The 72089-nt window shown below is 34.8% G+C and overlaps 1 pseudogene; it reads left to right on the top strand.

Annotated features, from left to right (window-relative positions):
* The first annotated feature begins 21401 nt into the window (after window positions 1–21401).
* Window positions 21402–60957, top strand: LOC110744119 (annotated as a pseudogene).
* Window positions 60958–72089: the final 11132 nt, after the last annotated feature.

The raw sequence follows: 72089 nt of genomic DNA, 5'->3' as shown, positions 1-72089 counted from the left end.
TCCAGGGCAGCTCCTATACAATGACTGACCATGGTGGGGGTACTAGCTGAGTCACGCCTGCCCAGTGCAGCTAAACTTTCATAAGAAATCTTTGTTTTGGGGCTCCCTACCAGGCTTGTTAAGGTTTCCTCAGAGTTCTGTGTAGCTCTAGGCTCCTCCTACCAAATTCTTCTTTCTTCCCTCACTTTCTTCATAGGTGTCAAGCCCATGTTGGGTCTGGAGTTGGTTCCTGCCAGTGGGTTCGTGGACTCGCTGACTTCAAGAATGGAGCCGTGGACCTTTGCGGTGAGTGTGACAGCTCTTAAAGAAGGCATGGACCCAAGAGAGTGGTAGCAAGGTTTATTGTGAAGGGTGAAAAGACAAAGCTTCCACAGTATGGAAGGTAACCCTAGTAGGTTGCCCCTGCTGGCTGGGGTGGCCAGCTTTTATTCCCTTATTGTCTCCTCCCATGTTCCACTTCTGTCCTATCAGAGTGCCCCTTTTTCAAACCTCCCTGCGATTGGCTACTTTTAGAATCCTACTGATTGTTGCATTTTACAGAGCACTGATTGGTGCGTTTTAGAGAGTGCTGATTGGTGTGTTTTACAATCCTCTTGTAAGACAAGAAAGTTCCCCAAGTCCCCACTTGACTCAGTAAGTGCAGCTGGCCTCACCAGTCAATATCAACAGTCTGAAGTCTCTCTCAACTTCCTCCTGCTTTCTCTCTCTTGTATCTTTTACAGACATTCTCCAACTCCATTGCACCAAAAAAGTCTCTTCCATTTCTTTTTTTTTTTTTTCTTTTTTTAAAATTATTATTATACTTTATGTTCTAGGGTACATGTGCATAACGTGCAGGTCAACTTAGTGTCTACTTCCTAGATAACTGGAACTGACAACAAACAGAGGCTCTTATTTGAAGGGGGCCATTAAAATATAAAGTGACAAGAATTTAATTGGGATATATTTGAAATGTGCTGACTATTTATTTATTCAGCAAACATTTGGGAACCCATTATGCATCAATGTGGTTGTCTTCACAAATCTGATGTTACATTTTTAAGAGGAAAGCAAAACATTTTTCTTTCTTCTTCTCATTATAGTCTTAGGAATTCAGAGAGAATATTTCTCTGTTCTTCCATTGTCTGGGTCATGATTGCAGTGTTTCAGAATGTACCTTATCTCTTGTGAAATGAAATAACTTTCATTTTAAATAACTAGGCTTCTTCGACTAGCCACATTTGCCAGACGATAGTAGGCCATAAAAAGTAAAGAGAATCAAGTACCTAACTGCCCAATTAAAGGTCAAAACAGTGACAAATCAAAGTAGAAGACTGTATTTCTGGAATGTTTGAATTCTCCTAATAATTGGAATGGAAATAAAAACAAAAAAAAAATCACACTATTATCAAGGGTTTAGAATAGATTCATTAATAAAATAAAGTTTACCTTCCTTTTATGCAATAGATATGTCTTGGAAAGATGTATGCAAATTGAATTTGTCTAATCAAATCATGTACCAATGCTTTTTATTACGGAAAATTATGAATCTCTTACCAAAGAATTGTCCAGAGTTTTTTGCTGGTTTTGCTTAAATCAAGGTGAATTCTCAAGATGGCACATTTCAATATACTAAATATAATAAATAATTGAAGTGGAAATATTTAATAATTACATTCAAAAGCTATATCTTGGAAGCTGGATTCCTACAAATTGAAATGGGAAATGCCTCTAGTTCAATTTGATTTCTCTAAATTTGTAAAATAATGTTATTTTAAAATCAATATTTTACTCTTTAAGTTATCTTTGCCCCTTTTAAATTTATCTTTGCTTTCATGTACTCAGAAAGAAGAAATAAGGACAAATTTTCTTCCTACAATATATTAATAGTCTCCTCTTTCCTGAAAATATTTTTATTGCAAATATGTAATGATACATATATAAGAATAAGGATATTTTAAATACTATTTTAAATGTTATTAATATAATTTTTTAGCTTGTACAAATTCTCAAACAGAGTTCATCTATAATTGATTCCTAAAGACTGAAAGATGGTAAAGGGAAGATGATAAAATTAGCTAGTTTCTATAGAAGAAACATGATCTGCTGAGTAATAACTATGAATTCCAAATGTCAAAATCGATTCTTCTATAAAATAATTTCAAAAGCTTCCATCACCAGGATAAATTTCCATGTTAAACTACCAAATTCCATCCAATAATTTGTTTTCCATGGAATTTTTGTAACAGAAACAGAACATATTACCATGACAATTTGATGTATTCAATCAACGAAAATATTTATGTGCTGATTTCATGAAAACAAGTTTTATATCCAGATAAAGATGAAGATTAGGAGAAAATAGCTCCTGCTCAGAATTTCGGAGCACCAAGGGCCAGACAGTGATGTCCAGATAGTGGTTTTTGAAATTTCAGTGTTTTAGAGGGTTTCTCAAATGGCTCTTTTTGATTCTGCAAGCAGATTGCCTCAAAGGGACAGCTGTTTCCCTGGAGTTCACTTAAGTATCTGCAAGCATGATCTTGATGGGTCATATATTAGATATCCACTGATTATTCAGTTCGCTTCCCCAGGACGCTATAGTTAAGAGGTTACACTGGCTTTCCATTCAAAGGCAGAGCTAAAGCAGAACACAGAGCAGAACTACCTTTGAATTTACAGTCACTGTTAGCTTTTTTCCACATAAAATATCATGTGCTGTAGATTTTGAAAATACAATAGCTGAATCCACATGCCTACAGTTTTTAAACAACATAAAAATGTAAAATTGTAGAATATCACATTGCTCTCAGTGAGCTGAGGTCGCGCCACTGCACTCCAGCCTGGGTGACAGAGCGAAACGTTGCCTCAAAAAAAAAAAAAAAAAAAAGAGACTATCCTAACTTCTAAGATTTTTTCATATTGGGAAGATAAAAATATGTCACCAGATTACCTTATATAAATTATCTCCCCCTTTTCTTTCAAGCACTGACACATGTACTCTTGAAACATGGACTTTAGGAAGGGCACAGAAGCCAATTATTGTGAAGCTGTGTAATAAACTCAATAATGGTAAAGATTTCAAATGTAGATATCTCTAGGGGAGAACTGAAGCGAAAGCAAGTAACTTCTGCTGCGTAAATTTACAAGTAATATTAACCCGGCAGCAGCAGGTAATATTCCTGTGTCCTTTTCTGTATGGGATTTTGTAACCAGAAAATATAGAAGCTAGAGAGTGAGAAATCCAAAAAGCCCCAAATCATGTGAAGGGTGATACTAATTTCAGAAATGTTTGAAGAGTTTAGGTCTAAAGAACTTTGAGTATTCTTGCTCTTGATTATACTGGACATGAAGATTTAATATAATGTAATGTAAATTCAAGTTATGAATATACTCATTTTTTAAATTCAGAGGTCCTGAAGAGAATCTGCACCTAATGAATTAAGTTCAATTGATTTGTGTTAAAGAAAACTTGTAGAGTTGAGAGCCTCAGGCCAAAATAAAATGCAATGTTAACTTTGTGTGTGTGTGATTTTCTTTAAGTGGGGGAAATTTTTTCTCTCTAGGATATGACTCTGGGTTCCACTATTCTTTCTATAACATGAGCTGTCCACAAGAATTTGTTGAAGAATTTTATAATTTCCTTGAGACTTAGTTTTCTTTTCTTATTTCATTTTTAAATATTTATCTTCATTTGAACCGATTCACTCTATTTTATAGTTTACACTTGGCAGCAGTTACCTATTACTTGCCTTAAAATTATGGCCGAGTAACTCTAAGTATCCCCAAATTCCTCTAAGTAACTAACCAACTTAATTGTGTTTTTGATGGGTCAGCAATTTAGACAGGGTTCAACTGTGTGATTCTTCTGTTCTATGTGGTGTAAAATGAAGTTATCTGATGATATTCAGCTAGTAGATGGACTAGTCTTTGGGTCCAAGATGGCTTCGTTCACATGTCTAGAGGCTTTGCAAGGATGGCTAAAAGGCCGGGCTTAACAGGGTCTGGCCACCAAAACACCTGCACATGGCCTCAGCTTCATACTCTCTGGGTAGCCGAACTTACAGGACTCTAGACAATCAAAGAACTGTCCTAGGAGAGATAGATAGAGGCTAAAGTGTTCCTATATCATGGTCTTGGAAGTCCAAGATTGTCACTCCTCCTACATTCTGTTGGGGAGTGAAACTTCACCTCTCATTAGGAGCAATAGCAAAGAATTTGCAGCCGCCTTTACCATAGTCTGACCTCTGGTCACCAATTATTTATGTTTCTCCCATTTGCAAAATACACTTGATGTCCTCTCAAAGCTCCCCAAAATGTCATCCTATTACAACACAGGATTTTGACATGTAAATCAGTTCTAGGTTAAATATATATATACCTATATTCTGCTCCAATCATATATTTCTGCATAAATCCAAAAACATAATGGTTTAGAATATATTTATTATTTTTCATGATTCTCTGCATTTACTGGGCTTGGTTGTGTGTTCTAATTCCATATCTTTCATGCTGTTACATTTGAGCAGCACCTGGGACTAAGGTTATCTAATGACTTCTTTACTCTTCATCTGGTGTCTGGGCTGGAAGACTGAAAACCTGGGATATGGTCACCCATATCTCTTCATGCAACCTCTCCAAATGGCTAACTTGTGTTTCCTCACAGCAGGATAGTTAGACTTCTTACATAATGGCTGATATCTCCCACAGCCAGGGACTAAAGATGCCAGCTGTTTAAGACTCAGAGGCGAAAACGGGCACAATGTCACTTCTATCATATTTTATTGGTCAAAAACTGCCAAAATTCAATGGGAGGAGATAAACATCCCACATCCACAGAAGTCTCAAATAATTTGTGGCCACCTCTAATCTGCCACAGTCCCATCTCTGGCTGCATTCCTCCAAAAACCAAAATATATTCACACCCTCCAAAGACTTCCCAAAGTCTTATCCAATTATATTATCAGCTCAGAGTCAAGGCTTAGCATCTTATCACCTAAATCAGCTCCAGGTGTGGGGATCTCTGGGTACAGTTCCTCCAATACATCTCTTCAAGTAGAGTTCTAGTCTACCTGAGGCCTTGTGAACTAACGAGACAAGTTTTATGACGTCCCCCCGACATATCCAACAAACATTGATGAGATAGGCATAGGCTGGTCACAACAGACCTTCACTTTCATGGAGGGTAGAGGAGAAGAGAAACCACAAAAAGTCACTGTAGTTCATGGAAATTCTGAAATACAGCTGGGCACTTGTTAACAATCATTGGTTAGAGACCTTCCATTCTCCTTGGAAGTAATTCCTTGGGTTTATTGTTAAGACCTTATATTCACTGCTCCATTTATATAAAAAATGGCCAGTGTTGGACACTATGTAACCTTTTTTTACTACTTCCTACTTGTAGATATTTGGAGTCCTAAAGCTTCTTTTGTTGTTGTCCTGTTCCTAAACCATTTAGTCTTAAGCTAGTGGTATAATTCTCTTAAAAACCTTGTGAATTTTCTACAAGCCTTTTTGGAATTCACTCAATCAAACAAAAACAAAAAACCACACCCACCAATTGTGTCAAGACAAGCTCTTTAGTCACCTGGGAGACTACTGTGCAATAACGTCATTAAGTTTATTCTATCATCCATACTCTTGGTTTATTTACCCAAGGACTACATTTTCCTGCCTTGGAATTAGTCTTTTGCTTGAGACCATGCCATACTTTGAGAATATTTTACTAGAAGAGATGGGGAATGAGAGACAGTTTTAATGTCAATTTTAACATGTCCTAACTTTATGCTTCCTCTAAATTCTGCTGGAAGACTGGAATGTTTTATGTTTAGGTTATCTCTCTTTTTGTATTTTATCTTTTGTATTTTATCTACAGTCCTGGAATTCTCCCCAGTGAGATTGTGAGTTCATTACTTGTCCTTTCTATTCTCCATACTTCTACAGATAACAGAGCTGGTGAACTTTTTTTCACTATATAAAAAGACTCTTCTTTGCTCTAAACTCTAAATGTTTCTTTAGTGTCCTTCAACTCCTAATAGTTTTTTCAAGACCCTTCTAGCATTCAAAAAAATTCTCTCACATGTTTTCCAGATTCTATGTGCCACCTATGTTCAAAGCCAATGTCACGTGTTTTAGGTTTGGGTGACGGCAGGTTCCCACTTCTTGCCACCAAATTCTGCTCTGATTATCTATTACTGTAAGAAAAATAATACCAAAATTAGCAAATAAAAACAATAATCATCGTATTCTGTATCATGATCTTGTGAGTCAGAAATTTGATCAGTACTGAGGCAATTCTTTGATTACATTGGTGAGTTTCCCTGGTGGTGCTCATCTGGCAGAGGCTGGTTTAGATGGTCAAATATGGCTACTCCCATAGCTGAAGTCTTCACAGGAATGTCTAGAAGCCTGGCTTCTTCTGAGACTATCCACCAAAGTACTTACATGTGTCCTATCTAGCTTAGCAGTCTTAACATATAGGACTTCTTACATGTGTCTCAGGGCTCCAAAGAATGTGTTAGATCAGATCTGGGTGAAAATTGAAGGCTTCTAATAACCTAGCCTTTGAAATTTCAGAATGTCACCTCCACTGCTTTTAATTGGTCCAGTAAGTCACTCCAACCTAGATTCAAGGGGAAGAAAAGTGTAGTCTCCCTCTCACTGGGAGAAGTAGCAAATAATTTGCAGCCATTTTTAATGTACCACACATTTCTACTACACAGAATCATTTTCATAAAAACGCGTAATGTGATATGGGCTTTTGGGCATCTTCGATATGAAGGTTGTTTTGAAACTAGCAGTTAATTCTACAATGAATAATTTTGTTGTGTTTAAGATTCATATCATTAGTTTTCATGAGGAAATTCCTTGAGTCTTAAAATAACAAGTCTGCAAATACGTGTTTTAAAATAGTTTTCTAAATATTTTGTGTGTGTAGTTATGATTCTGTTCTGAAGTGCAGATACATCTTTGGGAAGATAAAGTGTTTTTAAGAAGTAGGTAAAATGGATTTGTTTACAATTAAATTTGGGAAAATTTTTCACATTATGAAAGTATTTTACATAAGGACCTCATCAGGGGCTGCAAGGTAAATCTATGAATTACTTTGGGTGATAAGATTGTCATCTGTAGTAGAAGGCAAAAATGGCCCAAATTTTTACCCTTCCAAAATCCATGCCCTTGCCATGCAACTTTACAGTTACTTCAAACTTTTTTTTTTTTTTTTTTTTTTTTTTTAATTTCCTCTACTCTGGCTCTGGTCTTAGCAAACACAAATAGAAACGATAGTTTGTCAGTTTTGAATCTGGGTCTCATGAGTCTTTGCATACTTGCACTTCTGTTATTCCCACAAGAATATGCTCAGACTAGCTTGCTGGAGAAAAAGTGAAATGTGGAGCATAGCTGAGTTGCCCAAGTCACTCTGACTACAGTCAGCCTGGCTTAGCCAACAGTCAGCATACCCTGAGACATGTGGGTGAGTCTGACCCCTAAAGAACTCCAAGCAAAGCCAAGCCTAAAGCACCAGCACACAGACTCATCAACTAAATGAGTACTATTATTTGAAACACTTACTTTTGAGATGATTACTCATTAAGCATTATTGTAGGAAGATGTAACTGATTCAGAAGTCAGTATGAGGAGTAGGGTGATGCCATGAAGTATCACTAAAATGTGTAGCACTGGTTTGGGGACCAAATGGCAGGCAGAGTATGAAAGAGACTTTAAGAAGAAGTTGGACAAATGGCAAGGGAGCCACATAGAGAGCTAAGATATGATAACCACGTTATGCAGTTGCAAAACATTTGTTAAAACTCTTAACTGCTTTAACTAAAATAAAGTAACTAATGAAGGTTTATCTTGGCACAGAAATTTCCAGGAAGAATTGGAAATAGCAGTGGTTTCTTATTAACTGTATGCAAAAATGTACCACAGTAAAATGATGAGCTCAGAACAGAGCTAAGAGTGTGCAAATACAATTTAGAGGAAAGATAGTGGGACGTGAACTTGCCAAATTGGAAGGTAAACTATTTCTCATTTCTAGCCTCTCATGCTAGACATGGCCTCAGGTCAAATAAAGAGTGTGGATGTGGACCACTTTATGATGATCTCTTAGAGGATTAAGTAATTAACAGTAGATTCCCTCACCTGGACAAAATGTAACCTCTAGGAACTGAATGGAATGGTTCCCTAGCAGTATGTATAACCCAAGCACCAGAATCAAGTTGGACAGACATCACATAAGTAACTAACTAAATAAATAAATAGTGTGTCTTTGGAGCTTAATGTGGACTAGATCAAATGTTTAAAATATACTCAGCAGGTCAGGCATGGTGGCTTATGCCTGTAATCCTGGCACTTTGGGAGGCTGAGGCAGGCGGATGGCTTGAGTTCAGGAGTTGGAGATTAGCCTGGGCAACATGGCAAAACTCTGTCTTTACCAAAAATACGCCAGCCAGGCATGATGGCACGTACATGTAGTCCCAGCTACTCACGGGGCTAAGGTGGGAGGATCACTAGAGCCTGGGGAGGTTGAGGTTGCAGTGAGTCGTTATTGAGCCACTGCACTCCAGCCTGGGTGAGACAGGGAGACCCTTTCTCAATAAAAGTAAATAAATAAAATAAATACATTCAACACTCTGTTTGTGTGTGTGTGTGTGTGTGTGTGTGTGTGTGTGTGAAGATTTTTGCTCTGTAGCCCAAGCAGGAGTGCAGTGACATGAACACGGTTCACTGCAGCTTCAACCTCCTGGGCTCAAGTAATCCTCTGGCCTCAGCCTCCTGAGTAGCTAGGACCACGGGCTCATGCCCCATGCCTGACCACACTTAACATTTTTGAGAGTTGCATTGGCAAAAGAATCAACAGGCTGGTCTACAATAGACTGAGACTTTTCAAAATATAGAGAGGCTTCTAGGACCCCATACTTACAGGATGAGGAGCAAACTTTGAATGACCTTTATTGAGCATATTTGCTAATGCTGCCTTAAAAAGTGGCAAAAGAGTTCATGGAAAAGAAAAGATAGTCCAGAGGGTAGAGCTAAGAACTATAGAGAATTACAGAAGGGAAACTCTTCATAGGTATGAGAATTGGACTTAAGAGCATTCTGCATCTCCAGAATAAAGGACTTGATTATAATTTCCCAGTGTAATTTTAGAACATTTAGATGAGTGACTGCTGTAGAGCTTCTCATTCTTTCCTTTTTCCAATGATAGTACATTATTGCTTTTAACCTACCACTATTCCACTACTGTAAGTTGGATGTGGGTGAAATAGAAAATTTGTCTTCTTTTAGTTTGTAGGTTGCCAGGTCAGGAATAGCTATATTCAAATTGATATAAATCACAATATCCTGGAGTTGGAGCTTATGTGTGATTGGATGAGGAGGTGAGTATATTTTATATAAGGGAGATAAATGAATAATTCTGTCCATCAGAACAGACTAGGGTCTTGCAAAGTGGCTCAGATTCTTCATTTCTCTGGATTCACATTCTTTGACACATAAATTGTTGATGACCTTTCTCTCTGACACTTAGCTGGATTGTGAGCCTAGAATTCAAGAAGCCTTTGAGTTTATATTTTCTCTCTCTTAATCCTTTGCTATCACCTTGACAACATACCCAGTAACATGGGATATACATGGGGGATAGTCAGTGTGCCAAGCCAAGTTCAGCTTATATCAGCAAAAATCCAGCTCATCCCCATACACCTGAATGAGTCTAGCCAAGACCTAAAAATTGGCTACACAAACCCAGTGAAAATGATCTCCTGCACTAGTCTACTAGGTAGACACTTATTTTTTAAGATATTGTTATTTAGGCTTATTTATTACTTAGCACTTTTGTGGCAATATATATTTGATAGATTGCCTTAAAAATTTTATATGACATATTTCAGTTAAACATAAAAGTGTAGGTAATCATAGAAGTAAAAACTGTATATCCAACCAAGTTAAGAAATAAATATTCCAAGTACTTTGGAAGTTTCTGGTCTGTACCATTCAATTTCTCTTCTTTTCTATACTCCAGAGATAATCACACTTGTACATTTTTATTATTCTCAAGCATTTTAATATTCTACTATGTAGCTATTTTTCTATAAACAAAGCATCTTTTTATTTAAAAAATGTATATAAAGATAACATTCATTATAACCTGCAATGGCTTTTTATACTCAACATTAGATATTTTAACTTTTATAATTTTTAAAACCATTACTCTGGTTCCCTCATTTTCACTATTGCATTGCATTGCTTTGTATAGGTATGCCACAATTTATTACAGCATTTCCTTTATGTGAATATTATGTTGTCATTTTAGGTCATTGGACATCTTTTTGTATACTGGTTGGATGTAGAAATTTTGTTTTAAATTTTACATCCCACAGGTCTGAGGAACTGAAACAATGAAAAGTCCTTACTTCAGCATGTATTTTATTCATGGTTCAAGATTTGTATCATATATTCATCTAGAAAACACTAAATGTAATACTGTTCATGTTGGCATATTTCATACTTCATGCAAAACTGGTAAAGCTCACATAAACATGGATTGGATTCAACCACCAGGAACATTCAGAAAAATTTTTGAATAATATATATTTAAATATTTTATATACACTTAGTCAATGCACTATCACTCCTGGAAAATACAATAATTCGCATTAATTTTTCATAGCTTAAAAGAGGCAAAATATTCTTCTTAGCAAGTCACCTTTTAGTCTTTGCTGGTGTATTAGTCCATTTTCATACTGCTATGAAGAAATACCCAAGACTGGGTAATTTGTAAAGAAAAAGGTTTAATGGACTCACAGTTCCTCATGGCTGGAGAAGCCTCACAATGATGGTGGAAGTCAAAAGAGGAGCAAAGTCATGTCTTACATGGAAGCAGGCAAGAGAGCGTGTGCAGGAGAACTGCCCTTTGTAAAACCATCAAATCTTGTGAGGCTTATTGACTATCATGAGAACAGCCCAGGAAAACCCACCCCCATGATTCAATTGCCTCCCACCAGGTCCCTCTCACAACATGTGGGGATTATGGGAGCTACAATTCAAGATAAGATGGGGTGGCGACACAGCCAAACCATATTAGCTGGGATCATTGTTCTAGGTCTGAATTAGAATACAGAATATTTTATGGGAGATTAGGTAACATTCTGTACTAAGAAGTTAGTATTATGATATAAAGTGTGTAACGAAGATCTCTTAAATGGATAGTTGTGAAAAAATATAATACAATCACACACTAAATTTATTATTCAGAATATCTCTTAGTGATTGAATATGAGGCTTGATTTTCTTAAATAGATACAAATATGTTACTTTCATGTGTACTAAGTGAGATGTCATCATTTCAGTAAACTCAGAAACATTAAAGGCATTGTATCCAAACAAAATTGTTGACCTCTGCTCTCCATGATGGCTGTGCCGCAAAATGTCAGCCTTATCCTTAATACCAAAATACTTATTTTGAAAATATTTGCACTTCACATCATTCACTATTAAGGGGAGTTTAATTTTCAAGTGTGTGCAAATCTAAACATCTAAACAGACCCATATTAAATAATCATGTATATTATATTTTGTGTCTCAAAATAATACTATTAGAGAGGATTGAGACTTGTAATTATTTTTTACAGACCAAAGACTGACCTAATTTAACTGTCCTTATTTTTAATTGTAACACATTTCCTATTTCCATTGTTATAATATCATTTATAAGACTTTAGAGTTTATAAGAACTAAAGAAATAGTTCACATTAAGTAACTATCAATAATTTCCTTAGAAAATATTTTTATAAGAATGATTTATTCACTTTTTTATGAAAATGGTGTATAAACATTGAGATTTTACTCTGTTCGAATGTTGTTTAATGGTTACAACTTGCTGTACTCTATCTTGATTCAATTTTAGAGCTGTTTGTGTTTTTATATTTAGATTTTGCCTTTACTTCATCTACAGATTTCAATATAAAAAAAATGTGTCTGAATAATTATTGCAAATAATTGAGCATTAACTTAGTCTGGAAGTCCTCAGTTTTCAGATTTTACATATATTTAAGTAATATTTTCTGTTTAAAAGCTAAACTTATAGCAACTATGTATGTTTGTTTTGCTTTCATAATTAATGATATTAATTAGCAAAGCAGATTTTCAAGGTTTAATATAGTGAACTAGTCTCTTCATATCTTCATTTAAACTTGTTTTTTCTTAAGTTACAGATGATCCTGCTGTATTTGAGGTTCTTACAACTATTGCTTTGCAACAAACAACTCCAAAATTTAGTGGCTTACCACAACCTTAATTTATTATTTCTCACAATTGTGTTGGTTGCCTGAGTCATTTTTCTGCTGGTTTCAGCTCGGCTTACTCATGCCGCTGCATTCAACTGCAGAGTCAGTAAGTGCTAAGCTCAGCTGGAATGACTGAGAGAGTTGAATCTGTCTCCAGTTTTTCACACTAAAAGAGGCTCTACTGTTTTAAGATTATGACGTCCTCAGGATATCAAAATGTCCGGGTCAGCTATGGAATGTGTGGGAGTTCAGTAAAAATAAAAATGTGGGTCCTCTTGTTGATGGCAATAGCAGAGCATTAAACCAAATGCAAGTCCTTCTAAGTACAGATCCCTGTCAGACTTCATGGTCACATGCCCCAAAGCCAGCCCTGGAAAAGGGCAACAGTTAAAGTTGTAAAATATCTTGGAGTCTTGGCTCTTAGATCACACTACTTCACATCTGACACATTTTATAGCAAGACCAGCACAGATTTAAATGGATAGACCAGGATGGCAAGAATCTGTGATCATATTTTGCATTCTACCACAAAAGATGTTTTAATTCTGCCCCTTCTTATATCAGCTACTCACCGTCAGCATTTTCTCCATTCCAAAAGAAATAATAATCAATGTTTAAACTTTAATTAAACTATTTAATAAAATCAAATGCATTCTACTATTTTAAAACCTGCTTACTTAATTTCCAAATCTTGATTAACAGTGAGGGAAGATTGAAAACTAGAAAATAAATAAAATTATAAACACATATATAGATTGACAATAAAAATATATTTGGAAGGAAAAGGAAGTCTTAAGTGACCATAAGGTTGTATTGTGAGACTATATAGAGAAGGCTACCAGATAATTTACTATGAACAAATGCATCTGGGTGAGTGTGTATGAAGCTATTCCATTTCAATACAATAGAACAATGTAATCTCCAGATCAAGTATAAGCCCCTGAAAAGCACAGACATACAGTATAGCTCAAATGAGAATTATACTCCAAGGGTGCAAAATAGACCAGGTTGTCAACGTGCATTTCTGACTTGGTGTTAAAAGGAACAAGTTTGCTTTAAAGGGAACAGAGAAGAAAGGCTTTGTAAATCAAAAGTCTTTAAGAAACAGACAAATCTGCGACGCTGATGTTTTTCTGAGATCAACCTATATATATTTTTTTCTGAGATCACATATATATATATATATATATATATATAGAGAGAGAGAGAGAGAGAGAGAGAGAGAGACAGGATCTTGCTCTGTCACCCACACTAGAGTGTATTGGCATAATCATGGATCACTGTAGCCTGGAAGTCCTGGGCTCAAGCAATCCTCCCATCTCAGCCTCCTGATTAGCTAGGAATACAGGCACACACCACAACACTTGGCAGGATTTTTAAATATTTTTTTGTAGAGACGTGGTCTTGCTATGTTGCCCAGGGTGGTCTCAAACTCCTGGCTTCAAGCAATCCTCCATCCTCAGCCTCCCAAAGTGCTGGGATTACAGATGTGAGCCCCTGCCTGGTCTCCCTCATGTTTTTAGAGCAGCTGTGTTGAGGTCACATTGCTACAATTAGCAATGAAAGGCTGTTTTATAATTTTGAAGGATTCCATCCATTTTACCACCAACATTTAGATGTTTTCAGTTTAATTTTAATATTGTCTTTCTGATTTATTAACTTATTTTTCAATGCCTCCTTCTAAAAGAAACAGGCCCTAATTTTCTCCAACAATTCTAATCTTCCAGTAACATTCTATCACAGCTTCTCTGTGCTCTCATTCTAAATACCCATCATCTTCCTTTTCTAATGTCTAAAAACAAAAGGAAGATAATTGTTTTCAACCCTTATAATTGTTGCCTACATCTAATTTGTACAGGATCGAATCATTTGTTTAATAGAAATGACATGAACATAATATATTTTGTCATAAACTATGAGAATTATGTATTAATCTGTTCTCATGCTGCTAACAAAGACATATCTGAGACTGGGTAACAAAGGCAAGAGGGTAATTGACTCACAGTTCAGAATGGCTGGGGAGGCCTCAGGAAACTCACAATCATGGCAGATGAGGAAGCCAACATGTCCTTCTTCACATGGTGACAGCAAGAAGTGCTTAGTAAAAGAGGGGAAATCACCTTATAAAACCATCAGATCTCATGAGAACTCAGTATCACGAAAGCAACTTGGGAAAGATCCTCCCCCATGAATCAATTACCTCCCACCCGGTTCCTCCCACAACACGTAGGAATTGTGGGAGTTACAATTCAAGAAGAGATTTAGATGGGGACACAGCCAAACCATATCACATTGGTTGGACCTGTTACTAGAGGGAGTAAAAAGTTTAGTAACAGAACTGCTAAAGGTTTCCTGGTGTCTTCCATTAGGAGCCACCGGTTTTTGTTGTTATTGCAGTTTTTCCACTTGAGAAAGACACAGTGAAAAAGCAAAGACAAGCAGGGATGTCTGTTTACAACTTCAGGGTAATTGAGGGATTCACCCATTCTGCTGAGAGTGCAACAAAGAGAAGAAAACCCATTATTGGATGGGGGCAAAGAATCCAGGGAGAGATCAGATTGGCAGAAGTGTGGATCTCACAGCACTGAAGGCAGACATGAGACAGGGCCCCCCACAGCTTAGGACAGAAGGACTTCTTCCTTGCCTTGCACTGATCCTAAGTGAGGCTGAGGACATTTAACAAGCTGGGCTTTGTAGGAATTTTCAGCTTTCCAGATGCTGCTTGATACTGCCAGACTGCACTATGTTAATTAAACTCTTCCTACAATGTGGTGATTATGGAAGAGGTCTGCCAATGTCCAGCAAAGTGTGCATTCCCAGGAAGAGAGGACAGGGGCTCTGCCAAATGATGAGGGGAAATCTAAACACCAGGACCCAGGTTTTCTAGAAAAGTGTTCTCAAAACAAGATTAATGGCATCCTGTGCTTTCAAATAAAACAGTGAATTCAGTCTCTAAAAAGCACTATCTGTTGTAGATACCTTGGAGTATCTACAAATTTATTAATTTATTAATTAGAATTGTTTCAAATAACCCTGAGTCTCCTGCCAAGGACGTCAGTAAAGAAGAGTAACAGAATGTGTTCCTCTGCAGGAATACACTGCCTCTACACTGCCCTGCCTTGGATGGTGGTGTTTGGCATGGGAAGTTGCATTCTAGCAATGGAAGAATACAATTTGGAAGAATTTGTGTAAGAAGATCCCATTTTTTTGTGAAGTAATAGCAAAAATGACTTCTGTACATGTCTACCACATGTCTGCAGATAGATGATGACAGTGATAGATTAGAGAGACATGATTGATATATAGATAGGTAGATAGATAGATAGATGATAGATAGATAGATAGATAGATAGATAGATAGATAGATAGATAGATAGATAGATAGATAGATAGGTTTGTTTTGTAATTAAATAAGGCTGTAAGAAAATAAACTAGTGAATATGACTTACAGCAATGGGTTGGAGGTAGTATAGAAAAAGGGAGATGGCCAGGAACAGTGACTCATGCCTGTAATCCCAGCTCACAGTGTGGCTGAGAGAGGAAGATCACTTGAGCCAGAAATTCAAGTCCAGCCTGAGCAACATAGCGATATCCTCTCTACAAAAAAATTTTAAAAATTAACCAGGGGTGGTAGTCTGTGCCTGTAGTCCACCACTCTTGGGAGGCTGAGGTGGGAGAATTGCTTGAGCCCAGGATTTCAAGGCTGCAGTGAGCCAGGATTGTGCCACTGCACTCCAACCTGGGCAACAGAGAGATAACAAGAAAGAAGAGGAGGGGGAGAGGGAGAGGGAGGGGGAGGGGAGAGGAGGAGGGGAAGGAGAGGGGAAGAAAGAAAGAAAGAGAGAAAGAGAGAAAGAGAGAAATAAAGAAAGAGAGAAAGAAAGAAAGAGAGAAAGAAGATAAAGAAAGAAAGAAAAAGAAAGAGAAAGAAAGAAAGAGAAAGAAAGAAAGAAAGAAGGAAAGAAAGAAAAGAAAGAAAGAAAGAAAGAAAGAAAGAAAGAAAGAAAGAAAGAAAGAAAGAAAGAAAGAAAGAAAGAAAGAAAGAAAGAAAGAAAGAAAAAGAAAGAAGGAGAGGGGAAGGAAGAGAGGGAGGGAGTAAGGGAGGGAGGGGAAAAAATGGAAAAAATAAATTTCTTTTTAAAAGTTGTTAGCATATATATTATTCAATTTAAATTTTGTATTTATATAAGATTATGTTTGCATGTATATTTGATTAGAAAATTTAAAGTTCCTCATATAGTTTGAAACATTTATTGTTAAAGGAATAAAAAGTTACTTCTACACTCCTTTCATGTTAATTCCTGAGCAAGGAAATATCTGGACAGTAATTAATATTTAAGATACATGTGGTCAAACGCAGTGACTCATGCCTGTAATCCTAGAACTTTGGGAGGCTAAGGCAGGGGATCACTTGTGGTCAGGAGTTCGAGACCAGCCTGGCCAACATGGTGAAACCCCATCTCTAGTGAAAATACAAAAATTAGCTGGACGTGGTGGTTCATGCCTGTAATTCCAGCCACTCAGGGGGCTGAGGCAGAAGAATCTCTTGAACCCAGGAGGCGGAGGTTGCAGTGAGCCAAGATTGCACTACTGCACTCCAGCCTGGGCAATAGAACAAGACTCCATCTCAGGAAAAAAAAGAAAAAAGATACATGTATTTGGGCCAACTAAATGTCAGGCATTATTCAAAGTGTGGGCCTAACAGTCTCCTTCCTCATTACTCCCCTAAATGCATCATAAGAGCAATGAAGTAGTGGGATGCATCGCGGGCTATGAACAAAAGGCTTCTCGTGGTGAAACCAACTTTACCAAATAGTAAACAACAGCAGTAGGGATGGAGAACACTTTCCTGGTAGGGCAAGAAAGACAAAGGAGATATTTATATATCCATGGTGTAAATGAGAAAGATGAAAATGTGTCTAATAATGTTCTGTACACAAACATAGTAGACAAATTTATCTCATGACACTTTTTTAAACATAACATTTTTTCATGTGTCTGTTGGCTGTATGAATGTCTTCTTTTAAGAAATGTCTATTCATATCCTTTGCCCACTTTTTGTGGGGTTGTTTGTTTTTTTCTTGTAAATTTGTTTGAGTTCTTTGTAGGTTCTGGATATTAGCCCTTTGTCAGATGAGTAGATTGCAAAAATTTTCTCCCATTCTGTAGGTTGCCTGTTCACTCTGATGGTAGTTTCTTTTGCTGTGCAGAAGCTCGTTCGTTTAATTAGATCCCATTTGTCAATTTTGGCTTTTGTTGCCGTTGCTTTTGGTGTTTTAGACGTGAAGTCCTTGCCCATGCCTATGTCCTGAATGGTATTACCTAGGTTTTCTTCTAGGGTTTTTATGGTATCTGCTCATCATCACTGGCCATCAGAGAAATGCAAATCAAAACCACAATGAGATACCATCTCACACCAGTTAGAATGGCAATCATTAAAAAGTCAGGAAACAACAGGTGCTGGAGAGGATGTGGAGAAATAGGAACACTTTTACACTGTTGGTGGGATTGTAAACTAGTTCAACCATTATGGAAGTATGGCGATTCCTCAAGGATCTAGAACTAGAAGTACCATATGACCCAGCCATCCCATTACTGGGTATATACCCAAAGATTATAAATCATGCTGCTATAAAGACACATGCACATGTATGTTTATTGTGGCACTATTCACAATAACAAAGACTTGGAATCAACCCAAATGTCCATCAGTGACAGAATGGATTAAGAAAATGTGGCACATATACACCATGGAATACTATGCAGCCATAAAAAAGGATGAATTTGTGTCCTTTGTAGGGACATGGATGCAGCTGGAAACCATCATTCTCAGCAAACTATCGCAAGAACAGAAAACCAAACACCGCATGTTCTCACTCATAGGTGGGAACTGAACAATGAGATCACTTGGAAGGGGAACATCACACACCGGGGCCTATCATGGGGAGGAGGGAGGGGGGAGGGATTGCACTGGGAGTTATACCTGATGTAAATGACGAGTTGATGGGTGCTGACGAGTTGATGGGTGCAGCACACCAACATGGCACAAGTATACATATGTAACAAACCTGCATGTTATGCACATGTACCCTAGAACTTAAAGTAAAATAATAATAATAAAAAAAGAAAAAATAAATAAAATAAAAAATTAATTGTTAAAAAAACATTTTTAAGATATTACTTGGTTTCAATAATTTTTCATTTTCTTAATACATTTACTTCTGAGTAAGGTAAATCAGGATCAATTCTTTGCACAAATAATTACAGAGAAAGTCATTCTTCTCAAATGTGTATCCAGCTTATTTCATTCTCTTCCTATTCTCTACTTTGCAGTGGAAGATGCCACGTGACCTTTGGCCACCCTGTAAGAAATTAGTTTGATGTCAGGAGCCCAATACTATTGTCCTTTCACGGGCAAAGCTCCCAATGAGATCAATCAGAGCTTTCCTCCTAATCTAGGGGACTGCAATTTTGTCCCAGTGCAGGAGAAAATGTGGGCAAACATAGTAACTGTTCAGTCATCATCCATCACTCAACATAGTTAGGAGCATTTGAGGCTGTTTAACTCCCACTGGGATGGTGGCCTTAAATTCCCAGAAAAAATGCTGGGTCCTTTTTACTTCAATATTTCCACAGATACGTTCTGAATTTTCATGAATTCTGCCAATCCTAGTTTGAGGATTAAATCAGATACTTGGCTGGGTGTGGGAGGGTGGGGATGGGGACAGCTGGGGTTGATGGAAGGCACAGAATGGAGGGAGACAATGAGCATTTGACCAAATGAAAAATTACAAGGGGACATGGCATATAATTTCCCTGTGAATATTTTTCCATATGATGTATGATGACTATAATGAATACAATGCAGAAACAACAACCTAACCTAGTAAATTATATTTTTATTCCCTAAAGCATGTTTAATATTCTCCAAGCATAACTTGGATAATATGTTATTTAAAAACAGATGTATTTACTAGAAAACAAACTGTTTCAAATGTAATATCTGAATTATTGCTTGAATTATTTTACTTTAGTCATATAAAGGCAAAAAAAAAACAGCATTCATATTACAAAGTATTCCAGGACTCAGGTTTTGCTTTCTAATTATTATTCTGTTAAACTAATTATTAATAGCTGTTTGTTTTGTTGTTGATGATACTTTATTCACTATGCATAAAAGAAATAATTACTTATTGACAAGATTTTCTGCTTATATTTTCCTCTGAGATTTTATCTTTGGCTTAAAAACCATGACTGCATTTTTACATTCCTTAGGTTCTATTGAAGGTTGGAGTAGCTCATGGAATCTTTTTTTGTGTGTGTGGTAAAATCATTTAACATGAGCTCTACCCTCTTAACAGGTTTTGAGTGTATAATAGAGTATCCTTAATTATAACCACAATGTTGTACTGCAGATTTCCATAGCTTTTTAAACATGAATTAAACTTAAATAATGTGTTCAACAAAAATAATAAGCAAAGAATGAATATGATGTGATATAAACTTATAGGAAGTTCAAGTACAGACAAAACGAATTTGTGATGATAGAAATAGGAACAGTAGTTTCTGGAGGGGAGGGCTGGGAGGCTGGCAAAGAGGTGAGGACTGACCAGGAAAGGAGATGAAGTTTGGTGACGGATATGTTTAATTATCTTGATCTAGGGATGTTCCCATGGATGTATATGTTAAAAATCATCATGCATTACTTAAGATCTGTGCATCTTACTTTACATTTATTGTATCTCAATAAAATACCATGAACAAAACACAGAGATGGGAGGGAGAAAATGAAAATAAAGAAAGAATGGGAATAAATTGAAGCAAGGCTCACATCCCCAAGAAGGGAAGAGAGGACAGGACAGCATAAATGCACTTCCAGATCTTTACATCGCTCAGCTTGTGAAAAATGTAGAACTGCAAACCAGGCCTAAGAGATCCAAGAGGTAAAATACCCTATTGCAATAGGATTCATTTCTTGACAATGGTGGGTCAAGTCCTTCCACATCATTTCCGTGATTCCCTCAAAATCCCAAATGTCTTTGCAGGAAATCCTAGGAGTTAATTAAATAAACAAACAGAATCTCTCTCTTTTTCAAAACCACTATCTGAATCTATAAGAGCATAATGTACAAAAAAAATCAGAATTTCAAATTCTATTTTAAATCTTTAAAATATGCTGTCCGTATTTTCTATAGAATATATTGATTGGTGTTCTATATTATTTTGTAGTCCTAAGTTCAAAAGCCCTCAATCTCCCATCCCCCAACACACACACACACACACACACACACACACACACACACACACACACACAGTGCTGCTGGAAAATATCTTACTGGAGAAAAGACACACCAATTGCAAGTACTTGGGAAGATACAGTTCTGAAATTGAATATAATTATTCATTAGTAATCAAAGAAAATGAATCTTAGGCATCTAGTTCATCTCCATGTCGTTTCAAGATTTTTCTGTCCATTAAGGTACTCACATAGAAATATAAACAAACAATATTGTATTTTATTAGTTCACATTTTAATATGACATTTATATTCCATTTTCTATTTCACTAGTTGTCATGTATATTCCTATTGTTTTCATATTCTTTCTTTTGCCAATAGTGTTTTTCTTAATAAGGTTTTTCTTGTAAAGTCAATTCTGAAATGTTTGGATGTTCCGTATAATCAATTTTCCACAGCTCTGTAATGATTGCTTCGTAACATTCTATGGTTACTTTTATTGCTTTTGTTTTCACTTGTAAAACTATTATCAGAACTGAAAATATAAATGCAAGTGTAGAGTTTTCCATATCACTGCAAAGATTGAAATTCAGACTTTTTGAAGAGCAGTTTATAAAAACATGACAATATAATCAGAGTTAAAGGATGATGACTTTTTGATGGAATATTGTTTCTATAAAGCCAACTTATAAATGCTTTACTGAATGACCTCATGTTCATGTTTCCAGTTAATAAGCAGGTTGCCAACTCCCAACATACAGTTGTCCACTGTAATTAGTCAGTAAGTCTAAGTATCTAATGGTATACTTAAATTATCTAAAAAAAAAAAAAAAAAAAAAAAAAAAGGAGAAATCAGTCAATAAATTACCCTAGTATCTGGTATTTTTATTAGTTTACTTTTTACTAAAACATGACAAATACAAAACAAGTCATGTATCCATTCAATTAAATTTGAAATTCTTAATGAATTACCTTACTGATAGGTCATCATTAGACACTCTCTCACACACAAACACACAGAAATGATAATTAAAGAGAAGAAAAATCTAGAACATATTATATCGTGGAAAAAACTTACAGGCAGAACTCTCCATAGAAACCGTTAGTATAAAAAATTAATCATCTTCGTACAAGGTTCTAAGCCTTTGGTTTTCAATTTCATCAGACTTAACATGTCATCTATCTGTCTATCTATCTATCTATCTATCTATCTATCTATCTATCTATCTATCTATAATGTTTTAACTATGATATGAAGGAGAAAAGGAAGAAATTACTTTATAAAAAATTCTATACATTTAATAAGTAAATGCTTAGACATAACTATGCTAGTAACCATAATGAATGAAATAGGAAGATGCATGTTCCTCTAGGTGTCATCCCTGTGAATGCTAAAGGTACAAATGTAAATTGATTCATCTTATTGTATTGTTATCTCAAAACCAGAGAAACACAGTACCACTGGTGATGTGATTTTGAGAAATGGTGAACATCTCTTGGTAAAGTTCTTAACAAGACAAAGTACAAGTTTTCCTCAATTTGTATGGTGAGTTGCATTACTGGAAATATCTTCGTGTACTGAAACAACACAAAAATTCTTGACTTTGCTAGGCTCATTTATTTAGAACAGGTCTTACACAGGCATGTATGTTCAACGGATCAGTAGAAATTCATGGCAAACAATATAGTCAGTCATTATACAGGAATTTCCCATACAAATACAGAGCTTCTAGTATCTGCAATTGCTTACTAAATAACAGCAGGGTTTCTCCATTTCTCATGACAACCAAATGCCCCAACACATTTCCCAAAGGACTTCTAGGGGATTGTACATCCAGTTGAAAACCATTACTCTAAATCAATTACACTACATCTATTCACTACTATGGCCAAATCATTGATCTAATCAATTACAACAACAAAGTTAAATTAATGTGAAAGAGAATTCCTAGAATTTCTGCACCTTCCTGTTTTCCTCTTGCTTTTAGCCTAAGAACCTTGACTGTAATGGGAGAAGAAGCTTCTACACTCACATTTGACTTTCTTTGACCTCACCAAGGTTAATGCTTACTATTACTAAGCACACATGCCTTGCCTAGGAAAATCATCATTTGCGTTTGCCTTTTCATTTTTTTTTCAGAGGTAAACGAGTCATGTAAGGGATTTATGAGTTTATGTGTAATCATAAAATATGAGCCTGGAGATACTCTTACTCCCTTGACTGTGATTTTAATAACAAGAGTTAAAACTTAAAAGGACTGCAGACTATTGTACCAAGCCCTGCTCTAACAAATGTTACAGATATTAATACATTTAATTCTCATAACCTTCTGAGGAAGTTGTTATTACCATTCCCACTTTATAGATGAGGAAACTGAGGCACAGCCTAATGTCACACAGCTGGAAGGCAGTAGAGTGAGACTGAAAACATGACAGTCTGGTGCCAGAGTCCATGTGCTTAACTAATTATGTTACACTCTTCCTATGTACATGGGGAAAATGGAGTGGAAGGGATAGTTATGAACTAGTTGTTTGTCTAGAAGCTTCAGAATTTTGTTTTGTTGTTTGCATTTTTAAACATCAGATGATGTAATTACTCCTTTCTTCTCTATTGGATTTCTCCTCAAATTATTGCTGTTGTTTTAAAATAAGGTCCAGAGCTCCTAACACAGAGAACCCATGGAAATTACCCTCAGCTTGCTGGTACTGGGTATGGCTCTGACTTAGAATTATGTATGGAGTCTGACAGAATATGCATTGGCACATTGTGTTTCTACTCATAAATCTTGGCCTTCCACTTTTCTGGCTTGAATTAAATTATCCAGTGAATATTTTTATTCTCCTGATGGTCTCTACAAGTGGATTTATAGGTACTTAGGAAATACAGAATTATTATGAATCAGAAATTGTAGTACTCTAGGTTATAAGTTCTGTGAGGGCAGATAATGTGTTTGTCTCAGCACTTTGTCTCCTACTGCGATGCCTGAGATCTAATAGATGTTCAATAATATTATTATTATTAAATAAATGAATTAATAAATGATAAGTAAGATTTGATAAAACCTACTTGATTTGAATTTGCTCATCCTGACACTATTGCTCTGAATACTCTCTGTTCTAAGTCAAATTCATTTCACCTTCCATCACTGTTAAGTTTCTAAGCTGATCAGCATTCTGTGGTTCTCTGCCAGACATGATCCAACTTATCATGCCTCACAGCTTCGGAATTAAACATAGAATCAAATTTCTATTGTATTCACCTTTTTATAATTGCAAAGTATTTTTTCATTATATTGAATCACTGTTTACTATCTGCTTATAATAGAAATAAAACTATTTAATAATCATGCTGCATTTTAAACATAGTTTTCCCTCACAACAAAGTTTTACCTTCGGAGAATAAGTTATTCTCTAAGCTTTGAAAGAATATATATATACACACACACACACACACACACACACACACATAATTATATATAACAAAATTTTAAGCTAAGTGCTCAAGACTGTTTTCTTCATTTATATAATTTTCGTATGACAAACAATATAAAGCACTTAAAAGTCTATAAAACATTCATTGTACCATTAAATTGGCATACATTTGTAAAAGTTTACCTTTCATTACAAAGATATGTCAATGTAAGATGATGTGGTACACAGCTGCTACAGAGATTGGACCCCATGGCATGAATTTGTTGGAGATCATAAAGATTTAAAATGACAAGCTAATTCTAATAAAATATGTGCATAAGACAGTAAAATGAAGTGAACTAAATATATATTTATTATAAAGAACAATTCCTTGAACAATATAAAACAAGCTTAGAAGAGCAGTATTTTAAACAGGAGTGTCTTTATAACCAAGAAACTTTATGAGAAGATGGTATGAAGTGATGCAATGATTGAAAATATGGAGCAGGAGTGACACCAGATCCGTGGAGTAGATCCAGAAGTGGGATACACTTTTCACAGGACGCAAGAACAGCTTTCCAGTTGTTATGATGCTTTGTCTTTCTAAAGGGAAATCCAAATTTTACATGAAAATGAATACCTCAAGGCCAGACACAGTGGCTCATGCCTGTAAACCCAGCAATTTGGGAGATTAAGGTGGGTGGATCACTTAAGTTCACAAGTTCGAGACCAGACTGGGCAACATGGCAAAAGCCTGTCTTTGCAAAAATAAAAATAAAAAATTAGCCAGACATGATGGTGCATGCCTGTAGTCCCAGCTACTTGGGAGGCTGAGGTGGGAAGATGATGTGAGCCCAGGAGGTGGAGGTTCCAGTGAGCTGAGATCATGCCACTGCACTCCAACCTGAGCAATAGAGCTAGACCTTGTCATATGTATATGTGTATGTATATGTATATGTACATGCCTCAAAGCAACTATAAAGAAAAATTCCCATCTGAGGAATAAAGTAAAACCAAACATTGATTCTATTATAGGAAGTCTTAGACTGGCATATAGAACAAGAAACCAGAGTGCCTAAAATCTCGGGAAGATACTAGTAAGTATTTGTAATGGAAAAATTTTAAATAATGTGTATGATTTTTAGATAATTGCAAGAAAATTTTTAAAGGTAACAAAAGAATGAAAACAGTAGAAACATGTCATTTTAGTATTGTGGACCATTGCTAGTTACAACTCTCACCTTTGTCAAACTTAAAATTATAACATAAGACATTTATTGAGATCCATGTCCTGGCACACAGACTTAGCAAGAAGGTTAACCATTGACATTTTATTGACACTAAAATTCCCCCAAATCTGCCTTGTCCTATTGTGAGCCATTTCCCCTTTATTATGTCCTCTGAAAGCACTTGCATCTGCTCTCCTTCCAATTTGTTTTCTCTCCTTACTTCCAAAAATGCACCCTAAGGCAAAAAACTGTGTTCATGATCCCCTCTGTTATTATAATAGAATGGGTAGGTGCTGTTATGTCCACAGATATACTTCAGTTTCTCATTACATCCCTGAAGGATTGCAGACATATTTTCCATTAGTTGACAGCATACTTTTTATAAAACTTCTTGGTTATCTAATCCTGGACCGTTTAATAAATTCTTTCATGAATAAATGAAAAATGAACTGAATTGCTATGTGCCGAATGAAAGGTAGTATGTCAACAGATACTTCACTGTCTTAAAATTCAATACAATTCTTTCTGTAACTATTTTAAGTGGAGGGGGCATTAAAACTTTGATCACAGATCTGAAAACTGTATTTAATCAGGAAAGTTATAATTACTCACTTTTTCAAATTATCTCAAAATTACACCTAACTGATCTGCAAAAAAAACCAATATTGATTCAGAAGGAACTTCCTGGATACAACATACTGTCCTAATAAATTAAAAAGAGGTGTGTTCTTAGTTTTTTCTTTTTTTTTTTTGGTTTTCAACTTTATAACCAAGAAATTTTATGAGAAGATAGCATGAAGTGATACAATGATTGAAAATATGGAGCAGAAGCGACACCAGATCCATGACCCTAGAAGAGCTACTGAACTTCTCTGGTGACTCTTTATTTTAAAATGATGAAACTGATAGTACCCATTCGATAGGCTCAAAGAAAGAACTCAATGAATTTATATGTGTAACGTGCTTTTTACATTCCATTTCTGGCATATACTAATTGCTGTATAAACCTTTACTGTCCTAAAGATTCCAATAATAGTTCTCCAACCCAAAAATGAATACTGCAATTGCAGAAATTATTTTAATATGACCAATGTAAATATATATGCACTGCATGCACATATATTATACATGCATATATGTATATAAAAAGAAGCCATTTGTAAAGATTTCCTATGAAGACTACAGGATATGAGTCACATATATGTACTTTTGTTCAATGTAACAAATATCTCTTACTATTTTCTCCATTTACTCCCTATGCTGGATAATCGAAGGACGTATCTCTTCAACTTTATCAAATAGGGGTTACCAATGGGAGAGCCTTGATAGATTATATCTGTAAAGATGGCCCCATCTAGCTGAGGGCAGAGTTTCAATGTCTGAACTGATTTCCCCAGGGAGGACTCACTGGATATGAAGTTTCACTGAAATTCACACCCAATAGCAAAGTGCAGGGAGGCTCACAATTAACCACAATATGTTCAGTTCTTCCAATGAGCTTTTTATAGAGACAACTGTACTTAACCTGCATGTTCCTTCTGTATGAACCAGTGATTCATGTTAGTTAAAAATAGAATCTAGGGAACACGAATATAGCCTAATAACTGAAGGAATTTCGTATTTCTTTCTGTTGTTTGAGTATATTGACACAGTTGGAAAAATATTGCTCACAGGTGTCAAGCCAAATGACATAATTCCTGGTCACAAGGATACATGTAAAGGTGTGCTTATTCCAGTGGGGAAAAAAATAGAGTGGATACCATGTCACTGCTCAGAAGTCCAACCTTGAACAGAGTTAAGAAATGATTAAGAAAGTCTCTTTTCCCTCATTTAATTATTTACTGGAATGTTTAAGGCTATTGTTTTTCCAAAAACAATAATTTTATTGATGTCAATTTAAAAAGTATTGTATTTACAAAAAAGTCATTTATAGTTTATATATTTTTTCCTTTATTGGAAGGTGGGGATTACATTTTTTGATCAAGTGCATCTTGTGCTATGATAAGTATATTACATACATATTCTTCGTTCATGCTTATAACAAATAAGTACTATCGTATTTTCCAACTTTACAGATGAGGAAACTGAAGGTCTTTAAGTACTGTCCAGTCTAAGCTGTTTCAGGACTGAGGCAGGAATTTTAACCAATTCTGTTCCATTCTAAAATCTATGCCCTTAGGCTACACTATGCAGTTGTTCTACCTGACATGAATATTTTGAGTGAATTATGTTTTTATTTTTTTCAACTGGCTGTTTTGACAAAGTACTAAATAAGGAGTAGTGCTTTTCCAGCTTCCCTTTGAGTGGCTCAGGCCACTAAATATATATATATATATATATTTTTTTTAAATTATTCTGTTTCCATTAATGTTTCAGTTTTCCTTTAAGTGGCTCCACCACTATATTTTTTATTTTTCTGCTTCCATCATTTCTCTATTTCATCTTTTGGATTCAGGGATGTTATTACTTAAGCAAAGATACCAATGGAATCATAAGTACAAAAGATGTGTATGGCCAAATGTGTGGCTACTAAGTGTCAATTATAGCATCAAGATACCCTACCATGGTGCTTTTAGGAAACCTATTTCAAAACATTTTTTCCTTTCCTATTCAAGAAAGCTATGTTTTTGTAGCCTTTGAGAAATTTTACTGAAATAACCAGGAGGCTATGAGGAGCCACTTCAAGAATAGTAAGTTCCTCTACCCAAACAGCTGTCTCTTGTCAAAGAAGGAGCACCTCCAAGAAGACGAGACAAAATATGCTACTTTTAAAACTCCACAATGTAAGCACCAAGACCTCATTCCCACAGGTAAATCCTGAGATGCTTAGTACTCAGATAAGAAAAATGCAGTAATCAGTTCTCATTATTAAACTGAGTTTTTAAAAGATTTAAAAACGCTAAAACCAATGTTATGGGTTTTCAAAGCCATTGGGTTTAAACACTATCAATGGAAAATAATATAACATAAGATATTCTTTAGAATCTAAGACTCTGTGGGCAATATTTGTGAAATCTGGAATTAAGGATCAAAACAACACCTATAGAACTATGAAGCTCACTCGATAAGCACTCGTCATCAGTTTTCAAGTTTCTAGATGAATTGAAAGTATAATTACTTTGGAAATAGGAGGGAGACTATTTCAGAGTATTAAAATTAATCCTGTCTTTAATTAATTAATTAAAATTAATCCTGTCTCTGAGTCTATGAAAGCAGGAACCTTGTCTCATTAATCATTCCACCCCTAGTACCTTTTGTTATGTATGACTGATGTGGGTGCTTAAAATATATTGGGAAAAGGAATCCGTGAAATAATAAATGAGTAACTTGATAGTAGCCACAGGCAGAAAACACCACATGATTCCAACATAGGATAAAAGACTAAGAAGAAAGCTGAGTAGAATACAAAATAAATAGCTATTTTCCCAATTTCTCTTCTACTGTCTCCGATGATCTACAAACCTAAATGAAAGCTTGGGCGTTGGCGAAAGTTGTTAGTACTTATGTCCTATGTTCAAACCCCAGAAAAGCTTTCTCTCTGTCAAATTGTGGTTTTTCTCTTCTGTCTTTTCCTCGTTAGTCATTTTCCCATTCTTCTTAATGTCATACCGAATGCAAAGTATATGTTGCAATATTCCTAAATTCTCTGACCTAACAATCTTGTACTATTAAAAATATAGAACATTATAAAGGTCACGCCAAGGCAAAGATCATTAGCCATCGTAGGATCTCTCCCTTAAATATGCACTTAAATTTCTTAATTAATAAATTCAAGTCACCAGTTGTCATCAAGTAGTCTTATTCTGGAGGGAAAAATGCTGTGAATTGATCAGTTAAGTAATTAATCACCTCCTCCACATGAAGGCCCTAGAACCCTACCTCAACAATTCATTGTATCAATTTACTACACATTCTCAGATAAGTTGTATTCCTGCAAAATCGCACAGTAAAACCCCAAATGGTTTTTCTTTATATAAATTATATAGAAAAACTAAAGGAATTAGGACACTAAACCTACACATTGTTAATAAAACTTAGTGATGTGATTAGACAACAATGTTCTTTTCATTAGTAACCTACAGGGAAACAGAAAAGTTGAAACTAGAAGGACTGCTTCAATAAAACCTAGAAATGTGAAAAGTACTTTATACAACACTAACAATATTTTGTAGAGTAATATTTAGAATTTAGAATTCCATTCAAAGTAGTTTTACAATTCAGTCCTTGCAATGAATAAGTTTTTGTTTTGAGGATTCAAAAACGCGTAAGAAACACTTTCTTGATCCTAAGAGCTCACCAGTTAATTTTAGAAGAAGAATAACGTACACATAGTATGACTATGAAGCAGAAAGTACATTTCAAAAAGGAAATATTAAATATTGTAGGAATAAAAGAAGAAAAGCTTCTATCTAGTCGGGAAGACTATTAGATATTTTAAGACAATTTTTCTATGTTGAACAGACAGGTAGAGATGCAGAGTATTGGAGAGTCTAATTTCATCACTGTGCAAATATTTAGTTTGTACTTATAAAATAACAGATAAACATATTTGGTGCAATACATACTACTTTCTACAGTGATTACTATGTAACAGGCACTCCCGGAAGAACTGCACACAGATAGTTTAATCCATTCAATAACAATATGAAGTTAAGTTTTGAGATACTCTGTTATTCCGATGACAAAAATGGGTTAGACCTGGGTAGCCTCACTCCATAAAACTTGTTCTTAAATACTTCGTCACCCCAGCGGTGATGCAATATACCCATGTAAAAAACCTGCACACATATCCCCTAAATCTAAAATTTAAAAAAAAATACTGCATCACATTCCTCTCACTTCTTATAACTGTATAATAGAGAGAATAGTGTGAAAGGTATGACCATTAACAGAAACATAGATGTCAAAATGAACTATTCTGGGCAGAGAAAATGGGGAGTTCATATTTCTGTATTTCAGATTACAAGAATGATATGATACTCACGAAGTTGATTTAAAGAGTTGGAGAAAAATGTAATCTTGATTTGGAAAATAACTTCATAGAGCTGAGCTTGGAATAAATAAGGTCGAAGCAGGGACAAAGTTAGAGGAGGAGAGGGTAAAGAACAAATTTCTCTCTTCACTTGGAAAAGAAAGATGAAGCAAAGTTACTACTGTGTCATAACAGCTTTGAACTTCTCACCTGTCCATCACACAATGTCAGGCTTTGTATCTGGCCAGCAGAAAATTTGAAAATATTTGCAAATTAAGTTGGAAATAAAACTAACATTTTCTGTATGTATTTAATTCATGCCATGGATTTTACCAACTCTACCTGCTTGAATACACATCGTTTTATTTTCTCCTTTTTAGAAATGAAGAACCTCACACATCCCCACATCCCACAGATGGGAAAACTAGGAGTCAACTTCAGATTTGTCTAGTTCGGAATTGGTTTAAATTTTTCAAATGATATGTTAGAGACATTTGCCTTTTGTTTATCAACTTGCTTTTAAAGTAGTTTAGTTTTTATTGTTGTGATTGAAATGACTTTGAAGGAGTGAGAAGACTTTTTAACATGAAGTAGTGGTCTGACATTCTTACAGTCATACTCATCCGATCATGAAACACAGTTTATGTAGGGAAAAGCAAAACCCAACAAGAAAACTAGAGTTCTTGTTTAAACTAATGACGACCCCATTTAAACAAAATGAACCAAGTAGTTGGCAATCTGTGTAGTTATTGAGATATTTTTGAAATACCTGCATGAGTATTTGTCCTAGGTAAGCATCATCTATCCATCAAAAAATAAAAAGGAGCCGAGACTAACACACACACACACACACACACACATACATTCACACAATTTCTGCCTTAGTAATTGGACAAAAGTTTGTTCTGTTTCTTAAGATTTTTGTTTTTGTTTTTTCTTTTTACTGTGTATGAAGAATTTCCTTTTTGTCATGTGAGACTTTGGGACTTATTCTAGACAAAACTTACCTCATTAGAACCCTGAGGAAATAGATTTAAATCTTCTCTTAAGGCTAATCTGTGAGGTCAAGAAGCCTGTTAATTTAGGTACATAGAACATCATGGCCTGATAGATGAGCTATCTGTTCCACCTTCCAACTTTCTAAATTCCAGGACATCAGAAGCAGGTCATGCATTTTCAGAGGAAGGGGTGGGGAAGTGGTATTTCCTCTTTTGTAAGAGAAAAAGGAAATCTATTCATTTAGAGTGTATGGGTTTGATCTTGATCCTTCTGATGTAGAGTTGTCATTTGTTTGTTAGATAGGCAAGAGAGTTGTGCACTGACCCAAAGGAAAGCATAACATCTGAATTATGACCCCACTCTTCCTACCAGCAGCCACATAAAAGAACCTTCTGCATTAGTAGCTATTCAAGTTGACAGGGAAAGTTTGAAGGGGAATGTGATAGAATGCCATAATATAAAAGATGGAAGAAAGAGAAAAAACAGATAGCACTTTATTCTCTATTAAGAGTTCTCACATATAGGAGAGGTTGAAGAAAGAATAACAATGTAAAAGTTGATATCAAAGGTGTACTCAATTCTGACTTTTATTCTAGCCATTCACCCGTTTGTACTGCATTTCATCTCTTAAGCTTTTTTTCTGTAGTTTTCATAATAAATCTGATGCATTTTAGAAATCCAGTTTTAAAAGGAGAGACTAGATTTGAAGCTTTCTCTTTCCTAACAGTTTTTTGGTTGTTAATGCCTCACTAAAAATACTATTTCCTGTTCAAGTTCAAATTGATTTTGATGTTTCATTCTGATGTTTTCAACATTATTGATTCATTATAATGTACAGATAATGTTGATATGGTATGATTGTAAAACACCAATAGACAAAGGGCATTAAATTATCTATTTTTAAAATAAAAATGTCATTTTCTATAGTGTGAACTCTATCTATATGAAATAACCTATCTAGTCATGACACATAGTGAAAATCAATAGAATATGAAAGTACTAGTTATGATATGTAATATGTTTACAACAAATGTAACATCCCATGTGCTTGAGTGAGTTGAGCTTTGATGCTTCATCAAGCTTGGCTGACATGAGATTAAATATTGCAAGATAAGATACTTTTAAAAAAGACCCAGCACTCCAGCTGCATTATTTAAATATTTTTGGCAATTCTGCATTTCAATTTTAAAACACCTTTTGCCTTTGTTAGGATTTTAGATCTTTAAAACTATAATGTGACATGACTATTGCTGCGGGAATAGGAAGAAACATTAATCTGCATGCTATTATTGCTTGCAGATGTTCATTTTTGTGCTCCTTAAATGAATGCAAATTTTGTCATTTTTTTTCTGAAAAGGCACTTCATTTTATATGGTACATCATGGATGATATGATAATTTACATTTCATATGTATATATAATAGAAAAATATTCTATCAGATTCTATTAAAATATAGCTGAGTGATAAGTCAGAAGCTCAAATTAGATGTTCAAAAATGTGTTGGAGTAAATAAAGGTCTTATTTCTATTAGTTAGGGATTTTACATTTGCAAGTTATAGAAATATAATAACACTGATTCAAAGCCCCCAGAAAGGCAGTGGGATTTATTGACTTTATAAATCTCTGAAGTACCAAAGTTTACCTTCACATATGGTTGTATCAAAAATGTCATTAAGACTCTGTTTTTTGTTGATTTGTTTTTGGTTTTGTGTCTACCACCACCACCCAACCCCATCTCCATCCCTTGCCCTTGTTTTTCTCCTGGTTAGCCTTATTTTCAGGTAGGTCCTTTTCTTCTAATGACCCTAACAGTGCCCAAATTTCATCTTGCTACCTAATGCATCAAGGCAGAGGGAAATCTCCCTTGTACAAGAGTTACCAAAAATGTCACTAGTTAAATTTCATTACCAAGGCATGAATCCTGAGGTTACTTCTAGGTCTCAAAAGTGAAGTTATCCTACATAAAGATGTGGATTAAGAGTGAGGAAGAGGTGGTTTCCTAAAGCAAAATACAAGCCTTATTTACACAACATGTATACACTACATAAGCTCACCTGAGATAAATCTATTTTCTTTAGTATATTTCAGTAATGGAACTTCACCAGCGTTAGAATTCTGCAAGTGGTGTCTAAACTATTTCTAACGGTCACTTATAATTTTGAAGGCTAATATTCTGGCATTTTAATACTCTAATTTTATTTAATTTAAAGGAGTATCATTAACAACATTATCTGAAGAATTATTTATGTCATTGCAAACCAGAAATCCATATCAAAAATCCATTGAATTTTCTAACAATCAAATTCATCTAATAAATGAAGTTGGTGCCAATAAGTGATGACAATATGCTTGAGTTGTTTTTCTAGGAGAAGGAATTTTTTTTTGAGGTTAGTACATACATAGAAACTTGTCTGTTCTCTCATGAGTAGTTCATATGTGCAAGACACTTGGCTAGTCAGGGTGAGGTACAATCTGTGATCACTACGCCAAAAAAAGCCAAATGGCCCACACAGAGATCAGACCTCTGACCTCAGCCTCATTTTGTGTAGATTCAAATCAACTGTGCTTACTAGCTACAGACATACATGAGTGTCAGTAAATATCCCAGATTTCCTGACATAGGATCCTTCCCTACCAAGCCACAGAAGAGCTTAGTGAACCCAAACTGATGACTCATCCAGAAGCAGCCATGCAAATCTTGGCTTCCTGAGGAAGGAACGAGAACAGCAGTCCAAACAATCCTTAGAAGCTGATAAGGCTTAAATCAGCACCTTCTCCATTTTCCAGCATTCTCCTCTGACTTCTCTGCCTTGGCATACTGACGTATTATGCAACAGTTACATAATTTCTCAGGAAATAGAGCCCAGAGCCAGATGCTCTCTGAAGAATTTGCATTACTATCATTTTTGTTGTTATAAACTTGAGTTGTTCTTTAAAAAAAAAAAAAAAAAAAAAAAAAAAAAAAACTCTTAGAGAATAATGTATTCAACCAAATACATATATGGTTTCAGTCATAACAGGATTTAAATCTTGTCTTTCAGATTCCAAGTTGACATAACTTAAACAAATTTTTATGTTTTCACCATTTCACACACTACAAATCAGGTTCCAAAAGTATGTCAAGTATTTTCCTTCTACATCTAATGAACATGTTCTACTCTCCCCATTATCTCCATCATCTCAGCTTTTGGTTTCTCCCTAAATGGAGAGTCTTTCTAGTCCTTGATCTATGTGATTAAAAAGATATATTTACACTATATTTTATATTTCATAAAATTTCATAATGAAGTAGTTGATAAAGTGTGCTTAGAGTATTTACCTACATGTAGTCAAAATACTTGAAAAAGTTTTTGTGCTAGAGCTTTTCCAGTGCACAATGCCTATCATTATATTCACTTCAGATCGTCACTTATTAAATGTCTTTGATAATGAAAATTCTGATCAGAATTTACTGACTGAGCCTATCTTTTTAAAACATACATTTTATTTTATAGGCCTTGACACTAATACTTTATTATTCTATTATTACATGGTGATAGTAAGGTTCAAATTTTTTGAAGACTGAATCAGAGATTCTGCTACTAAGTAGCTTGATTTAATAACTCTATGTATGTAGATAAATAAATAAAATCTAAAGAATAAAGGGTCAATTTTATTAACTGTTATTTTAAGCTGAGAAGGAAAGAAAAGGAATGGAGGCTGGATAAAAGAAAAGAAGAAAGGGAATAATAAAGGAAAAGAGGAAAGAAGGGAGGAAGAAATGCAACAAGGTTTTGCTTATAAATTTTCCATATACTTTTGTGTTAGTCTGTTCTCACACTGCTATAAATAAATACCTGAGACTGGGTAATTTATAAAGAAAAGAGCTTTAATTGGCTCATGGTTCCACAGGCTGTACAAGAAGCATGACTGGGGAGGCCTCAAGAAACTCACAATCACGGCGGAAGGCAAAGGGGAAGCAGGCATGTCTAACATGGCTAGAGAAAGGGGAATAAAAAGAAGGGAGAGGTGCTACACACTTTTAAACAACCAGATCTCAGGAGAACTCACTCATTGTCATGAGACTAGCAAGAGGGAAATCTGCTAGTCTCATGATAGTTGATTCAATCACTTCCTACCAGGCCCCTCCTCCAACACTGAGGATTACAATTAAACATGAGATTTGGGCGGGGACACAAATCCAAACCATTCAACTTTTAATAGTATATTTTCTGTTTAAAACTCTGTAAAAATACAAAATTCAAAAACATATAGACTATTGATCTATGATATCAAACAACTTTTAAAGTTAGAGTCAATAAGGTATGCATATAAGTAGTCGATACTGAATGAATATTTGTTGAGAAACCCAGATAAAATGGCCAAGACATTTCTAAAATCTATTTCTGTGGCTTTTAAAAAAATGTATTTCAAGCCAAAATACACTACAAAGAAAGCACAAGTTCATAATGGACAGAAATGAAGTGATTGTCTTATTTGAAAAGATTTGTCAACTTCCTTTTTTCACAGTGTTTGAGGCGACTCTGTGAGCACTGAAAGCTGTGAAAATATTGTATATTGTACAACTGAAAACATTACAGATATCCTGAAAAATAACAAAAGTGAAACATAACGCTATTTCAGTTACAAAAAGTTAAATATAAAAATTTACAAGAATGTAACTTATATGGATGGTTATAAACATATAATTCTAGACACATATAGAAACAAGTATAAAACAGTGTAATTAAAATATCCATTAAAGCACATGTGGACTTTAGAGTCTCACTGAAATTGCACTATTAACTTTTAAAGGGTCTTAAAGCTGCCAGTTCAGCTGTTTAAATAATAGGAAGACTTGTAACAAGAACATACTAGATCGATGTACTAGAAAAGCCTATATTTTATACCTCTTTAATGTTAGTCTTTCTGAGGTATTTTTTGCATATTTTATTAATAGCAGAACCTTTGTGTAGGTGTTATTCCAGTTACAGAAAGACATTCTAGAATGCATGTAAATGTACTTCGTTTGGTAGATGGTATCAAGGGAAATATTAAATATCCTTAAGTCTGATTAGTGTGAAGTGTGCTTATGAAGGCCATTTTATCTCTCAACCAGAATTCCACAAGTGGTCATCATCCCACAATGTCAGTGTTAAGAAACTCTATTGAAAGTGGCAAGGTTGGGTTGTAGTGAATTTCTAAAAAAAGTGAATCCTCAAGTACTCATGACCCACTCAGGACCATTGAAGAATAGAAAACTAGAAGATTTAATTAGGTCATTCTACAATTAGTTCCTCTTGGACAATCCCTTCTCAAAACTATCTCAGAAGGTATGAAGTACTTCAACATTATCTATGGAGTTGTGAGGAGAAAAAAAAAAGATATTGTATATGATAGAGTACAAAGTAAATGTGAATCCAAACGTTTATTTAACATTTCTTTTATACTGACTCCATTTGACCTCCTGAGTGTCCATATTAATTCCAGTATTCACATCTCCACTCTTATTACTCTTCTCTGCTGAAATATCAGTGTTTTCTCTGTTGTCCATTTTCTATCAATTTCTATCCATTGTTCAAAGATTCAGCTGAAAGATCACTACCCCCTCAACTCCTCTGTTCAAAAGATTTCCCTAACCACTTCTTGCTCCCTATGTTCTTTCTCCTTTCCTTTCTCCCCACTTTCTTCTTGTGTTGCACTACTAGATTTAGTAGAGGTATTGTACATTTGTTTTGTTCCTAGGGGTTATGCTCTTACTTTATAGACTTTCCCTTTGGCAACCCTTTAAAAATGTAAAATGTTGAGTCCAACCTTTAATCTATTGTTTTGCAGCAGTTTTCTCATACGTCCATGTGAACACTCAGCACAGCATTAACCCTACTCTTTGAATAAGGAGCCACTCTGAAATTGGAATCAAAATCTCATCTGTTAAACCCTTTCTAAAATAAAGATGATGTCAAGCACTTTTACTAATTATCTCATTTAAAAATGGTAACAATCTACTCCCCTCCATCCCCACTGGGCCCACATTATGTGGAGGAATGATCATTTAGCCAGAAGCCAGACCATTCTCCTGTTCCTTTTCTCTACCACCTTTAAACCTTGATATTAATATGAACTGAAGAAAATCATGATCAATGTTCACACATAGAAAAATATGTGAAAATTGTCTCTACAATTCAAAGTGATATTTAAGTATCAGGCATTAGAATCTCTCATAAATGTGCACAAAACACTACCTTCAATTTTCCACATCATTTAACTTTTTAAAACATAAACTAGAGCTACTTGAAACTTGTCCCTTAAACAAGGTCATTATCACCTTTTTAATATATTCTTACATGGGAGAAAAAAAGGGTTGAGATAGAGATGGAAAGATTAGAATTATGCATAGCCTCCATCATCACATACATACTCTTTGACCATATTCTTTGAGTATTCCTTTCATCTAAATGAGGTCAATATCCTCAAGGTTTGTTTTTTTTTTTTTTTTTTTTTTCCTGCAGTTTTTAAAGCCACTGAGAATCAGGCTCTTACTCTGTATCAGAGATTTGGTTAAATGCTTTACATATATTTCAAAGAGGAAAAGATAAATTATTCTTGGGAATCAAACCATTGTGGAAATGGTTTCAATATTCTGGGGGAAAGAAAGGAAAAGAAAATCCAAGGCTGAATCCCCCAGTGTCAGAAGGATTTGAGAAACTGGCATTAGGGGAGGTACTAGAAGGTGAGACTGAGAAAGAAGAGAGAGGAGCCCAATTCTATTTGGGATCAATGTAAATGGCAACTTAGTGACAAGTTTCTAGTTGAGGAATAGCTGAGGAACTTTTGAAAGTGGTATAACTCTAATATATTTATTGAAACAACTGCAAATCTTTGAAATTTAGTAAAATTTGTCCCCCTCCAATACACACAGACACACACACACCCACTCTTATGATAGTGGTACCATGAAAAAGCATGTGGAAATCAAAATAGCACTAAGTTTATTATAATATATTATGGAAAAGGAGCCTAGAGAGGGTGGGAACCAGCGGAAATCAGAAACGAAAGGGGCTTGGAACATGTGTGCATCACTAGGAGCTTTAGAAACTGGATTGCAACCTATTGTCTTGTGATTACAAGTGGTGAGATATTGGGGAAGTCTTTTATCCTTTCTAAGACTCATGCATCAGGAGTAGTTAAGAAAGATGATAATTTTTACCTTGAGAGATTCTTGTATAAATTAATATGAAATAGATATATGGCCACTGATGGGTTATATTGATAAACGTAATGTATTTCTCTCCTTAAGCCTTTCTGTTCCCTGTGAATTAAAGTAGAACTCCACCCATACCTTTTATACTATCTACCACTAACAATAAGGAGTATTTCCAGTAATAAATGTTAAGGGCATTGCTGTAGAGAGCCAAGTGTCAATGTGAAGTCAATAACCTTGTCTCCGTGCTACACTCCTACCATAAGTAAGCTCTCCTTGGCTTATCTTTGGCTGTGGATTTCACTTAAACCATGAGCTGTGGATGACTACACATGCCAAGCCTTGTGACAGCACAAGAGAAAAATGATTAATATCTCCCCATATTCTTAGCAATACCTACAATTCTGCATCTTAGCTTCTTTCAAGTTAAGACATGGTATAATAAAATAGTTTACACTAAGGTGATATAAAATTGTAATAGTCTAATGTGTAAATATCTATGAGGGTGATGAGTGTATTAATAATAGTAAAAATAGGTAACATTTTCTGAGCACTTCCTGTGTGCCAGTCACTAATATAAACACCCTTTATCTATTATAGTATGTAACTTCATAGCAACCATGTATTAACAGTAAAATAACTGTTAATATTCCCACTTTGAAAATAAAAATAACAACCAAACTTAAATAGGTGAAAGAATTTAGATAATTAACTTGTCACAGTTAACTAGTAGGATGACGATTAAAATGATTTGTAATATTTTAGTAAACATTAAGTCATTACTATTAATATCTGCTATTATTATTAATATTCTCCTTCAAATATTTTATTATCTCATAGCATTACATAACAGGACAAATTAGATCATCATATTACTTTCTGACATAAAAAAGAGACCCTTGCCTGTCTTAATCTTTTGGAAATATTTTCTAAAGACTGAATTTTACCAATATCCCCATGACTTAATGTTTCTGAGCTCTAGTTCTCCATAGCATGTAACTCTCCATTTAAAAATCCCTCAAACCTTAGATCTTATAGCTCACAGAATGTAGTACACTTTTCTGTAAGGTCAGACTGATTAGTTTCGCCAGCTTTATTTTGTAAATATGTTAAAGGTTCTACTTCAGTGCTTCCCCTGCTGCATATAATCACCTTGCCAACCTCCACTCAACTCCAGGGCCAAATTAAGTATACCTTTCATAGCGAAGGGACCCTGTGGTCCAAACTAGGTTAAATCTACCTGTTAGAAGCTATCATTACATATTCTTCCAGCCTCTTCCATGCAGTAATAGCACTAATTAAAACCAATTCCTACAACTGTTTACTGTTTTCCCATAGATGGAAAATTCCATCAGGGTAAGAGTATGTCTATTCTATTTTGCTTTTCTTATTTTCATCACTTTATCCCATTTCCTATTATACCATGCCTTGTATTCAGTACTGTGATGGTTAATTTTAGGTTCAGCTTGACTGGATTAAGGAATACCTAGATAGCTAGTGAAGCATTATTTTAAGGTGTGTCTATGAGGACATTTCCAGAAGAGATTGGTGTGTGAATCAAGGACTGAGTGGGGAAGATTCACCCTCAACGTGAGAGAGCACTATCTAACCAGCTGGAGTCCAGGATAGAACAAAAAGGCAGAAGAAAGGTGAATTTGCTCCCTTTCTCTCCTGGAGCTGGGACACCCTCCTTTTCATGACCTTGGACATCACAACTTTAGTCTCTCAGGCCTTTGGACTTCAAGACTCACAGCAGCCATCCCCCAGGTTTCTCAGGCATGCTGCCTTAGACTGACTTACAGCATTTGCTTCCCTAGTTCTGAGGCTTTTGGATTTGGAATGAACCATGCTATCAGCATCCCCAACTCAGTTATGGGATTTCTCAGCCTCTGTAATCACATAAGTCAATTCTTCTAATACATACCCTCTCATTTATCTGTCTCTCTATATATTCTTTTAGTTCTTTTTCTCTGGAGTACTCTGACTAATACAAGTACCAACCAGACATGTTCTTAGGCGCACACAAACATCATACTCTAAATGTCCACAAATTGGCCCCTTAACCTCTCCCCAAATCTTCTTCAGAATTTGCCTTCATCTACACCATGATGGTCTGTCTCCTTATTTCTTCAGTCACCTAGGAAATCCTTCTACGCTGGCTCTTTCTCTGTCCCTGTTTACCCAGGGTCATCAAGTCACATGCATTCTGCTTCTTAAACACTTCCTCCTCCCCATTGGCATGATTTTAGTTACAACACTCACTCTTTCTCGAAATATTTTCAGAACTTGTCTGGTCTCTTTGCCTCCAGTGTGCCCCTCAAAAAAATCTTTTTTTTTTTTTTTTTCTAAAAACACAGCTGGTCAAGTTAATTTTCTGCTGAAAGTCTTTCAATGAACTATTAATGTTTAAATGTCTTCGAAATATTGTCTCATACTTTTTCTGTTGTCCTCCCCCGGCACTCACATTCACTCCAATCTCTAATTCTGCTGCACATCTCTAACATTATTTCATTGACCTTTTTTCTTTGTTTGTTTGGGTTACAGTTTATTCCTTTGGGAATGTAGGTAATGCCTATTAATCCTTAAGAATCGCCTGTCTATTCTTTTAAGAAACTTTATTTTACTCACTCTTACCTCTTTCTCCATTCTTCAGGGTTGGCCCTCCCACAGTGCCCCATTGTCAGATATGTAATTTTAATATTGTATTTGTATTGTCAACTAATATGGAGGTGGAGACATCAGATTTGATTAGAAAAATTTCAAAATACAAGTTGGTTTAGAAAGAATTCAATTTTCTATTGTTTGCCGTTTTGTATGGCGTTCAATATTTCATTCTCGTTTCAATTTCAATTTGAGAGGAAATCCAGACACCACTAGAACCAACTGAGAGTTGTGGTTTTGTTTTGGTTCCATAATGAAGCATTTGTAATGGTATGATGAAGCATACGGGAACTGTAAAAACACACAGCTCCCAAAGTTTTGTTTTTTTTTTTTTTTTCCTGGAGCTCTAAATTGTGGAATTTTGAGATAAAAGCTTTAAAACCTTCCAAAATGATTTGAGTTACTTCCTGCTATTTAGAACTACAAAGACAATATTCCAACCTGAGTAACATTTTTCCTGCATTAAGGGAACCTCAAAGTAATCTCCACAGAAATAAACTGTGGTCTGTGAGAGACAACAAACCTGACCTCTCACTCTTTCACAGAAATCATGTGATGATTTCAAGTAACGGGTCTCCTCTTCTTTTCTGCCTCACTCCTCGTGTTAGATAGAGGTGGCGTCAGAGGAAGATGCTTTCATCAACCTACATGGTTTTCTATTTATCCTCTATAATTTTATGATTTATAAAGTTAAATGTTTGAAATATGAAAAGAAGACATCTGACATTTTTAGCTTAACCTCTGTCTTTCCAATGTCTTTATGAGCACTGCAATTTACTGTTAAACCTATTATCTTATTTCCTATATTAGAAGTGATTAGATAGGTTTGAATATGTATTAAATGTTTTTAAATGAAGAAAATTCATAGATATCATTACAAAGATTACACAGATACCATTTAAATTGGATATTTTATATATATATATATATATATATATATATATATATATATATATATATATGCGCTGTGGACTATCTGTGTATATGAAGAATTCACAGAAAACTATTGACAAGACAGAAATCTATTGATAGAATAGATAAATTCTGATTTTAAAAACCTCCCTGAAAATTAAAAAAAAAAACTCCCTCTATCCTTATTAACTTGACTGAATTTCTTAATCTGTCTCTTTCCAGATTTCATAGTAAATAACAATATCTAACTCGGATTTCTATGTTGGTCAAATGATATAAAATATATAAAGTTCCCAGCATAAACGTAGCATGTGAAAGCAGTAAATATTAAGTATTCTCTCTCAAAAACATTTGAAATCATAATAGTTCTAAATATTTAACAATTGTTTTATACGTTCAGCCATTGTAATATAATATTTTAAATTGTCAGAAAAGAAAATGTAGCTCTTAAACTGAAGCCATATGCTTATTTTGATACAATATTTCAAAGGTCCAGAGCATATTTTTAAATGTAATCTACCCAGTACTTAGCATGACAAATGGTAACAGTGGAAAATTGATGTCTCTTAAAAAATATGATAGATATATTGTGTTGAGCACAGAGTGTGAAAGTCCTGGTATAAAGGAGAGAAAGAGGAGGAGTTCCAGTTTCCTAAAGGGGATTATCTCTTGTGGATTTTGAAATGCTAATATGTAATTTTACCCTGCGCAACACAGTAATCCAATTTCCTAATCTGTACAGTGAAGATAATAGCATGTCATCTGTTTGCCTTTCATAAGTAACCCAAAATAAGGGGTTTACAGAGATATTTTGCTTTAAATTGTCTTATTGAGGTAAGTTTGAAACAAACATTAAACTGAACATTCTTAAAGTTATAATCTAACATATTATTACATAAATGTATCCCTGAGAAGCTATCACCACAATCAAGATAGTGAACATTTCCGTCAATATGATCACCACCAGGGATTCTTAGTGGCTGTGGAAAATCCCTCCTTTTTATATTCTGCCTCCCCCTAGTCTCCTGAGTAACCACAAATCTGCTTTTTGTCAGTATAGATTATGTTGCTTTTTCTGAAGTTGGAATCACACAGTATGTACTCTTTGTTATCTGTATTCGTTCACTCAGTTTAATCATTTTGAGACCAATTTATATAATTGCATTCATCTATAGTTCATTATCGTTTAGTGCGGAGCAGTATTCTATTGCATGAATATGCAAAATTTGTTTATCATTTCACCTATTGAAAAATATCTAGATTGTACTGAGTTTCTGGATATTACAAACAAAGCTTCTATGAACATTCTTGAACAAACATTCAGATGGGTATGTGCTTTGACATCTTGACAAACATCTAGGTATGGAATGGTTACATCATGTGCCAGGTGTATGGGTAAATATTTTTAGGAAATGAACATACTGCTTCCAAAATGATTGCATACTTTTACATTCTCATAAGCAGTATGAGAATTCCAGTTACTTCAAATCATTGCCAGCAGTTGGTTTGATCAGTCTTTTTCATTTTAAACAATCGAATAGGGATGTAGTAGTATCGCACTGTAGTTGTATATTTTTAATTTAACTTTTTACTTTGAAATAACTACAAATTCACATTTTACTTTGAAATAACTACAAATTCACATAATAAAGAGAGATCCCATATGCCCCTTTGCCCATTTTTCCTCAATGGTAACATCTTAAAAAATGATAGAATGATATCACAACCAGAATAGTGAGTGACATTGATACAGTCAAGATGAAATACAATTCTATCAGGCCGGGCGCGGTGGCTCAAGCCTGTAATCCCAGCACTTTGGGAGGCCGAGACGGGCGGATCACGAGGTCAGGAGATCAAGACCAGCCTGGCTAACCCGGTGAAACCCCGTCTCTACTAAAAAATACAAAAAACTAGCCGGGCGCGGTGGCGGGCGCCTGTAGTCCCAGCTACTCCGGAGGCTGAGGCAGGAGAATGGCGTGAACCCGGGAGGCGGAGCTTGCAGTGAGCCGAGATCCGGCCACTGCACTCCAGCCTGGGCGACAGAGCCAGACTCCATCTCAAAAAAAAAAAAGAAAAAAAAAAGAAATACAATTCTATCACCTCAAGGATCTCTTCTGTTGCCTTTTTAAAGTCACATTTACTGGCAGTCTATTGTTTTCTTCGTGCTTCTTTTGTTTCTTGTTCTCCTGTTTCTTTTTTCTTAGACTCCTGTGGGCACTTTGAACATTTTCTAGGACTATATCTTGTTTTATTTATAGTGACTCAGAGTATGCCATTTTTTAGGTAGTTTTCTTAGTGGTTACTTTAGATATTATAATATACAAACATAATTTGTTGTACTCTATTATTTATCAATGTTTTAGCATTTTGAGTGAGTGAAGTATAGAAATCTTAGTCCCATTTGTGTTTCTTCACCCTCTCCACTTTTGAAAAAAAAAGTTGTCTTAAGTATTTCTTCTACATACATAAGGCATCACATCAAATGATATTGCAATTTTTGCTTCAACCATCAATTATGATTCAAGAAACTCATGAAAAGGAAGATCATCTATTATTTACTTTATTTTTATGAATTCTGATAATTCCTTTTCCCTTTTAGAAGTTTCGAGCTTTCTTCTGTTTCTGTTTGTTTTCTGCTTAGAGAACTTCCTTTAGCCACTTGTTAAGGATAAGTTTTCTAGCGACGGAGTCTGTTAATTTTTCTTTGTCTGAGAATGTATTTATTTCCCATTAGTTCTTAGTGATATTTTTGCTGGATATAAAATCTGTAGTTGTTCACTTCTCTCAGTGTTTAATAAAATGTGTTATTTCCTTTTGGTCTTCATGATTTCGAATGAGAAATCTACTGTAATACAAATCAATGTTAGTACATAATTACTGTGTTGTTTCCCTACGGCTGCTTTCAATATGTTTTTTTGCTCTTAGTTTTCAGGAATTTAATTATGACGTGTATTTACATGGATGTGTTTGTTTATCCTATTTGGAATTGGCTCAGCTTTTTGAAACTGCAGGTTTATGTCTCTCTGCAAACTAGGGAAGTTTTCAGCCATTAATGCTTAAAATACTTTTCAAATACTTCAAGTACTCTTCTCTCCTTTTGTGACTGCAGTGATATCAATTTAGCCACTTGGAATTGTCCAACAGACCTTTTTAAGTACTTTTTTGTGGTTTATTTTTCACATTGGGTAAATTATATTCATCTATTCTCAAGGTCATCGGTTTTATCTCCTTTCATCTCAATTTTAATATTTAGCCCATTCTGTAATTTTTGTAGTTATTAGATCTTTTAGTTCTATAATTTCCATCGACTTCTAACTCCTATTTATTTGCAGATTTTTAATTTTTTCACTTGTTTAAAAAGAATTTGTAATTGTTTATGGAAGCTGTTTCAAAATCTTGTCAGATAATATCGACATACGATTCATCTGTTGATTACATTTTCTCACACTGTGATTTTTCTGGTTCTTAGAATTAGAAGTGATTTTTAAATTGCACTCTCAACCTATATGATATTATAACATGCTACTCTCAATTCTATTTAACCATTTTTTAGAAAGCAGTCCTCTGTTTAGCTGTAAATCTAAGGACATTTAGGTGTGTAAATTCACCTTCCTACTATACCCTATAGACACTTTCCTGCAATCATGAGGTACTGACTCATGCTGCTTCATTGCAGACAGCAGAGATGACAGTTAACTTCCCCCTTGACCTGCTGACACCTTCCCTTTAAAAGTATCACAACACCTCACTTCTGAGTGGATGTGTAAGATCAGCTTGCCAAGGGCTCTGTTGCTTCATAGAGGATGGAAATGAAGAGCTCAAACCCATGTTGTTTTTTCGCTGCAGGTCCAGGGTAGGCAGAAGATCGGTTGCCTATTTGGTCCCACTGACACCAAAAAAAGGACCTGGTAGAAACAGAGTGTTAACTAGAATTGTCTCCACCACTACTTTCTACCTCTTGGATGGATGTTCAGCAATCCATTAAACCTGCAAGCCATGCTGGGGGGTTAGGAAGCTATGTTCAGAAACAGGAGTTGGCTAACCCTACTTCAAACCACTTTATTTATTCTCACTTCTGCCCAGTGGATATGGAAAATCTGTTACCAACTGGACATCAGTGAAGTTAGAGATGGAAGAAAGTAGAGTGTATACTAGCACTTATTTTTAACTCTTTGTTTAGTTTTGTTGATACCAGTTGGGGTGAGGGTTCATCCCCCAACTGACAAGGAGAGGGAGGAATGAATTCTAGTGGTGACCAGCCATACTTGCACTACCTTATTTATTAAGTCTCATTGCTGTTGGGGGAAGAGTGGAGGCTCAGTTGACTACTAAACCCAACTTACCCAATGTGATGAGGAAATAGTTATACTACCTGGATCTTCCAGGAAGATAATGGAATCTTCCAGGAAGATGATGGAATCTTTCAAGAAGATAATGCCTGTTGCATCTGGCAATACTGGAATTGGTTTTTGTGAGTGGAAAATTATGGTGGAAGATCAACTCAACTTCCTCCATTGCTTGATGTCTAGTGTCTTGAAAAGTATTGGGTTTTTGCTCAGTTTTTGGTTCTTTCTGGCAGGACAATAAACCTGGTCTCTGCTATTCTATCTTGGCTTCACTGATGTCTCATGTCTAGCGTCTAGTAAGCATTGGTGTTTCATAATGCAAGCAAAAATAAAATGGGAGATGGAAAGCTACTTATTCAAGTAAGTGAAATTGAATATCTCATCTACATTTCTGTGTGAAATTTATAGTTCACTATAAATTTAATAGTGTCACAACAATGTAGACTCCTTAGTTTTGATAATTGCACTGTAGTTATGTAAGACGTTAATTAGTGCAACCTAGGTAAAGGGAATATGGAAACTCTATACTATTTTTAGAACTCTTTTTTAAGTCTGAATTCATCTCAAAGTAAAAGTTAACCTTAAAAATTGTACATTCTTATTATCAGTGTCAGTGACTTAAAATTCTGAGTCATTTTCATTTTTAATTTCACTCTTGCACAATCAGCCACCAAAGCTTGTCCTTTTTAACTCTTTGCTATTTTTTGTCTTCTGCAGTATAGTCTTTGCTCAAGTTCTGATTAATTCTATAGTATTTTGAATAATTTCAATGGCCTCTATATTAGGCTTCCTATTTCCATGCCTGAGAAAGTACAACTAACTCCCGTGGGTCCATGTGTGATTTGGCCAGAACTAACTAACCTCATCACTTAATGGCCATTTAAATCTTCTGGACCTCATAGCAGCATGATTTATAATCCTTTGGGTATATACCCAGTAAGGGGATGGCTGGGTCATATGGTACATCTAGTTCTAGATCCTTGAGGAATCGCCATACTGTTTTCCATAATGGTTGAACTAGTTTACAATCCCACCAACAGTGTAAAAGTGTTCCTATTTCTCCACATCCTCTCCAGCACCTGTTGTTTCCTGATTTTTTAATGATTGCCATTCTAACTGGTGTGAGATGGTATCTCATTGTGGTTTTGATTTGCATTTCTCTGATGGCCAGTGATGATGAGCATTTTTTCATGTGTCTGTTGGCTGTATGAATAAATCATGCTGCTATAAAGACACATGCACATGTATGTTTATTGCGGCACTATTCACAAAAACAAAGACTTGGAATCAACCCAAATGTCCATCAGTGACAGACTGGATTAAGAAAATGTGGCACATATACACCATGGAATACTATGCAGCCATAAAAAAGGATGAGTTTGTGTCCTTTGTAGGGACATGGATGCAGCTGGAAACCATCATTCTTAGCAAACTATCACAAGAACAGAAAACCAAACACCGCATGTTCTCACTCATAGGTGGGAACTGAACAATGAGATCACTTGGACTTGGGAAGAGGAACATCACACACCGGGGCCTATCATGGGGAGGGGGGAGAGGGGAGGGATTGCATTGGGAGTTATACCTGATGTAAATGACGAGTTGATGGGTGCTGACGAGTTGATGGTTGCAGCACACCAACATGGCACAAGTATACATATGTAACAAACCTGCACATTATGCACATGTACCCTAAAACTTAAAGTATAATAATAATAAAAAATAAATTTAAAAAAATAAAATAAATAAATAAATAAATCTTCTGGACCTCTATATTCTCAACCATAAAATGGGAATAATGGAAGCTGAACCATTTACTTCTCAAAGTGGAAGTGAGACACAAATTTCAGTGTGCATATATATATATATATATATATGCATGTACACACACACACACACATACCTTGGAGTCTGCAAAGCACTTGCATTTTAAAATGATAGTGCATCATTAGTTTTTAGACATAGGCAATCATAAACAATTGCTTCCAGGAAGATTATTTTACTCATGTGTTTTGGATTTACAGACTTCCTATGATCTGTTTACATAAAAATAGCCTCCAGTGGTGACAATGACACCCAAAGCACAATGACACTTCTCAAGCTAAGTCCATCATAGGGTTTTCAGTGGATTTTTATTTCTACTTTGTACAATTTCTGCCATGTAATATAGCCATACAGGGCAAAAGCTGTTAATTTTCATTTTCTTGCCTTCACTAACTTCTTAAACTCCCAGAGCTCTAGAGCTGCCTACAAATTAACCCCAAGTAAAATAAGTCACCCTTAAATGATTGAATTGCCTTCCTGGATACAAGTAATAACAGCCATTGATTAATGCACCTGTGAGTACATGAGCAAAGCTAAAGTAATAAATGTTTCAAAAAGAAATATTTTTTTTTTGCAGTTCAATTGTAGAAAACAATAGAATATGATCTTAAAATTATTCCTTACATTTAAAAACTATCATCACTTATATAATTTTGTCACATTTTGATACTGTTTATGAGAATGAACACAAGCATTAGCATTGTTTACAAGCCTTTTAAAGTTAACAGTATTTTTGCAGATAACTTTTGCTTTACAAGTCACTGACTCAACTCAAACTGCCCAGATCTCCAACTCCTCCCTTTTTATGGCTTCATATGGAATAAATCATCCAAAATTTCTAAATGGTAAATTAAAATGAAATATCCTTAAATTTTATATTATGAACTGAGCATATTTTCTTTAATTTAGCATATATATTGGGAAAGGATTTTTTTTTTTTTTTAAGCAAGACTTGGCCAGGTGCAGTAGCTCACACCTGTAACCCCAGCACTTTGGGAGGCCAACGTGGGCGGATCACGAAGTCAAGAAAGCGAGATGTCCTGGCCAGCATGGTGAAACTCTGTCTCTACTAAAAGTACAAACTTAACTCAGTGTGGTGGCATGCACCTGTAGTCCCAGCTACTGAGGAGGCTGAGGCAGGAGAATCCCCTGAACCTGGGAGGTGGAGGTTGCAGTGAGCCAAGATCGTGCCACTGCACTGCACTCTAGCCAGGCGACAGAGGGAGACTGTCAAAAAAAAAAAAAAAAAAGCAAGGCTCATATTTTAGAACAATTTTCCAGTTTGCAATAAAAGTAACACTCAGACAACACAATATATGAGCTGGGTAAAAGGGTGAAGGTTAATGAATAATTCAGAATGACCACCAGATCCTCAACATCATAATGGCTTTTGTACTGTTTGGTTATGTCTTGCTGGACTCATTTAACTGGCATGGAACACATTTCCACACAGCTTTATTCAGTAAAGAAAATCTATACTGAGACCCTAAGCCTTAACAAATTGCTAAGGGATGAGTCTCAAGATTAGTGGGGATCTCTGCATTTGTAAATTCAGAACCGAACCTGATAAATAAGGAAGGTAAGGCAGATATATAAGTGTAATGAAGGGTTCCTGTTTGCATCTCAGGTAGTTTGCCCGTTCACTGTGATGTTAAATAAAAACCTTAGCTTCAAATATTGACATATGAAGAGTTATTATCCAGTAAGGGCTGTGTGTTATACAAGCAATTTTGTTTTAGTTCTAGGGGCATTTGGCATAAGGACCCGTCACTATTATCTGCAGCTGGAGGATGCACAGCTGGAATGGCAATGGATTTCTTATTTGTAAAACACCCATGAATTTCACCACAGGCCTTCTACCAACATGGAAGCATCTGTGAATCAAACTATTCCCCAGCTGTTCATCCACTCCTTGCAGGTTGTTGCAATATAAAGCCCCTATTAGTACTGCCGGTTACACTACACTCTTGATGGGGCCATACAAAATCATTCCTCTTATATTACAGTTTAGTGCATGAAACCCCCCAAAGATAAATCCCTTAGGATTCTAGAAAACAAACAAACAAACAAACAAATAAACAACATTCATGTCTTTTTGGAGGGTTTGGGGAGCAACTCTCCACATTTTTATTTGACCCCTTTTTAGTTTGCTAGGTTTTTGTAAAAGGTCCTCCCTTCTAGGAAGATACACCCTTGGTGCTTTCTCACACAAAGAATAGAGAAAATTTCTGTGAACACTGGACTTAAATGCTAAGTAGAGTAAAAACAAATGCCAGAACGAAGTTGTTTCAGGCCTTATCTTCAAAAGTGCAATTGCTTCAGGACCCCTTAACAAATAGTTTTTCTTATTAAGGCTCTGGAAATTTTAATTTCTTTAACAGCAACACACATATTTTAGGTTTTAATTAAAAGCTTTGAGTTATAAGAATTTCTATCATTGTACCACTGTACTTTTATTTAAAAACAAATTGCATTTATAAATCATTTGGTAAAGGCTATAAATCACTTGGTTAAGCTTTACTTCAGGAAAAGGAAAAAGAGTAGCTTTTCATATTAAAAGTAAAACAATAACATGTAATGTTTAAATTTGCAAGAAACATTTATTTTAACTTAAACACCAACTAATGATTATGGTAAATGAATAATTATAAGGCTTGGTATTCAACAAAGTTGGAAGTTTTGCAAATGTTAATGGAAAACATACAAGGATTTGTTGTTTTAAAATTTAGGTATCATCGATGATTATATTTTGTTTTATTGCTCCAAAATTTCATTAAGATCATGCTAACTGCTGTAATTCATGAGCTCTTTTAGCAGTAGCATGCTGTTTCTTCCATATCACCAAATCTAGAATTTCTTAACATCAAATTGTGTGTTGTTTCCAGTACCTAATGTCTGTGTTTCTCTGGATTTATGTTTCTTTAAATCTAAGGAATATAGGCTCAGTTCAATAAGAGTATGGTCACATGAGTATAATTTGTAATAGCTTAAATATAATGTTACATCCATCATTAACAAAACAGTATCAATAGAGTTTCACTTATGTGTGGATTTTTCATTTTCATTTAGATTTTCATGTCTTTTGAAATTTCAGATATCTCATCTTCAGATTTTAGATATTAGATTTGTTTGTATTCATAAATGAACATAAATATAATGTCCTTTTGAAAATAAAATTTCTAGTATATAGGCCACTCTCAAATAGAAAATAATATATTTGACTCTGTATTTGAAGAAAGAGAATATGTCAAATACCCCCTGTCTACTCACATTAAAAGAAATACATTACCAATTCATTAGTAGTAGGGTAATTGGTAATGTGTATTATATATGCAGGTGGTAAGGGCTAGCAAACTAAGTTGTTCTGCAGGCTGAGCTCGTCTGGTCTGTGGCCTGGTTACCCACACTAAGCAATATTTCTCCAAAGAAGTGACCATTCTTTTTCTCATTTACTATGCCTCTCCATATTACTGCTTTACCCACCTCCTTCAAAAAACCAGTCACCACTGAGACACTTACTGGGCAGTGTCTTCAATCCACCTACTTATAGTCACAGGTAACTTCTCCATAATTCGTGACAATTTTGCCACATTGGTAAAGCTCATGACTGACACATGGTCTCATATTAGGTCTTCTGTCTGTCTAGAATGTTTTTTCCTATATAGTATTTTATGTGTGTGTGTGGGGGGGAGGGTCATGATCACTTATTGTCATGTTAAAGTACCAGTAAAGCCTTTCCTAACTATCCAGTATATTAGTCATCCACCATCACTTTCTGCAGAAAGTAGGATTCCCATTTGTCTGAAATGTTCATCAAAGAGTAGCATAAATGAATTATAATTGCATCTTTCTCACACCTAAGAGATATGTAGGCAGTTGGTAAAGTTAACTTAAGGCCCTTGTCCTGTCTTTTTCTTTTTTTTTTTTTTTTAATTTATTTATTATTATTACACTTTAAGTTGTAGGGTACATGTGCATAACATGCAGGTTTGTTACATATGTATACTTGTGCCATGTTGGTCTGCTGCACCCATCAACTCGTCATTTACGTCAGGTATAACTCCCAATGCAATCCCTCCCCCCTCCCCCCTCCCCATGATAGGCCCCGGTGTGTGATGTTCCCCTTCCTGAGTCCAAGTGAAAATGCTCATCATCACTGGCCATCAGAGAAATGCAAATCAAAACCACAATGAGATACCATCTCACACCAGTTAGAATGGCGATCATTCAAAAGTCAGGAAACAACAGGTGCTGGAGAGGATGTGGAGAAATAGGAACACTTTTACACTGTTGGTGGGATTGTAAACTAGTTCAACCATTATGGAAAACAGTATGGCGATTCCTCAAGGATCTAGAACTAGATGTACCATATGACCCAGCCATCCCATTACTGGGGATATACCCAAAGGATTATAAATTATGCTGCTATAAAGACACATGCACACGTATGTTTATTGCAGCACTATTCACAATAGCAAAGACTTGGAATCAACCCAAATGTCCATCAGTGACAGATTGGATTAAGAAAATGTGGCACATATACACCATGGAATACTATGCAGCCATCAAAAAGGATGAGTTTGTGTCCTTTGTAGGGACATGGATGCAGCTGGAATCCATCATTCTTAGCAAACTATCACAAGAACAGAAAACCAAACACCGCATGTTCTCACTCATAGGTGGGAACTGAACAATGAGATCACTTGTCCTGTCTTTTTCACATAATCACAGTGTGGCCACCCAGCATCAGACATCACTTCCACATTCTAGTCAGGAGGAAGTAAACAGCAAAGAAGGGGATATACCTGTGAAAGGAATGAAACTCTCCCAGAAATTTCAAGTCTTTTCACATTTTATTATTCAGAACTGCATCACATTGCCACAAGGAACACTTACAAATAGAATTTTTTGCTACATTGAACAACAGCGATATTCTATTAGCAATAAAAGATGGATAATGAATAGGCATCCAGCAGCATTTGTCAAATTTTCATAAACATCTTTTTGTTGTATTTGCTGACCTTACCTTGTTATTTTATTTCTTTATATGTTTATGTAGTTAATGTCCTCTTACTAAAAGGTGAGCTCTAGAAGATAAGAAGCCCTATCTCTCCTGTTTGTTTCTGCACCTCTAGAATCTAGAAAACTCTCTGGAACATAGTGTATGCTTCATAAATATTTTCATAGTAAAGGAATATTGGGTTAATTACAGTTTAAATGGCAACTTTGCCTTATGTATTCCAAACTTATTAAACAAATATTTTCTGTCTTAAATTGTCACAGAAAATGTCTTCACTATTTTCAGGTAATTGTATAATGATTATTTATTATTCTAAAGAATCATTGCATAGAATCAGGGATTGCAAATATTTAATCAGTCGTTACCTTTTTTGATTTCCAAGAATTCTAATACTTAAAGTTGAACATACTATTTTCCATAAAGCTAATTTCTCTACACAATTCTATTCCCTCTTTCAACCTCCTCCACAAACAACAGAAATGTAGGAAGCAACATATTTTCGAACAAATACCATATGCTAAAAACTCAGTGAGATATCACATATATAAATATTTTGAAGACTAAGAAAGTACCTAGTTTAATCAAGCTCTATAATGTTATGAATGAATGAAGGATTACTATTGTTGGCTTTATAAAGTCTCATAATTTAATTTCTAAATTATATTATTTTATAAATGGAAGTCTACTTTATTTAAATTAAGAGGACTAGACTATTTATTTTGATTCAGAGAGTACATGTGCAGGTTTTTTACATTAATACATTGAGTAATGCTGAGGTTTGGGCTTCCCATGGATCCATTAACCAAATGGTAAACATATACCCAAAAAGTAGTTTTTCAACCCTTACCCCCTACCACTGTACCCCCTTTTGGGATTCCCAGTGTCTATTATTTCAATCTCTATGTCTATGTGTACCCATTGTTTAGTTTTCACTTGTAAAGTGAGAACCTGCAATATTTCATTTTTTGTTTCTGACTTATTTCACTTAGGATGATGGTCTCAATCTCCATATATGTTGCTACAAAAGACATAATTTCATTCATTTTTATGGCTGCATAGTATTCTATGGCATACATATACCACATTTGTTTTTCCAATCAACCACTAATAGACACTTAGGTTGATTCCATGATTTTGCTATTGTGAATTGTGTTGTGATAAACATACAAGTGCAGGTGTCTCTTTGATGAAACAATTTCTTTTCCTTTGGATAGATATTGAGTAGTGGGATTGCTGGGTTGAATGGTAGTTCTATATTTATTTCTCTGTGAAATCTCCAAACTGTTTTCTATAAAGGTTGGACTAATTTACATTCCCACCAACAGCGTATAAAGTCTTCCCTTTTCTCCACATCCTTGCCAATATCTGTTATTTTTTGACTTTTTAATAATAGTCAATCTGACTGGTCTGAAATAGAATCTCATTGTGATTTTAATCTGCATTTCTCTGACGATTAGTTATGTTGAGCACGGTTTAATATGTTTGCTGTCCTCTTGTGTGTCTTATTTTGAGAAGTGTCTGTTCATATCCTTTGCCCACTTCTTAATTGGGTTATTTGTTTGGTTTTTGTTGATTTGTTTAAGTCCCTTACAGATTCTGGATATTAGTCTTTGTCAGATGCACAGTTTGCATTTTTTTTTTCTCCCATTCTGTAGGTTGTCAGTTTACTCTGTTGACTATTTTTTTATGTGCCGAAGTTTAGTTTAATTAGGTCTCATTTGTCCATTTTTATTGTTGCATCTGCCTTTAACCTTAGTTATAAATTCTTTGCCTTGGCCAATATCTAGAAGAGTTCTTCTTAGATTTTCTTCTAGGAATTGCATAGTCTCAGGTCTTATATTTAAGTCTTCAGTCTATCTTGAGTTAATATTTGTATATGGTGAGAGGAAGGGGTCCACTTTTACTGCATATGGCTAGCCAGCTTTCTCAATGTCATTTATTGAATAGGGTATTCATTTTGCGTTGTTTATTTTTGTAAACTTTACAACAATCGGTTGGTTGTAGGTGTGTGGCTTTATGTATGAGTTCTCTATTCTGTTCCATTGATCAATGTGTCTTCTTTTGTACCAATACCATGCTGTTTTGGTTACTACAGCCTTGTCATATAGTTTGAAGTCAGGTAATGTGATGCCTCTGGCTTACTAAAGTTATTTGTCAGGTCAAGGAGTCTTTTGATGAAAGCTTTAGGGTGTTTTACATATAAGATCATGTCGTCAGCAAAAAGAGACACTTTTACTTCCTCTTTTTCAATTTGGTTGTCTTTTCTTTCTTTTCATTGTCAGAATTTTCTGGCTAAGACTTCCAGTACCATGGTTAAATAGGAGTGGTGAGAGTAGACATCCTTGGCTGGCTGAAGTTCTGAGGAATGCTTTCAATGTTTCACCATTCAGTATCATGTTGGCTGCAGGTTTGTCTTACAGTATGTTCTTTCAATGCCTAGTTACTTGAGAGTTTTTATTATGAAGGGCTACTAGATTATATGGAATACTTTTCCTGCATCCATTGAGATGATATGATTTTCGATTTTAATTTTGTTTATGTGGTGAATCACATTTATTGATTTGCAGATGTTGAACAATTCCTATAGTCTTGGGATGAAACCTACTTGATCATGATTCTTGATCAAAAAAAGAATTATCTTTTTTCTGTGCTCTTGGATTCAGTTTGCTGGTATTTTCTTGAGGATGTTTGTGTCTATATTCCTCAAGGATATTAACCTGTAGTTTTCTTTTTTTGTTGTATCCTTGCCAAATTTTGGTAACAGGGTGATACTAGTTTTGTAGAGTGAGTTAGAAAGGAATCCCTACTCCCTGATTTCCTGGAATACTTTCAGTAAGACTGCTACCAGCTCTTCTTTATATGGCTGATAGAATTCTGCTGAGAATCCATCCGATCCTCAACAATTTTTGGTTGGTAGGTTTTTCATTATTGATTTGATTTTATGAATCATTATTGGTTGCACAAGATTTCAATTTCTTCCTGATTCAATCTTGGGAGTTACATTTTCAGTTATTTATCAATTTCCTCTAGGTTTTCTAGTTTGTATACATAGAGGTGTTCGTAGTCATCTCTGAGAATCTTTTATATTTTTGCAATATCAATTGCCATGAGACATTTGTCATTTCTGATTGTACTTATTTGATTCTTTCTCTTTTTGTCTTGGTTTATCTAACTAGCATTCTATTTATTTTGTTTAACCTTTCAAAGAACCAACTTTTTTGTTTAATTGAGTCTTCATTGAGTGTTTCATAAATTTTAAAATCAATTTAATTTAGTTCCACTCTGATCTTTTTTATTTATTTTCTTCTGCTAGCTTAGTATTTTGTTTGCTCTTGTTTTTCTAGTTCCTTGAGGTAAGGCATTCGTTTGTTAATTTAAGATATTTGTATCTTTTTGATCAGGCATTTGGCACTATGAACTGTCATCTTAACACTGCTTTTGCTGTATACAAGAGGATTTTATATGTTGTATCTCTATGTTCATTTGAAATAATTTTTTTGATTTCTACCTTAATTTCTTTGATTCCCTCAAAGTCATTCAAGAGCAAGTTGTTTAGTTTCCATGTACTTGTGTGATTTCAATTTAATGTTGTTGAAGTGAACCCTATGCCATTATATAACATGCTTGTGTGTGTGTGTGTGTGTGTGTGTGTGTGTGTGTGTGTGTGTTGTTCTGTTTATTGTCGTGGGTTTAAAGTCTGTTTTATCTATTACAAGAAATGCCAACCTCTGCTCTTTTTTGTTTTTCTTTTGTGTGATGTATCTTTCTCCACCCCTTTACTTCGAACCTCTGGTGTCAGTACATGTTAGGTGCATCTCCTGAAGGCAGCAGATGGTTCGGTCTCATTTTTTAAATTTAATTTGCCAATCTGTAACTTTTAAGTAGAGAATTTACATCAGTTATGCTCGATATTAATATTTATATGTTATATGTAAGGCTTTGTGTCATCATGTTTTTAGCTAGTTACTTTGTAGTGCTTATTTAATTGCTTTGTAGGATTGGTAAATTTGTACTTACATGTTCCTTTATGGTAGCAAGTATTATCCTTTTGTTTTCATGTTTAGAACTCCTTTGAGCATTTCTTGTAGGTTCAGTCTAGTGGTGACAAGCTTTTCTAGCATCTATCCTCTATCTTGTCTGGGAAAGGCTGTTTCTCCTTCATTTATAAAGTTCAGTTTAGCAGCATATGAACTGGTTTATAAGGTTTTTGCTGAGAAGAACCTGTATGCTGTTAGTCTGGTGGAATTTCCTTTATAGATCTGACCTTCCATAGCTGTCTTTAAGATCTTTTCTTTAGCATTGACCTTGGATAGCTTGATGACTATGAATATGCTTTGGTGATATTCATCTTGTGTAGTATCTAGCAGGTATTCTCTAAATTTCCTATATCTGGATTTTTACCTTTGTAACCACGTTAAAAAAAAATCCTAAATTATTCTCTCAAATATGTTTTCCAAGTTTTTTTTTTTTTTTCTTCTCTCTCAGGAATGCCAATAAGTCATAGATTTGGTTGCTTTACACAATCCCATATTCCTCAAAGGCTTTGTTCTTTCAAAAAACTTTTTCTTTTGTCTGACTGTGTTAATTTGAAAGACTAGTTTTCAAGCTCTGAATTATTTTCTTCCGATTAGTCTAGTTTATTTTTGAAACTTTCTATTGTGTTTTGCAATTCTTTTAGTGAATTTTTAAATTCCACAGTTCTGTTATATATGCATATATATATATATATATCTCCATACATATTTATAGCCATTTATATATATATGAAGGTATATACATATATCTCTATATATCTCTATATATCTATATATGTCTCCAAATTGCTGTAATAATATGTAGCCATCTCATCTCTCATATCTTGAATAAATTTTCTGGTTTTGTTGCATTGGTTTTCAACTTTCTCTTGTATCTCATTGAGTTTCTTTGCAACCCATATATTGAATTCTTTATCTGTTATTTCAGAATTTTCATTCCTGTTAGGTTCTATTGCTAGAGAGCTATTGTGATCCTTTGAAGGTGTCAAAACACTCTTTTTGTACTGCTGGAGATCTTGTACTGATGCCTTCTCATGTGAAAGAATTGTTGCTTCTTGTTTTTGAATTTGCTATCACTTGCACGAGACTTTTAAATGTTTCATTCTTTTTTTCCTTGAGGGTATGACTGTGGTGTATGTTGCATATGATCATTTGGCTTCATTTCTGGTTGCTTTCAGAGGGCCAAGGCTCTGTATGAGTTCCTTCGTTGTGGATAGAATTTCTGTGGTGGTTTACTCAAATGTTGCTTATTGTTCAAGTGCTTTTAGAAAGCATCCATGTTAAATAAGTATAACTGGGGATGTTAGTAGCACTTTTATAACATAATCACCTATATGTAGAATGAGAAAGTTTCTGGATTTCTAGCACCTAACATTAAATTTCATCCTTTCTGAAAGTAGGTCATCTAGGAAACGGTTACTTTTGAATTCCCTGGCCTTTTATATTTTTAAATGCAAAGGAAATCTGTTAGTTGTTTGACTCTTTTTCAGTTTGCTGGAGACTTAAATTGAGCGCCCAGTGCCATTTACTGATTCTCACTACTTGGAAAGAAAATTTCCAGAGAATAAAGACAGAGTAATTTCCATGAATTCTCTGGTAGTTTCTTTACAGAAAAATCATAGAAAATGGATGCAATTATTATTATATCCCCATTACTAAGTAATAATTATTGACACATGTTACTTTACGTTATCCAGCAATTTCTTTTCCAGTGAGAGAATTGAGGAACTGAAAACTATCGCTTTGCCACATTACTCAGAATCACAAAACTGGCTTTAAAATGGTGTTAAAACTACACTCCAAGTTTCCTGACTCCTAAGCTTGTGTTTAGACCATTTCTTTACTAGGGTGCCTAATAGATGGACAATTGAAAAGGATCATTAATTTTTTTTTTTTTTCAGGACAATAGGGTGTCATTTAAATACCCAGAAAGAAACAACTTGCCCACTGTTATACTGATTACCTGAAAGACTTCAAAAGATGAAGAGTTTACAGCCAGAGTATTCAATAGGCCTTGGGTCAGTGTAGAATCAGAGTTACCTTTATGTTTTAAAATAAATTTAACTTTAATTAAATTTATATATTTGTTTCTTTGTTGTCTGCTTAGAAGACCAGGCAAATCATTGTAAGTTTGTGTTCTCCACTCACTTAACCACTTATCTATAAGAATTACCTAGCCGGGAATGCTAGCCCTTCACGCGATTGGTCTTCCTTGGTTGAGTCGCCGCCCTCGCTGCCACACCGTGGACGCCCCGAGGCAGGTGGTCAACTTCGGGTCTGGTCCCACCAAGCTGCCTCACTCAGTATTGTTAGGATAAAAAAGGAATTATTGGACTACAAAGGAGTTGGCATTAGTGTTCTTGAAATGAATCACAGGTCATCAGATTTTGCCAAGATTATTAACAATACAGAGAATCTTGTGCGGGAATTGCTAGCCGTTCCAGACGACTGTAAGGTGATTTTTGTGCAAGGAGGTGGGTCCGGCCAGTTCGGTGCTGTCCCCTTAAAACTGATTGGCTTGAAAGCAGGAAGGTGTGCTGACTATGTGGTGACAGGAGCTTGGTCACCTAAGGGCTGCAGAAGAAGCCAAGAAGTTTGAGACTATAAATATCGTTCACCCTAAACTTGGGAGTTACACAAAAATTCCAGATCCATGCACCTGGAACCTCAATCCGGATGCTTCTTACGTGTATTACTGAGCAAATGAGACGGTGCATGGTGCGGAGTTTAACTTTATACCCTATGTCAAGGGAGCAGTACTGGTTTGTGACATGTCCTCAAACTTCCTGTCTGAGCCAGTGGATGTTTCCAAGATTGGTGTGATTTTTGCAGGTGCTCAGAAGAATGTTGGTTCAGCTGGGGTCACCGTGGTGAATGTCTGCGATGACCTGCTGGGGTTTGCCCTCTGAGAGTGTCCCCCAGTCTTGGAATACGAGGTGCAGGCTGGAAACAGCTCCTTGTACAACACGCCTCCATGTTTCAGCATCTACGTCATGGTCTTGGTCCTAGAGAGGATTAAAAACAATGGAGGTGCTGCAGCCATGGAGAAGCTTAGCTCCATCAAATCTCAAATGATTTATGAGATTACTGATAATTCTCAAGGATTCTACGTATGTCCAGTGGGGCCCCAAAGTAGAAGCAAGATGAATATTCCATCCCTCACTGGCAATACCAAAGGAGATGATGCTTTAGAAAAAACATTTCTTGATAAAGCTCTTGAACTCAATATGTTGTCCTTGAAAGGGCATAGGTCTGTGGGACGCATCCGGGCCTCTCTGTATAATGCTGTCATGATTGAAGATGTTCAGAAGCTGGCCCCTTCATGAAAAATTTTTTGGAGATGCATCAGCTATGAACACATCCTAACCAGGATATACTCTGTTCTTGAACATACAAAGTTTAAAGCAACCTGGGGATGGCTACAAAAAGTTAACAAAGTATTTTTCTCAAATGAATATGTTTATTGTAGATTCTTCTTTTTTGAAAGAACAACAGCAAAAGATCTACAGCTCTGTAAAGCTGGTGGGACCTAATGTTCACCTTAATTCTGACTTGAACTGGAAACATTTTTAAAAATCTTCTCGTTGCTTTTCTAACAATTTTTCGCTTATTTTGCCTTTGTTACTACTTTTTCTAGTTAGATTCCAAATTTGCTTGTAGACTTAATAATGCAAGTTGCAATTAATTATTTCTGGAGTCATGGGAACACACAGCATGGAGGGTAGGTGGGGCCCTCTAGGTGCTGAATCTAAATATCTGTGGGGTCTCCTGGGTTCAGCGGCTGTTGATTCAAGGTCACCATTGACCATTGGAGGAGTAGTTTAAGAATACAGGGCAAAGGGCAAACTGTAGATCAATCATTATACTGTTATTACAAGAGAAGTGACATACTTTATGTATGTTTATATTAGCAAGGTCTGTTTTTAATACCATATACTTTATATTTCTATATATTTATATTTCTAATAATACAGTTATCACTGATACATGTAGAACTTTTAGAATTTATTAAATCCTTGACCTTCTGCATTATAGCATTCCTTTAGCAACAGTTGCACCCTGTCCCCAGTCTTCCTCTTTCTTTTTTTAAGCTCCTTTATGACAAAGATGTAGAAGTTCTTGATTAATTTTACCGTTCTTTCCATAGGTAGAAGAGAAAGTTGATTGGTTGGTTATTTTTCAATTATGCCATTAAACTAAACATTTCTGTTAAATTACCTTATCCTTTGTTCTCTTTACTGTTTTCTTTGTAATGTTTGATGATGAGAGTGATACTTTGCTGAAAAGTATTTCCCCTATTGTTTATCTATTGTCAGTATTTTATGGTGAATATGTGGAGAACATAAAAGTCCTAAAACATCTAAAAAAATTACCTAGGATGGAATAAGATGGAAATGATAGCAATGAAAAATAAAGTTGCAGTTACAGTTTTGAGTTTTTCTACTTTAAATTGCATTATGTATCTACTAATGAAGACTAAGAAGTTTATTTCAATATTAAAACCGTCCCCATAAATAATGAAATAAGAACGCCTGATAGTATAGCTAATAGTATGTAAGGATATTTTTATATATTTACTTTTAAAAATCAAAATGTATATCTTAACTCAGTTTTGGTATCAAATGGCTCATTGCTGTCATTTAGATTCTTCAAGGTAAATTTTACTTGGTGCTGATAGAAATTTTATTCATGATTTGCTGATAGTAGAAAAAAAAGCTGATTTTTTTTTTCTTGCATGTAACAAAAGCAAAAAAATACAATAAAATGTCTTTGCATTTGTTAAAAGGCTGAGAAGAATTTGGAATGGTAGTATTACTAAGAATACAGTCTATAATTATCACTTGCTAGCTCCAAAATACAAATTTTTCTAGAGTTTTATTTGCAAATTATATTTCTCTGGATTCAAGAAATATGCAAGAGAATAGAAAAGAAGAAAGAGGGAGAGAAAAGAGGGAGGGAGAGAGAGTGAGAGAAAAAGAAAGAGGGAGTGAGGAGGAGGGGGAGACAATAGGGTGGAGGTAGAGGAGATGGTAACCAGGGAAAGCACAATGTCTCCTAATGCTACATTCTTCTCTGGTTAAAAGATAAGAAAGAATAAAGAAAGAATTATTATGTAGTCTTAAATAATTATTTCCAATGTGTTTTGCATATAACACATAACATGTAACTACTGTTAATTGAAGGTTCCTATCCCTTCCTCTTCCCCTCCCTCTCTCATATCACTTTCTCTTTCTCTTGATTTCTCTTTCTGTTCTTTGACTATTTCCATTTCCTTTCTTTCTAATCAAATGCAGTCTATTCACCTGAATTACAATGTCATGCTGACTTAAGTCTTTTTGCTTCTTTATCTTTCTTTATCTTTTTCTATCTTTTCACTTTATCTACAGTGAAAAAAAAATCACTGTACCATAGAAAATCCAAATTAAAGTAAGAAATTCATGAGGCATAAGTGATTCTGATTCTTTTCACCAATATGTAGTGGGCTCTTTTTAAGCTATGGAGGATCTTTTGAAGGACAGTGGAATATTTCTCTTGCAGACAGATCGATAGTAGAACTGAAATAGTAATGAGAACAGTTTACATCAGAACATGTACAATTAAATTTGGTTAAAAATGTGTAGGTTACATGGGAAATATTTCCTTCTTGTTAAAAGGTATATAGTATTTTAAGAACATGAAGTTTCTTATTACAGCATTTCATGTTTGAGAGAAGATTAAAGAATATTGATATATCCAACTTTGAGAATCTAACTTTCATTTTCTTTTGAAATTCTTCAGTATTATAACACTCTTATGTTTATTATTTCCCTATGAAACATTTCTGAAACATCTGCTGAGTTTTAAATATTAAGAGATATTAATATTACAAGAAATGTGTGGTATATTCTTGAGGTAACATTAAGAGCTGCTTCTTATTACTAAATGTTTATAACTGTTATTATTTGTAGATATTCATTCAAATATACAAAAAGTATGTCCCTATGAATAAAATGAATACTTTCTATGTATTTGAAAATTACATTTCAAATTATTCTTATGTAGCACGTTTACCAAATGTATTTCACTTATTATATGCAGAGGATACTTGAAAGTCATTTGGTGTTGTTTTTATTCAAACATGATAAGTACAGAAAATAAATGCCATTCAAACTGTTTGATCTTCCATTTTAACTTCGAGAAGAAATTGAAGTTGCTTAAAAATTTTTTTCTTGACATATTGCAGCTAAAGTTCTTCAACTTATGCCTTTAGTTTGCAAATATTGAGGGAAATTGCCCAGAAATATTCAGCTAGCTGAATAAATTAAGACCTAATGTGCTTGAAGAAAGATGTTTTGAGAGTATCCTTTTGGGGCGATGTTCTCACCAATTTACATGCAAGAGTGAATTTGTATCATTTAAACTAATTTTCAAAATGTTTGACAAAGACCAGCATTATCTTCTGCTCAGTAACCTCCTCTAAAAGTAGTCACATTGTTCATGGAAATCAAACTGCTGAGTTTTCTTTTGCTCCTTTTAAGGGCTTTTGATCCTTATATGGATATAAGAACCTGTTTTGCATATACCGTTAGACAAAAATCATGAATATTAAGCCATTATTTTTACATTAGCAAGTTTTCCCAAGGTGGGTTTTTAACATTTTAAAGACATTTTGTTTTGTGTGTTACTCTCTTTTTGTCTAATCACCTCCAAAATTATGAACACTACAAGAATAATACATACTGAATAACAAAACAGCTTGAAATATTTATAACTAAGAAAGCAACTGTTAAATGTTCATAAACAAAGTTGTTTGGAGACTCCTTTATTAATTTTTAATTTATCTTCAGTCAATTTCTCATTACTTCCAAATTCCTGTAGGGGATTCTGTTAATTAGTCATATGTAAAATATTCATTAAAACCAGCTTTCTATTTTCTTCTTTTATTGCAAATTTACATTTCTAATCTTATAACCAAAATAAATGCCATTAGGTAGAGGAACCACATTAATTTTGATCAGCCACCTAAAATAGAAGCCCATACAGCAAAAAATATGGTAATATAAAATAGACTAATATTGAGGTACTATATTGGTTGATCACCCTTTTGCAATAGCAGATGGATATCTAGTTCATGTTAGAAAAAATATCAACACTACATAAAATCGAGTATATTTGATTTCTAGTAAAGTAATCTAAGATGAAGTAATAATGATTTTGTATCTGTATACTTTTGCACATTAAACAGAAACAACATATAGTTTAGTTAGGGATTCAAATTTAATCAACAGCGACAATGTTGACATTAAATTTAAATCATTGGGTAGCAAAAGTTTTACTGAGTTTCTTCAGTTGTTATTTGTTTTAAAATATTTTACTTGTCTTTCCTTACTATGCCTTATGTACTTTTGATTCTGTGCTGCAGATAGCAAAGTAGTATAGGAAACAGAACATCAATGTGAGCTTAGTATTACTAATACAACTGTTGACTTTTCTCCTAACATAGCATATCTTAGTAAAACAGTCATACAAACATCTCTAAAAGAAATATATGTCAGCAATGTGAGAAAAGTTTGCAATGCCAGGCATAGTATTTTCAGAGTGAAATTCTTGGTTTCTTTGAAAACTCTGAAGACTTCTAAGGATTTGGATACATCTTAGAAATATAAGAGTTTGGGTACACCTTAGAAGTCTAAGAGTTTGGATAGACCTTAGAATTATCCTAACATAATTCATCTCTTCTTAAAGTCTATGTCCAAATCTTAAGTCTTCAGTCATTAATCAAAATATGTAAAATATAACTACCGGATTAGAAAGTTTACTAAAATGAAATAATATTATTTACTGGAAAAAGTGGGAAAAAACATATTTTATAGGAAGGAAAATGTAATTACACTCAAACAAATAGAGCATATTTTGTTTGCTCTTACGCAGAGTGGAAAATTTATTGCCAAATGAAAGTCCTCATGAGTGACCACACATTTACAACATAGAAATATTTAGTAACATTAAGCGCAGTTCTCAAGGTTCTAGCTCTGTCTTCTGAGATTAAGTCAAAAAGTAGGCAAAGATTTAGGTAGCACATACTGCTTCAGTAACAAAACCAACTGAACTGATTGTTTAGAGTTATACATATCAACATTAAAAATATATTTGTTTAATAAACAGAAAACCTAACAGAAGACTGAATTTGAGGAAGACAAAACGGCAATATTGAACCAGATCTCTAAGTAATAGATGGAAATATATTCCAAGAAATAGTTAATTATAGTACCCAATGGCCAATCATTACAGTCCACGTGCCAGGTTAATTTTACCTATCAGTCAACACTCTTTTAAAATAGTTATTCTCCTAAAATCCCACCTAACCTGATTATTATCTAGCCTGCACTGATTTCTACACTTGAACCCAAAAATATTGTCATTCCACAGTAATATACACATCTAAACTAATCTAACTAATCTACCAGTCTAACATTGTAATAATTTTTTAAAGGTTGACTTAACATGCCTTGCTGGCAAAGAATTTATACTTGCCCTCTATACATTAGCAGTCATGACTGCACAGTTGCATGATTTTTTAGTCTTGAAGCAGCCCAATCATCAAGTATTCCCTAACTCTTATAAAGCCCTTTACCATATCTTAGAGTCTCTTCTTTATTTGAGTCTATAATTTCCCTTGATCATGTACTGTGTTTCTAGCTTGAAAATCATCCTCACATCTTAGATGGTGGAGTGAGCAGTACTAAAAGAAGAAGATGGAATTCAATCATCTCTTTTACCGGTGAGGACTTTGAGGTCAAGCACAAGTATACTCAGTGAACAGAGGGTCAGCTGGACCTGGAGCCTTTTCACATGCCCATTCTCCATTTAAAAAAAAAATTGAAAGTAAAAAAAGAGGTTGGATAGTGTGTGTGAGTGAGTGTTCTATGAGAAGAAAAATAAAAACACCTGGGTGTTTAAGTTCTACCTCAACCCCTACCCTGAGGCAAATGTTTAAAGTTTCCTCATCTGAACAAGGCAAAATAATTTCCTGCTTTGTTTCCACAGTGCTGTGAGGCCCCAGTAATACATACATAAGCATACTCTAGTATATAAGGATAAGTCATAATAATATAGTAAATTACACCATCTGCCCTTTGTTCTATGAGTTTTTCAAAATACTCTCAACATAGTCCATCATGTTGCTGAACTCAGTTACTGAAACTCCTCAGATAGTTATCTTTCTAAACTTTATTTCAGACAAAATATAATGAGTTTTTCTATAACCACCAATGTTTTGTCCCTAATATGTCTTTGTTTTATGCTCAGTATTTAAAAAGAGTTTTTAAAAAAACATGTGTTTGCGCACACACATGCACATGTGTGTTTTACAGGAATACTTTGACCAGTTTAGTTTCCTGTAGAAGTGGGATGGTAGCTTTCCCAAAGAATCAATAACGACACTGTCTCAGAAATGTAAGAATTATTTTTTTTCTGAAAGTATCCTCAGCTGTATCTGAAAGACGCTTTCAAATTCAATCTGTGGTTCCTTTTTGGGTACATCTCCCCACAACTAGAGTTTCCCATTTAAAATATTGCCATATGCAGCAGGCTCTTGCTCCTAAAAAGACTGTGTTTCATCTTTACCAAAATATATTCTTCATTTATTTTGAAACAAAGAAACTGTGAGCAAAGGCAGTGTCTGTTAATAAAGAACACTTACATTTTACACTATTCTAAAAATGTTTTCTGTCCCATCTTTCAATAGTTGATAGGAAGCTGAGTATTTTGAAAACAAAATAAAACAAAACAAAATGTCATAATGCAACTTGGGGAAATCATAAAATATATTTTGTTTTACTGTTTGCACTATGAAAATCAAAGCAAACTACAGTTATTATTACGAATATATCTGGTTTTTCCAACAGATTTATATGAAATAGTTACTCATAAAGTTATATCTCAACAGTTTCAAAAGTATCTGCTATCTCAAATATTTTTAAGGAAATGATTAGTGATCAAATGCATGTAAAATTATTAAAAGGGCAGTTTTTATTAAGAATATAATTTGTTTTTGTTTTTATATTTGTAAAGAATCAACTAAGCAATTATATACACTACACTAAAACATACTCACAGTAGAGCAACACAATTAAATATTGTATCATATCATTTGGTTACACGGCTAGGGTTTTATCATAGCAAATGATCTTTTCTTCACTATACAACAAAAAAGAAAATGTTATTATCCACCACCACTTTAAACACTAGTAACAACTTATGCACAAAACTTCACGGGTGTAAAAAGTAGTGTAAAACATTTAGAGATATTTTTATTTACATTCAAAAATCTTCGTAAGTTAGGATTCAGGTTGAAAAGGGTGGGATTTACAACGAATTAAAGATTAAGAATTCATCATTGCAAAATGACACTTCTTTTGACAGCATAACTCAATTGCTACTCAAAAATAAATCATTTATGTTTCAAATGCTGTGAATATTTATTTAGTGTCATACCTGTCATTTGTTTGATTTATTTCCCCAAGGATAGAGAAGAACAACTGTATATCTCTTATCACGGAGCCAAAATTATTTCTGGTAGCAAAAAAATCACAATGGCATGTACCTTAAAATGAGCAGCAGAATTCTTTTGTGTGATAATAAATCACAAAAACAGCCAACAGAATTCTCCTGACACCACTCAATTTGCTCTGAAGCCATTACTTTATAAAATATCATTCAAACGCAACATTAGAAAAATCTATCCAGGCTATTTTACAGGATGATATTTTTATCACATTTAATAAAAACAAAAGGAGTCAAATTCCCCAGCTATTTCCAAAATTTAACTCACAGTGGGGTCTCAAATAATATTTTTGTGCCTATATTGTCATGCCTGTACCAATATTTTCCCTAGGATCCACTCATAAGGATGCCTTAAGGGTCTAACATGAATGCCGGAACTGATCATAGGTAGAAATTGAGAAAAAATTCTAGGAAGTTAAGACAGACACTGAATTAATTGAGTTAGACATCTAAATTAAGGCACTACCAATTTGGGGTAGAAATGAGTCTTATTTGAATTAGATTACAATGTACCTGTAAATTAATATGCCAATATTTTAAAACAACATGTGAAATTAACTTACCTCTGAACTAACACAGCTTCAATTTTATCATGTGGTTGGGGATCAGTAGATTTTATATATATATATATATATATATATATATATATATATATATATATATAACTTTCAGCAGAAAAAATGTTTATATATATACACATACATATCTGTATACATATATGTATATAAAATGTACATATAAACATTTAGATATACACATATATGTATGCATGTATACATATATATGTTTGTGTCTCTGTGTGTGTGTGTGTGTGTGTGTGTGTATAAACATTTTGCCTGCTGAATGACTTTGGGCAAAGCATTAACACTCTGTAAAAAGCAATGATAATTTCTAATCTTGTACTATTGTTGCCAAGATTGACCAAAGATTTATGTGAAAGTTACACTTTCACACAAAGCTTTATACTAATATAATGGATTACTGTGCTAATGGTAGTGATTAATATTTTGGGCCAATTTAACCAGATTACATTTTCATCCAACTTTAATGCAGTCTTTGGTAGTTAATCCACCCTGCATAAACCAAGTAAAATATATAGATTTATCAGATAATTTAATATTTTTTATACATAATAGATGTACATATTTTTGGAGTACATGTGATAATTAGATATATTCATGTAATATATAAAGATCAAATCAGGGTAATTGGGATATTCATCACCTTAAATATTTAATTTTCTCTTTATGCTAAGAACATTCAAATTGATAAATCTGAATCTTAATGAAAATCTGTTGGCAAAAATAAAGTAATGAATTGGCACACAAATCAATGAATGCATCATGGTAAGTGGAGTGTATGCTGAAGTAGGTAATGCATTTGGGGTTCTAATCACTTTATACATCCTCCATTTGGTTTCTGTTGGTCTGTGAAATATATGGATTGGATTATAGATCCACCAATTTTCTATTTAGCTATAAATTTTCTTATTTATTTACAAAATAAAAAAATCAATGTTGTTTTATAGATCACAAATAACATAACAATACTGACGGTAAATTGTACTTTTATGAGTCAAACATTATTTCATAGCCATTAGCTCCAATGGTCTTCAACATATCCACCTCCCCCTAAAAAGCTGTGATGTGAGAATGGTAGAACAGACATTACTACCCCATTTTACAGAAAAAGTCACTAATGCCAATTAAGGTTATAAGTGTCAAGAATAAAACCATAAGATGTTCAATTGATACTGGAGTCCAGATTATTTTTTAATTTCAAGAGAAAAAAAGAATTTCAGAATTCCTTATGATAGAGGAGTGCTGGAAATGGAAGAGCATGGTCCCTTTAAATGATACAGAAGGAGGGAAGTGCTGGGTGTAGGAGGGCGTGGTCCCTGGCTAGGACTCCACTCCCATGGACCTAGGTGAGGACAGGCACTGCTGTCATTTTCCCCAAATGTTCTGTTTCCCAAGACCACCCTGACCCACTACATCCCCATCCTGGGCCTATAAAATCCCGAGACCCTAGCAAGGCAGAGACAGAGGCAACTGGCAGAGACAGAGGAGCTGTTTGGCAGAAGACACAGGTGGCTGGACTCCAGAGGATGTCAGTGGGAGCACGCTGGCAGAAGAGCACACTAACAGAGGAGGGCACACTGGCAGGCCATCGAAGGGCGGGATGAGGCAGAGTTTGACCAGGGCAGTCGGAGGAAAGCTGGGGCTGCCAAATGGCCCAACTCTGAGGGAAAACCATCTCCCTTCTGGCTCCTCTATCATCGGAGAGCTACTCCTACTCAATAAAACTTTGCACTCATTCTCCAAGCCCACATGTGATCTGATTCTTCCGGTACACCAAGGCAAGAACCCAGGATACAGAAAGCCCTCTGTCCTTGTGACAAGATAGAGGATCTAATTGAACTGGTTAACACAAGCTGTCTATAGATAGCAAACTAAGAGAGCACCCCATAACACACGCTCACTGGGAGTTCAAAGAGCTGTAAACATTCACTCCTAGACACTGCCATGGGGTTGCAGCCCCACAGCCTGACCATTTGTATACTCCTGTAGAAAGGTCTGAGCAGCAAAGCACTGAAGAAGTGAGCCACACCCCCTGTCTCAAACCCTGTAGGGGACAAGCAAACTTTTCCCATTTCACTTAAAATATCTTTCTGATAAATGAAAAAAGTCACTGATCATAGAGCATGTTTATTTCTATTAAAAATAAAATTTTCCATGAGTTAAAAGATAGATTAAAATATTTCACTTATTAATATATAAAAGCAAGAAAATTAAACATATGTAGTTTTCATTAAATATTTTTAACAAATGGTGTTAAAATAATTATTCACTGAAGTTTTTAGATATTTGGCACTTCTCCTTAGCAAGTTCAAATAGCACATCAGAACTAAATATATATATATATATATATAATTATTACATGACATTTAAAAGTATTAGTGTTTTTTTCTCTGGATTTAAACATGAATAAATAAATCATATTATGTCTGCAAAACCTCTAGAGTTGGCAAGAATCAAGTTTAGCCACATTCATATTTTATTTTAAAGCCATGAATTCACTTAATAAAAATGTACTCATACAATTAACAGCAATTGCTTTGAGATATAATAATGTTTCTCTGATTCAAAATAAACATTCATGAGCTATGTTAAGATATGTAAATCAACATTTTAGGAAAATGATCTGTAGCTATGTTTCTGAATGTTCATGTCATATGTTACCAGCTTTGATACAGTTCATGAAATTTGAAATACAGCGATATAGCACCATTTATATGTCAAAGACATTTTAATGCTACCTCTTGAAACTGTTCTACTACTGATTTCGTGGTGAAAAATAATATATTTACATAAACTACAGGTAGCTGAAAGACTACCACAAATTAAGACACAATAAAAGTTATGTACCTCTTTTAACAAATTCAATATAGGAAATTCATAACAAGTTGTAAATTTTCCTTTTGTCATTGGGTGACATCAAATAATGTATAACTGTCACAAGACTATTAGCATACAGACTGAGGAAAGAGTTGATAACAAATGCTAACAAATAAATAAACTTTCTAGTGCAACTTTAAACTTATTCTGGACTCTATTCCTTATTTTAGGAAACTAAATTCAGAACCGATTGAACATATGTACTGCATTTTAACACCTATGTTTGACAATATTTGTGAAAATAAAATGTCAGAATAATAGTTTTTGAGGGCACTGGAACTTTTAAAACCAAGAAGTGAACTGAAAAGGAGAAAGGGAGGGAGAGAAGGAGGAAGAAAGAAAAAGAAAGGGAAATGGGGATGGGAGGGGTGCAAAGCAGTGAGCAAGGAAAAAAATTCCTGATGCCTTAATCGACAAACTGGCCTCCCTTTGCCTTGTGCTCAATCACATGGAGCAGTTTGTCAGTTGGCAGGATGAAGAAGTAATTCACAGATTCTGCACATTCCAGTCATAATCACAGGAATGAATTTTGGACTTCCTAAGATGTCACTGAGAAGATGTAACTTGGCATAACCCATGTGGAAATTCATTTCATCTGTTTTCATTTTATTCTATCTATCATGTAGTTTTGATGACTCAATGGGAAAGAAAAAATGAAATTCTACCATACGAATTTCTGTTAAATATCATTTTAGCTATCAGTTGTCACACCTGCTATTTGATGCATTTCAGTCAATTGACACAATTGTATATTTTTGTAACCTGTATCATTTGCTGAAGCCTTATTTATTTTACAGTAAATCCAATTTATTTTATTCAAATGTCTTAACAGATACCAAATATTTGTTTCTCATATATTTAAATATTCTTCAGTATAAATCTGTAAGGTATTGAATAATATGCCTGTTTTTAAGCTAAAAGGAGTCACTATTTTTCATAATGTCATGACAGCTCTGAAGGCTCTCTTTAGAAACATCCAGGTCAGCACATGCACTTAG

The sequence above is a fragment of the Papio anubis genome, chromosome 1 (assembly GCF_008728515.1).
Source record: "Papio anubis isolate 15944 chromosome 1, Panubis1.0, whole genome shotgun sequence".
Lineage (NCBI taxonomy): Eukaryota > Metazoa > Chordata > Mammalia > Primates > Cercopithecidae > Papio > Papio anubis.
This window is presented reverse-complemented; position numbering and strand designations above follow the sequence as displayed.